This window comes from Perca fluviatilis, chromosome 3, assembly GCF_010015445.1.
Source record: "Perca fluviatilis chromosome 3, GENO_Pfluv_1.0, whole genome shotgun sequence".
In the NCBI taxonomy this organism is placed as follows: Eukaryota; Metazoa; Chordata; class Actinopteri; order Perciformes; family Percidae; genus Perca; species Perca fluviatilis.
The window spans coordinates 44645102-44717190 of record NC_053114.1 but is presented as its reverse complement, the minus strand read 5'-3'; the positions used below and the strand labels follow the sequence as shown (position 1 = coordinate 44717190).

The 72089-nt window shown below is 41.2% G+C and overlaps 4 protein-coding genes across 6 annotated transcripts in view; 2 read left to right on the top strand and 2 right to left on the bottom strand.

Moving 5' to 3' along the window:
- Nucleotides 1–1757: 1757 nt before the first annotated feature.
- On the bottom strand, nt 1758–20697 carry gpn1 (GPN-loop GTPase 1). 2 transcript variants are annotated; one of them, XM_039795283.1, is made up of 13 exons: nt 20662–20697; nt 17484–17577; nt 15527–15633; nt 14473–14510; nt 13853–13931; nt 13546–13640; nt 12832–12877; nt 12352–12498; nt 10279–10361; nt 7639–7678; nt 6594–6684; nt 5601–5705; nt 1758–2218 (listed from the first exon to the last, which is right to left on the bottom strand). In XM_039795283.1, exons 1-13 carry the CDS (start codon nt 20689–20691, stop codon nt 2112–2114), a joined length of 1062 nt encoding a protein of 353 aa, XP_039651217.1. In that variant the 5' UTR covers nt 20692–20697; the 3' UTR covers nt 1758–2111. The 2 variants fall into 2 exon arrangements, with proteins under 2 accessions (XP_039651217.1, XP_039651216.1); XM_039795282.1 differs by lacking the exon at nt 20662–20697 and adding an exon at nt 18978–19185.
- Nucleotides 20698–33469: 12772 nt separating this feature from the next.
- On the top strand, nt 33470–38137 carry LOC120556004 (C-type lectin Cal-like). Its single transcript, XM_039795281.1, has 6 exons — nt 33470–33584; nt 34294–34391; nt 35178–35320; nt 35789–35923; nt 37481–37604; nt 37966–38137. Exons 2-6 carry the CDS (start codon nt 34322–34324, stop codon nt 38031–38033), a joined length of 540 nt encoding a protein of 179 aa, XP_039651215.1. The 5' UTR covers nt 33470–33584; nt 34294–34321; the 3' UTR covers nt 38034–38137.
- Nucleotides 38138–46563: 8426 nt separating this feature from the next.
- LOC120555417 (cytochrome P450 2K1-like) lies at nt 46564–53371 on the bottom strand. Of its 2 annotated transcripts, none has more exons than XM_039794098.1 (9): nt 53165–53371; nt 50411–50573; nt 50160–50309; nt 49923–50083; nt 49571–49750; nt 48695–48836; nt 48302–48486; nt 48040–48181; nt 46564–47093 (listed from the first exon to the last, which is right to left on the bottom strand). In XM_039794098.1, exons 1-9 carry the CDS (start codon nt 53369–53371, stop codon nt 46882–46884), a joined length of 1542 nt encoding a protein of 513 aa, XP_039650032.1. In that variant the 3' UTR covers nt 46564–46881. The 2 variants fall into 2 exon arrangements, with proteins under 2 accessions (XP_039650032.1, XP_039650033.1); XM_039794099.1 differs by lacking the exon at nt 53165–53371 and adding an exon at nt 52955–53006.
- Nucleotides 53372–66260: 12889 nt separating this feature from the next.
- Nucleotides 66261–72089, top strand: part of LOC120556176 (nuclear receptor ROR-alpha A-like) — a 117508-nt gene continuing 111679 nt past the window's right edge. The window contains exon 1 of the mRNA XM_039795598.1: nt 66261–66432. Coding sequence (XP_039651532.1) covers nt 66276–66432 — 157 coding nt within the window. The 5' untranslated portion in view covers nt 66261–66275. The remainder of the gene's footprint in view (nt 66433–72089) is intronic.

Here is a 72089-nt window from a genome sequence, read left to right as displayed (position 1 = left end):
GAATGCACCTGAACACACCTCCCTGTAAGACCAGCACACCCAGAATGCACCTGAACACACCTTTATGTAAGACCAGCACGCCCAGAATGCACCTGAACACACCTCCATGTAAGACTTATGTATGGACGCAGGTGCATTGCGTCGGGCTTTGCACCGTGTGCAAGATAGGACCCTTATAGCTACTTACATTAACTTACAGAAATTAAAATCTGTCAGATAAATGTAGTGGAGAAGTAGAAAGTGGTGTTAAAAAAATAAAAAATAAAAGTATGAGTGCATCAAATTTATACTTTAAGTAAATGCTCTAGATAGATTTCACCACTGCTTTTCAAAGCGTGGAAGGTGACTCAGCTGCTCTTCAGCGCGACCACGCTGCCGTGTAGGCGAGGGGAAGCGAGCGTGTTGGCAGATGGTCGGCAGGCGGAGAATCTGAATCCATTCACAGAGCGACAGAGAGAGAGAGAGAGAGAGAGAGAGAGAGCGCGAGAGAGACACATGAATGAAGACAAACACTCAGCAGAGACAGATTAATACCACACCGATCAGAGACATCAGAGAACAAAGAAGAAAGCAACAGTGGGAACAGTGTGTGGGAGCTTGTTTTCATTCTTTCACTTCCATTCAGAGAGCTGTTTCTGGTTCTTAGCCTCCCCTCCTTTATATATAAAAGGGAGTGGACAGAACAACAGAAACAGTTTAACACGATGCAGTTCAACAGCAGACTCTAGAGTCATATATAGGGTCAAATACAGAATCAATTTTAAAGCGGCCATATTATGCTCATTTTCAGGTTCTTAATTGTATTTAGAGGTTGTACCAGAATAGGTATACATGGTTTCATTTTCAAAAAACACCACATTTTTGTTGTACTGTACATTGCTGCAGCTCCTCTTTTCACCCTGTGTGTTGAGCTCTCTGTTTTAGCTACAGAGTGGTAGCCTCGTGAGAGTGTCCTGATCTGGCGAGCTCCAGTTATCCACTCGCGGGTCAGTCTGGCATCTCGAGATAGAGAAAATTTGGAGCCGTTCGCTAAACGACCGACCAATCAGCGTTGTTTTTTAGGCGGGTTTAGGGGGTGATAGACAGATGGTTTATCCAATCAGCTAACCAGGATTTTCAGACAGCGGTAGCCCTAATTCTGTTAGCCGCTCGCTAATGCTTTTTTCTCTTGGATCCTTCTTCTGGAAAATGGACCGGGAACCTGAAATGGGGCCTTTTATTCCTAAATTCTCGTTACACAAACGGCAAATATCCTTTACCGACATGCTGCTAGCTTGCTGAGCTAACGAGCTATGCTTTACCTGCAGCAGCAGGGGTAGCCTGGCTTGTGGTTGTATTTTCATATGCTTCGTTGATCTGATTGGTTGATTTGGCCCGTCTATCAACAACTATAGGTGGTGATAGACAGATGGTTTATCCAATCAGCTAACCAGAATTTTCGCCCCTTCCCAAAAGTTCTCCAACAGTAAGTTCCCAGATGAATATGCCGAGCTAATGCGAAGCGATCCATCTGGAGGAGTCAGGTTACCAGAGTGAGGCTTCCAACCGAAATAAAAACGGACACGCCACGCAGCCAGTGTGCAGGAGCCCTTAGCTTTACAACAGTTTTTCTCCTGCAGTCAATGACTGTACGTATTAAGTAACAACTTTGATTTAGGGTAAAAGTTCACTTAGTGAACAGGAATGTTAGAAGAGGCTGAGTTTGAATCGTCCCCCTTGCAGTCTCGTGGTGGAAAACGTCAGAAATTTGGACCAACTTGAACTAAAAGCTCACTTTTATTTTGCAGATCATAAATTGTTTTCAGTGATTTTAACAAACAAAAGTGAACAGTAAAGAAAAACACAAGTTAAGCAGGTTAGAAGAGTTTTTTTCCGATACAAAAATATAACTTTTCTTTTGGGGAAGGAGCAGCCAATCAACTTGACTGAATGAGTGAGGTCACAGGGTCAGACAGGGAGTTCAGGTTTAGTTTCGTCTCATTTCTGAACATCTGAGGAAGCAGTGTCTCGTCCAGGTGATAGTCTGAACCCCACGGGGGGGGGAAACCTTCATTTGGTCACTGTCTTTCCTCCGCGGCGGAGTTAGACGTCAGGCTGCAGAGGGTCAGAGGTCAGGGGTCCTCGGGGATCGCACACTTTCTGTTTCGGACCTGAACCACCTCCTTCCTCTCCTTCAGGAAGTTTCCAAAGGCATCAGTCTCTTTGCTCTCCTCCGTGGCTACAAAAAAATAAAAATACAAGTTCATTATTTAAACTGGGGGTGTAACGAGACCTCAATCAATCAATGGGGGAATATGTTCATGTTGCAAGTTGTGTGTTTTGTAGGTTCTTTAAAAATAAAAAAAATTGTTAATCACAAAAGAAAAAGAAAAATAAGATGCGCCTTTATTTTGAAATTCCCACTTTATATTTATTCTTCTGCATTGAAAAAAAGTGGTTCGTTTTTAATTTGAATGTCTGTAAGAGCTTGGTAATGAAACTGTCAAATCATATTTTAGTTGCACCCATTCGCACCAAACACACTAAATTGTTCAGTTACAGTTGCTCAGTCTTGAGATTAAGAAGAGAGCGAGTCAATAAGTGTATAAAAGTTACATAACTACAGTGCAAGAAATAAAAGTAAAAGTGAAGTGATTAAAAACATTATGTTGCTAAAACAAAGGATTGTACAAATGCTAGTGTAGTGCAGTGCAGAACATAAGGCAGCTTTATTCCCGGAGAAAGAGAGAAAGGAAAGAGAGACAGAGGGAAACAGTCAGCTGTTCCACAAACTCCTGGGCAGTTACGTGCTTTTAAAGTGCTCATATTCTGCTCATTTTCAGGTTCTTAATTGTATTTAGAGGTTGTACCAGAATAGGTTTATGTGGTTTAATTTTCAAAAAATTCCATATTTTTGTTGTACTGCACATTGCTGCAGCTCCTATTTTCACCCTGTGTGTTGAGCTCTCTGTTTTAGCTTCAGAGTGAGACATCTCACTTCTGTTCCATCTTTGTTGGGAGTCGCACATGCTCAGTAGCTAGGTAAGGACTACTAGCCAGTCAGAAGCAGAGTATGAGGGCGTGCCCTGACAGTACCTAGGTAAGGACTACTAGCCAGTCAGAAGCAGAGTATGAGGGCTTGCCCTGACAGCACCTAGGTAAGGACTACTAGCCAGTCAGAAGCAGAGTATGAGGGCTTGCCCTGACAGCACCTAGGTAAGGACTACTAGCCAGTCAGAAGCAGAGTATGAGGGCGTGCCCTGACAGTAGCTAGGTAAGGACTACTAACCAGTCAGAAGCAGATTATGAGGGCATGCCCTGACAGTACCTAGGTAAGGACTACTAGCCAGTCAGAAGCAGAGTATGAGGGCGTGCCCTGACAGTACCTGGGTAAGGACTACTAGCCAGTCAGAAGCAGAGTATGAGGGCGTGCCCTGACAGTACCTAGGTAAGGACTACTAGCCAGTCAGAAGCAGAGTATGAGGGTGTGCCCTGACAGTACCTGGGTAAGGACTACTAGCCAGTCAGAAGCAGAGTATGAGGCGAGCATTATGACTACAATAGAGCTGTTTGGAGCAGTTTGTGAACAGTGTTTTCTGTTGGAGATGGTAAGTCCCTATAAAAATATATAACACCATAAAGGAAAGGGGAAAAGCCCAAAAGCATAATATGAGCACTTAAAAACATCCTGGTGGCAGAGATAGAGGCAGTGATGTTTCCGGTTTCCTGAACGAGACTCTCACACCGCCTCAAAACACACCGACAAGTCTGGTCCACGCGCAAATGACTGGCCAGCGCAGCGGCTTGTGGCGAAAAAAGCTCCCCCCACCGGCGCAGTGTAAACGCACTACCCAAAAAATAAATGTAAAAAGATGGCTCAGGTTGTCTTCCCAACGACTGAACTTGTTCTCTTCAATACATTTTTTTTTTTTTTTTAGGCGTTTTTGTCGCTTTTTAAAAACGTTTTATTCACTTAAATGCAACAGTAACACCAAGTTGTTACCACAAGTTCTACACCTTTTCTTGGAATTTATGGTCAACAAACCTCATGTATAGTTTAAAAAAAAGAAGAAAAAAAAAATTTGACTAATAGTTAAGATCAATAGATGTTGATGGATAATCACAGACTGGTTTATGTAGGTCAAAGTTTAGTTTTACCTGAAGAACTCATGGAAACATCCATGTTATTTTTGAGTTATTTGGTTGACAGAAACCCATACTTCTGTATTAAAAAGAAATTTGAAAAGGGGTCAAATTTGACCCAAGAAAAACACAAGGGTTAGTTATCACTGAGGGTTTCTTGCTAGAGATGCACCGATAGACCGTCCGGTGACCAGAATTGGCCGGTTTTCTCGTGCTCGGCCACGACCGGCAGGTCAGCCTGACATATGGCGATTTCATGCCGGTCAACGCTACAATTAACTGACAACAGAAGTTATACGAGTTACAGTTCTCAAGGACGCACGCACACACGGACGCCACAGCACGGTCTCTCTTTCCTTTCTCTCAACTGTTCTGCTGGGTGGCGTGCGTGCTCGCTTGCAGTGTGAAGCGCGTGTCGGCGCTATTCTCCCACATGTAGGGAATAAGGCATGGATACCCGACCCGAGGCCTACAGATATTTAGAAATTATGGGGTCACGGCCAGCCTCGGCCACATCAGCGCGATAAGGAATTTGTTGTAAAATGGTGCTGCGGCTCCTTTTAAGAGAGCTCAGTGTGTGTGGGTTTGTGTGAGTGTGTGTGTGTGTGTGTGTGTGTAGTGGGCAGAAGAGAGATAGAGAAAGAGGAAGCAGACGTGTTGTAGATGTAACCGGAGCAGATGTAGTGGTTATTCATGTTATAACGTCGGCTCTGGAGGTAACGAGTCTCCGCTGGTTTTCTGATCACGGAAAGATTAACACGTTGAACATTTTAACAGCTGATTAACGTGCGCTTGTTGCCCCGTATGCGCTGATGCGCTCATCTGTTGACATTTCCGAATGCCTTCCTACAGTTGATTAATACAAAAAGGGCTTTCCACACAAATAAACGTAGCCTACATGTGTCATTAGTAGCTATGAGAGGAAAAAAGATGAGATTTTAACTGTGTCGGGCTCGGACATAAATTTCTTAATACCTGTCGGACGCGGGCCGGCCTCGGACAGAAAAATTCGGCCCGATCCGGACTCTAGTAGGCAACCTTATGAATTAACCTGCAACATGTCAGCTGTTTGGACATTCTTCAGCGTGTGAGCAGAAGATAACAAGTTTGCTATATGCAACACCTGCAAGGAGACAGTAGGGCGTGGAGGGACCACACCAAGAACCCAAAATCGCATTCTTTCAGTGTGATATTGGATGTGAAAAGAAGGAAATGGTTCCAACATTGCTCTTTGGATGTGTGTGAATGTCCGATACCAGGAGTAATTTATATAGTTCTATTTTATAGTGATCCATTATCTGTTCAACATCATGTTCTATTAAAGAAAAGATAGAAAATACATATTTGCGTGTGCTGTAAAGTGGTTAGAAAAAATGAAATCGGAATCGGCTGGCCTTACTCAAAGAAAATTTGAAATTGGAATCGGCCTAGAAAGTTGTAATCGGTGCATCTCTATTTCTTATGGTTTCTTTTCTCACCGCTGTGGTCGATGTCGTCCGTGTCGCTGTCTTCCTCCTCCTCGCTGTCGTCAGGGTTACCGCGTCCCATGATGAGGTCACTGGGCCCGGCGAAGTCAGCACCCCCTGTGGACAGGAAGCCAAATCAAACACAACGCAACAACAATACAGGGTTTCTACAGGTTTCACTAAGTCAAATTTAAGTGGGCTTTCACACCTGAAAGTCCGGACTAAGGTTCATGTTTTTGCATTTGATTCGGTAAGTTTTGGTTTCACACTGCACTTATGCAAGCTCACTAAAGATCTATACGTGACAAAAACTACGTCCTGTCGTCTCCCGACAGTTGTAACTGATTGGTTGGTAGACGGGCTTCCCCGGCCTCTCCTATCCTCTCCTATCCTATCCTCTCTCTGCGTCTGAGTTTTTCCAGCCGACTGCTGCTCTCTCCTCGTGCTACCGCGGCTTTTTTTTTGTTTCGTTGTGTTGTTGAGAAGCGAGACACGGGAACTTCACTTGGGGTTTGAGGAGCTGCAGCATTTATTCAGAGACAAACTGAAACCTACACATTTACTACCACTTAACAAGTAAACTGCTGATTTATTCTCTGCTCTGACAGCCGACAGCTGTCCGCTCTGGTCTTCTTCTGTCTTCTTCAAAATCCGTCTTAGACAATTCCCCTGATTTCCTCATCAGCATTATAGGAGTGGTGTCTAGATTGGCTGGAGTTGCATGCTGGGTCTCTTTTGTAGTCATAATACAGCGGACTATATTTGGAGTAGCAACAGAAAGAACTACAACACCACATAGTAAAAAATAAATAAATTCTAAAGCGCTGCAGGGACATTTCAACGAGCATTAGAGGGGTTACATCAACGTAGGAAAATTAAGACCCGTTTGAAGTTATTGAAGACCTAGAACTCAAAATGTTTTAGACTATTCTTTTGAAGACCCTGGGGAAACCCTGTAACAGAATAAAGTGTTACCGTTTTATCTTCAGCATCGGTGAGCTGTACCTGCTGAGGATGCGGTCGTCATGTCGACGGCTCCCAGGTCCTTCCTGAGCCGCTCCAGCTGCTCCTGCTGCTTCCTGCTCTGAGCCTCCGCCTGACGGACAGGTAGTCAGTTGAAACACAGAGACACGCGAGGTCAGACACTCTGGCTGAATCTCAGTTCCCTTATTTGATATCTCCTCGCTCCTCGGCTGAACCAGAAGTTGTTCTGTCCCTCCTTAACGGTGGCGCCCTTTTTTAAAATCTCAAAGCTCTATTCTAATAAAAAGGAGGGGGGAAGGAGCTATAAACAGGATAGAGGATGGATCTGAGGAGCTATGAGTAAGGATGGAGGAGGGATCTCTGAGGAGCTATGAGTGAGGATGGAGGAGGGATCTCTGAGGAGCTATGAATGAGGATGGAGGAGGGAGCTCTGAGGAGCTACGAGTGAGGATGGATCTCTGAGGAGCTATGATTGAGGATAGAGGATGGATCTGAGGAGCTATGAGTAAGGATGGAGGAGGGATCTCTGAGGAGCTATGAATGAGGATGGAGGAGGGAGCTCTGAGGAGCTATGATTGAGGATAGAGGATGGATCTGAGGAGCTATGAGTAAGGATGGAGGAGGGATCTCTGAGGAGCTATGAGAGAGGATGGAGGAGGGAGCTCTGAGGAGCTATGATTGAGGATAGAGGATGGATCTGAGGAGCTATGAGTAAGGATGGAGGAGGGATCTCTGAGGAGCTATGAGTAAGGATGGAGGAGGGATCTCTGAGGAGCTATGAGAGAGGATACAGAGAGCAGCCTTCCCGGAAGCCGTGTAGCTGAAAACCTTGGCTAACTCCGCCCACATAGCTGACAAATTCACATGACGCTTCAGGGGAAAGGACGTCTCATCCCACTAAAAACACATTTCCTCTCTCCTCGTATGACTTCCTCGCGTCTCCCCCATGCTGCCTCGGTCGGACGGACTAAGTGAAGCAAGTGAAGGAAACGTGGATACAATTTAAGAGAACCGAAATTCAGCCAGACAACCGCGAAACACAGTAAACACACAGGCAAACACTCACCAGCTGTTTGTGGAGTCTCTCATATTCTGGTCGATAGTCCCTGAGGGAGGAGGAGGAAGAAGAAGAGTTCAGTTTATCACACAAAACTTGTTTCCTCCATTATAAGCGAATATATCATATAGCCTTTATTTAATCACACAACCTTACTGAGATCAAGATCTCTTGATCAGAGAGAAAGAAAAACACACAAAACAAAGCACATAACGACATTTCACTTGAAGGCAGCTTATTTCACAGGAGAGAGAGAGAAAGAAAAGAGAGGAGCGAGACATAGCGAGTGCTTTGTTGTTGCAGGAAACATTCAGCTGTTCCACAAACTCCCGGGCAGCTCAGTGCTTGGCTGTGTCTCAAACCGCCTACTTGCACACTTCAAACACTTAAGGCTGGGACACACAGGGCCGATAACCAGCCGTGGGACAGTCTGGCGAGGTCGGTGACTCGAGTCTGTTCGGTGTGTCCCGTGCCGTCGTCAGTCTGGGGGGCTGTCGGCGTTCATTTTGGCCGACCTGACATGTTCAGTCGGCGGCAGGGCAGTCCCGGCCTTTAGTTTTAAGTATATGGTGTAGATAACGCAAAAAGTGAGAGCACTGACAGTACCCGGATGACCCCCTAAAAACGGTCAAAATGTTCAGTGTGGAACGATGGACACTATGCGCACTAAACGGGCGCCACCTTGACTACAAAGCGGAAAGGGGAGGGACCAGGGACGTCGACCGGCAGCTGATTGGACGAACGTGTCACATGGGTCTGGCTTCTCCCGGATTTCACAACAGAGCATAATGGCGGCTTGTTCAGAATACGATCTCGAATTTTACAAAAATAGTTCACGGAAATGTGTTTCTGAAAACATTTTAAGCGAGAAATAGGCCGTGCAGTTGCTGAATCTGTCTGTTTTTTTGATTGACAAAAGGTCAGTTTAAGAGATTTTCGTCAGATTTTGAGAGGCGGCGAGCCGAGCCGACCGCTCGTCATTTCCGGTAAGTGTTTTAACGTAAGTGTTCCTTTTGGGACGATACTAACCATCAAAAGTGGGCACTACGGCAGTAAGTGGTCAGTGCACATTAGCAGTGTACTGACGGAAGTATGCCGAATGACACACAGCCCTTGTGTTTTTAAACTTTCTTGTGGCAGCAGGTCTTTAAATTGACTTTTTGGCGGGTAACATTGTGAAGTTACGAGCTAATTTGGCCGGTGATGAATGAAGCAAATAACTGTGAGTGTTTTGCTTGTAAAACGTAGTCTTTATCTGGCAACACTTTGTCATGACGTGTCTTACAACCGTGTCTAGCGTGCATGGAACCGATTAGGAGCTACGCTGAAATGGAGAAGACGAATGGAACAGCGCAAACCTGAGGAGCTCAAACTAAACGGTAACATTAGTTAGGATAAAAACAAATATGTGGCTAGTGGAGAATCGGATTGGCTGGTAACTTTAAAAATCTACTAGCCATGTTGGCTAGTGATCAAAAAAGTTAATTTAAAGCCCTGTGTGGCAGCGATAGAGGCAGTGATGTTTCCTGTTTCCTGTACGGGACTCTCACACAGTCTCAAAACACACCCACTAGTCTGATCTCTGTTTACATGATTGGCCACCGCAGCATGACATCGGGCTGAGATTTTCCAAAAGTTGAATCCATCACAACTCTTTGCTGCAAACCACTGAGGGTTTTCTTTCAGCTCCCCCCTGTGGCCCCACCGCTGCAGCCTAAACGCACTACCCCATATTCAAAATTAACTGGCAAACCTGCGTTTTCGCCGGACCGTCTGAAAGCCAAAGCAGTCAGTGTGAACGCAGCTTTACATGGAGGTGTAAACACCAGAGGCGTAGCTGAGTTAATGTTGGAGCCAAATTTACAATTTCGATATTAACTTTTATTTTGATGAATTGTGCATAAATGCAGTGACATTCACAGTAAACTAGAGTAATTGTAAACTGACAATTTGTGTTAATTGATCTTGATGCGTGGCATATCGTCATAGCCTTTTCACAGCCTTTTGACAATCAGCTGATTAAGGCAGTAATTGCATCAGCTGGTGTATAAAAGCTGAGCTGTCATTCAGTTAGGTGCCTTTGGTTTGTAGCCATACGTTTTATTTGACCGCTGCTTCAGTAAAGCTCAAAACAGTTACTTTGCCGATATTTGTATCATAAAATGTTGGAAGTATGTGTAAATGAACTACATTAAACTTCCCTCCATCTTACCAGCGTCCACATCTCGGTGCTCACAAGCATCATTTGGTACTTTGCTGCTGGTATCAGGACTTGTTGCTGCAACTACATATTGTACTTCCGCATACAAACACAAAGAGTATAGGAGCGGATCAAGAGAAACAGCCGCTCCTCTTGTCTGTAATGCGAGCTTATCATTTTTGCGTTACGTCACCCACCAGCGGGAACGTTTATTGGTCCGATGGGGAACATTGCATTTTGGTAGTTGTAGGTTTTCTACCTTTCTTATCGGAAGCAAATATGCCAGCTTCTTTTCTGTGTTTTCTCTGGTCATGTAGCATTCATTTCAAAGACATTTGCGCAATTAGACTCCAGCGATAATATACATCTTGAATGCACCTGCATACAGAAAATGTGACAAAAGACATCTGATGTGACGGATGACTGAAACAAAATAGTTTGTAACTCACCTCTCGTACTCATCGGCAGCATCCTCCACCTGAACGAACAGCTCGTCCAATCCGCTTCCTGTCACCGCTGATACGCCAACCACCTGCAGACAGACACGGCAGATCTGTTTGAATCGCTGAACAAACTGAGGATGTGGGTGTTCACAGGGTTCTGCACTCAGATCTCATCCTCTCTCCTCCTCTACAACGGTTGAAAGTAGGGATGCACCGAATCCAGATTTTTGGAGTTTGGCTGAATCCTGAATCCCCTGGTTGAGATTGTGCTGACTCCTCCTCCCATGGCTGGCTGCTGTCTGGAGATTCCTTCATGCACAACTCGTATTCTTTCGGCTGTTTCGTACCAGATGTTGTAACAGCGGCCATGTTGTGTATAGTTTAGGGTCCTCGCCACCACCAGACCAATCAGCATTGAGCAGACTGAACATGTAGCTGGACTTGAATGGCCTTCTTTTGACTGAAAGTTCTGCCAAACAACAACTTTTTCTGCTCACCAGTTCCATTTTCACTTTCTCACAGCCTACTGCATTGAACGCTCCACCTACATAAACACCTTCCTGTAATCAACGGTGCTGTCATTACAACGACCAGCGTGGCGCGCGTAGTGCAAGTTTAGGGTTCGGTGGGAAAAAAAATCCCAATATTCGGCCGAATCCCTAGGTGAAAGTGAGCCAGCTTTGTTGTGACAGAGGAGAAATTAAGTTAAGACCAAAGATAAGTGGTTAACAAGTACATTTTTAGGATAAAGCATCCAGCCAGACATAAATCTTCCTCTGGTGTACAAACATAAGGCTCAGCCAAAAGACTGTCGACTTTGAGTCCTTGAAAAGCGCTATACAAATTACATTTTATTATTATTATTATTAAGAGAAGTAGACAGTTTCTGTATTTGGGCTGGAGAAGCAACACAAGCAGTCAATTGAAGTCAGAATTGAGGTTCAAGTGTTTTCTGAGTCAAGTCTAACACTGCACAGCTATTAAATCTGAAAATGTTACAAGGCTGCAGAAGCACCTACAAATTTTACATTCGGATGTCAGGCTTTGCCCCTCACCTTCTGCTCTCTGTGTGTTGAAATTCTCACTCTAACGAGCTACACGCTGAAAATGTCAAGTTTAGAAGAAGACTTGGATGGTGCAACAAGTCAGGTCGGCTTGGTTCTTTCTGGGAATGATTGTAAAGATTTACAAAGAATATGTTTAGGGCATTTCCTCTCTAACTGGGAGGTTTTGGGACTAATTGGTGGGATTGCTGTGGACGAAGTACACAGGGAGATTAAGGCTGGGTGATACTGAGAAAATCAGATATCACGATGTTCTTCACCAAATACCTTGATATCGATATTGCGGCGATATTCTAGGGTTGACAATTGGTGCTCTAACAAAATATCTTCACACTTAGATTTTAGATAAATAATCATCAGAAATGTGGACATAATGTCTAAGTGGGGAAAAGGCAAATAATAGAACAGTTACAACAGTCTAGTAAGTTAAGAAAATGACATCACTTTACTGTAATGCAGCCTTTAAAACCAAGAAAAGACACTTATTTCATATATCATATTTCATATTACGATATCCAAAATCTAAGACAATATCTAGTCTCATATCACCATATCTATATAATATCGATATATCGCCCAGCCCTCACGGAGATACACTGGTAAGAGCCAATGAGGTTTAACCATGCATCAGACAATTTAAATAGCTCACGGTACTGGATTGCGTCAACAGTTCACTCCATTTAATATTGGATGTGGCATTTTCTTTTGCGGGGTGCAAATCTTCCACCAAAACAAGTTCCTTCCTGAGACTATTTAGCAGAGCCACTATCGCTGCGTCAGGAGCTCAGTGTCGCCCAAGATGATTGTGATTGATTTAAAGAAATGCAAACAGCCTTTCTCCCAAGACCTTACTCCACAGCGCTGTGGAGATAAACGCAGGTGTAAATGCACATCATTTGGGTTTTAAATATTAAGACCGTTAAGTTTGCCTGGACTCCAAGTTCCTCTCAAATGTATCTGGCTGTCTGGTAAATCTTTCTTGATGCAGCCTCCCGGTCTGTGTTCGTCCTCTTACCCTCAGGTTGGTGTAGAACTCGTCCAGCACCAGACTCATGGAGCGCGTCAGGTTGCTGACATACGAGGTTTCCTGGTTCAGAGCGTCCTGGAAAACCTCAAAGTCCTGCATCCACTCCACTGCGAAGCTGTGGTCGATAATGTCAGTCTGCACAAACAAGTCAACAACTTGAAATGTCAAGAAGAAGAAATCTCAACACCAACACAACATGTGTACAGTACATGTGTCGTCTAGTGTGCTAGAATTGCCACTGTTCATCATACCAACTGCTATAATGATTATGGCTATTTCTGTATATCTGTATCAGTGTCTCTGTATATCTGTATCAGTGTCTCTGTATATCTGTATCAGTGTCTCTGTATATCTGTATCACTATAAATAAAATTGAAAAGATAAAACAAACACAAGTCATCAACAAAACGCCACAGAGAAAAGTGCGACAGAAAAACAAGTCACAAAGTGTACAGGAAGTGGCCTCACCTTGTTCATGGCAACAATGAAGGGCAGCTTGGTCTTGTAGAGAATACTGGAGGAGAGAAAACACCAGCTGAGACACAGAAGTGAAAGCTGCAGAACTGCTGTGAGAAACGTTAGCTGTGTCCCAATTACATGCAGCATCAGCTGTCTTATCTGTTCTGTTAGCTCCCCCTGCTGGAAATATATATATAAAACACATTGTATATGACTTTAAGAGAGTACAGTGTTATTCATCCCTGTGCTTTTTTTTGTTTTGTTTAGTTCAGTCAGGTACCAGTGCGCCAGGTCTCTGATGTTTTAATGATATCCACAGGTATCATAGATGTTGTAGACAATTTTGGATAATTTTGTCTGATGTCCAACAAAGTCTGGTGGTCATAAGTGATGAGGGAGGACGTAGGTTGTATTATTCAACTTATAAGTAAAATTAAAACTAACAATAAGCGTGGCGTGAGAGAGCCGTTCGTAGCGCTGTTCAAAGCCTAGATATTTCCCCCATTTTTCCCCTTTTTCCAGGAAGGAGGGCTGTGGTCTGAACTTAGTCACTTATGTATATTATGTTGGATATTTTATAATGTTTTTAATGCTATTATGTTTTTTAAATTGTTATTATTGATAGGTGCTGAGAGAGTGCTAAGGCACATTGTATTTCATTGCTGTGGTACTTCGTACTAATATGCATATGACAATAAACCTGAAACTTGAACTTGAAACTACCTGCAGGCATACAGCATGTTGGACATGAATGTGACAGGGTTGACGCTGCGGGACGTGTCCATCACGTAGATCACGACACACGGGAAGGATGAGGCCTGAAACACACACACACACACACACACACACACACACACACACACACACACACACACACACACACACACACACACACACACACACACACACACACACACACACACACACACACACACACACACACACACACACACACACACACGTGGAAAATAAACCGACTGTGATGTTACCGATAAAGAAAGGCAGACAGCAGCCCGGTAAGCCGACCCACCAGAGTCTCTGTGATGATGGTTCCAGACGCAGACCAGGTGAAGACCTCGATCTGACCCGGGGTGTCAATCAGCACGTACCTGCAGAGAGTCAAAGGTCATCAGACACAACTACAGAACCAATCACAGCGTTTGTTTACACTAAAGTAACAAATTTGCAGATAGGGCAGCAATATGGACCAAGGGTATACGTGCAGTTTAGGGTCCCAAATTCCCCGTAACATAACCCCATTTGTTCAGGTCCTATCCCCTGACCAATCAGCTATCCTAACCTTAACCACTCGAGGTCAAATGCCTAACCCCAACCAATCGAGCTGCTTCCTAGGGCGGGTCTTGGCGTGGCCATAGTGGAATTTGGGACACTAAACTGCACGTAAACCATACATTTTCTACAAAGTGCGCTAACGCTTCAGTTGTAAATCAAAGCAAAATGTTAGATGGCACAAGCACTTCTATTAAAACAGACAGTGATGCAAAGACAGAGTTTCCCTTCCCCGTTTGAAAATATACAGCTGCAACACATGCAATCATCTCAAATGTATAGCCTATTATATAAAATCAAAAAAGGCCTTCTCTGACAGAACAACACAGGGTGTAAGGAAGCATGCAGCCTGATACTGACCGGTGGTTCTGCTGCTTCTTCTCGATGAACTGCATCACCTGAAGAACACAAACACACAATCGTTCTGTCATCTCAGTTTGTTCAATATCTCGGACATGGTTTCATCAGACACCCCAGCTGTGTTCGTTCCCTATCACGGAAATAGTTCCCTATATTGTGTGTTCGCCTTTTAGTAGTGGGGTTCCAATTCTATCGTTAGTTTAGTTCTTCTACTGGAGATAGAAACACTTTTGGCTCAAAACTCAAACGCAGCGATGTAAATGTAGCCTTTGTTTAAACAGTTTGGTGTTTTGGTTTGAGCCGAGTTTTTATTAAACTGTCCGCAGCTTCAATTTAAACTGTCAAGAGCATGAAATAGTTTAAAGAGTGCATCAGTTAAACATATTTCAGAGATTTAATTTAATCAGTCCTATGTTTTAGTTCACATCTTTGCTTTAGTAAATTCAGAGCTGCAATCACAGAGTCCTTCTGGGTGGGGGAAAGTGAAAGAGTAGCGCTTGTCCCTCCCTCATTACCACCACTGAGGTGCCCTTGAGCAAGGCCCTTCAGTGGAGCTGCTCATTGGCCAGCAGATCTGACTGTGGTGGTACTGGGCAGCTTCCAAGTATGAATGTGGAACTGTGTGAATGTGACAGGTCATCGTTGCAAATGAGAAGTTGTTCTCAATCAACTTACCTGGATAAATAAAGGTTAAAAAAAAGTGGTCATTCTAGCTTCATAAAAGACTTAGGTGCACAAGTTTGGCGGGGATCTTAGGATTCATCCCTCAACGAAATGTTTTAATAAAAAATAAGTAGTTTGACATAATTTGAGCATTTTTATCTCCATATATGTGTCTAAAACGTTGGAAAAGGTAAAGCAGATGATAAAATAAATAACAAAAAGCTTAAAGACAATGAGGACCGACTCCAAAAGTTAGATCTGAGGAAAGTCTCTCAGTTATTCTGATGCCCACAACGATTTCATTCTGCTAAAGTGCTGCGAACCTAAAAATGATAATGGCTGGGAAAACCCTGACTCAGTTCCCGGAGGACGTGGAGTCCGACTGCGTTACCTGATCAAAGCGTGTGGCGAACAGGTTGAGTGATGTCACGATGCCTCCGTTGGGTCCGAGGCTGTACTGCTTCATCACCTCCTTGTAGTTCACAGTGTCCCTGATGTCTGGAGGACAGAAGACAGACACACTGAAGGCTACACATGGGGCATGTATACCATTATGATTATTCATGCCAATTTTGTGGAAATATAAATTGGTTTGAGTGTTTTCCCTACAGCTACAGTACAGGCCAAAAGTTTGGACACACCTTCTCATTCAATGCGTTTCCTTTTTATTTTCATGACTATTTACATTGTAGATTCTCACTGAAGGCATCAAAACTATGAATGAACACATGTGGAATTATGTACTTAACAAAAAAGTGTGAAATAACTGAAAACATGTCTTATATTTTAGATTCTTCAAAGTAGCCACCCTTTGCTTTTTTTTGGTAACTCTGCAAACCCTTGGTGTTCTCTCAATGAGCTTCATGAGGTAGTCACCTGAAATGGTTTTACCTTCACAGGTGTGCTTTGTCAGGGTTCATTAGTGGAAGTTTTTCCTTTATTAATAAAAAGCAAAGGGTGGCTACTTTGAAGAATCTAAAATATAAGACATGTTTTCAGTTATTTCACACTTTTTTGTTAAGTACATAATTCCATATGTGTTCATTCATAGTTTTGATGCCTTCAGTGAGAATCTACAATGTAAATAGTCATGAAAATAAAAAGGAAACACATTGAATGAGAAGGTGTGTCCAAACTTTTGGCCTGTACTGTATATATTCAACAAAACGGATGCGTAAGAAAAAGGGAAGCTGTTTTCACACACACACACACACACACACACACACACACACACACACACACACACACACACACACAGGTAATTCACTTCTCTTTCCTCGCTATATTCAAATCATTTTAACGTTATTGCGCAACCTTGCCCCCGTTTTCACCTGTAACGTAGGTTAACATCCCATGGTCACTTGAATGTAGCATACCTGTAGCAAGCTCCTCCGTAGCGATAGAAACAAACCGAAAAACAAACATCGAAGAGGAGCTCTGTGCTACAGAACAGAGCGCCGATTGCTAGTCGTACCAGCAGCATTTAGTAAATGTACATAATTATTAATATTTGACCATTGCACTGAACTGCCTTGCACTATATTTATTTTCAAATCTTAAATCTCAGACTATACTGATATTGCACTATATTCATTCCCTCTCTTCAATTGTTATTGCATATTTTTGTAAAGTTCTAAACTCTATGCTATTGTATTGTTATTTTCTGTGGCAATACACAGACGCCAAGTATGGATCTTTTATGATATATGTATTGGTCAGTCTGTCTGCTTGACAATCTGATTTTGCAGCAATAAAATTGAAGTGAGAGGAACAAACAGAGAAATTAATCTTTTTAGATAAAACAGATGTTGACAAGGTTTCCTTTTGGTGACATCATTTGAAATTGGGAAAAATTTGAAGTTGGAAATTGCAATATATCGCAGAATATTGCAATATGTTTAAAATCGCAATAATATCGTATCGTGAGGTAAGTATCGTGATGATATTGTATCGTGAGGCCTCTGGTGATTCCCACCCCCACTTAACAGTAGGGCTGCACGATTCAGAAAATGTTACGATTCGATTCAGATTTTTAGGCCCACGATTCGATTCAGTATCGATTTTTTAATCAAAAATGATTCTTGATTTAAAAAACAATTAACACAGTATGTAAATGTAGTTACTGTTCCCGTGTGTGTGTGTGTGTGTGTGTGTGTGTGTGTGTGTGTATATATATATATATATATATATATATAATCACTGTCCTGTTTTTTTTATTCTTATATGTTAAGTGAGTGTTGTACTTTGAGAGCAAAGATTAACTGGAGTCAAATTCCTTGTTTGTTTGAAATGTATACAAATAAAGATAAAGCAAGACAATATAAACTATTAAATAGACGTGTCCTCACCGATGTTTGCGGGGAAGGGGACTTCGTGGACGGCAGGGTCCAGGTTGATGACGTACGGAGGGGTTTTGAGAGAGTGAAGGTGAGCCGTCAGCCTCTGGAAGACACAAAACACAAGATCAGAACAGACGACAGGTTTTTAAAGTCCATTTGAATGCTAACTGTTTGAAAGCAGGACTTGCAACAGGGTATTGGTATACTGCAGTGGTGTAGTCTACGTGATACGCAGTTATACGCAGTATACCCACTAACAAAGCTCCAGGATTTCCATATACCCAGTTAAAAATGTGCAATGGTACACAACAACATTAGCCTGGGTAAACCCTGATGACGTTCGGGGAAAATTTGAGATTTGCTCTGGAAGTCAGTCTGGCGAAGAGCCCGTTCAAGCCCATTTCCAATGTCCCCAAAATTGAGGCACCAAGGGTTCACATTAGGGGACCACTGAGGTCTATATAAAAGAGACTTCAGATACAGTATTAGGGGACCACTAAGGTCTATATAAAAGAGACTTCAGATACAGTATTAGAGGACCACTAAGGTCTATATAAAAGAGACTTCAGATACAGTATTAGGGAACCACTAAGGTCTATATAAAAGAGACTTCAGATACAGTATTAGGGAACCACTAAGGTCTATATAAAAGAGACTTCAGATACAGTATTAGGGGACCACTAAGGTCTATATAAAAGAGACTTCAGATACAGTATTAGGGGACCACTAAGGTCTATATAAAAGCATCCAAAGAGCACCATGTCATGGGACCTTTAATGAATGTGTGTTTACCTTTATAACATAAAGAATAAGAATAAGAAACCGACTACAAATAGATGATGAACACCCAAAACACAGAGAGACATTAAATGTACGGGGTAAATTTAATTTCTTTGAAATCCAAAAACATTACATTCCTCCCCCTCGTGAGATCGATATAACTTGCGATACATAAACAGATATTAAAGTGTTCTCAGTTCTGCTGCTTTCAGTCTTCTGCTTAAACATAAACTGCTTGTTGGATTAAAAACAAATCTTTTATTTAACATATTGAACATTTAATTGAATATAAAAAGGCAGCACTAAAAAAATAAAAAAAATAAAAAAATAACACGCTGTTGAGGTCCGCTTTCTACATATAATTAGAGTTATTTTCGCGATATGTTTGAGCCAAAGTGCTGCACAGTCCTAGTAATAGAGACACAATATATATTATATAAAATTAATATTAGGGGGGTGAGTTGGTGTTGCAGAAGTTGAGTCTTGGGAGGGTTGTGTTTACGTGTGAATGTAATATGTAACGTTAGTATTTTGGTATTTTCCCTTTGATATGATGAAGGGGTTTATCCTTCTAATAACTCAACGTTACTTTATAATAGTTTGCTTTTTAACATCTTTGTGAACAGGTAACTTTCTCAGCTTGCCCCCACTGGCTGAATAAGCTAACTCATGCAGCTAGCTTCCGTTAGCCACATTCGCTAACTAACGTTGACGTTAACCGACCTGAACGAAGGTGGTTTTCCCGGAGCCCGCCATGCCCAGCACGATGAGACACACGGGTTTATCCCGGGCAGCAGCTCCCGGTGTCCCGCCGTCTTTCCCCGCTGCTGAACTCCCGTGACTGTCCGTTAAAACCTCCTCAGCAGCACCGGCACACTGCGCCGCGTCTGCCATGTTGTTTAATGTTGTGGGAAACGGCTGCCGTAAATACACTGGTACTGTCGTAAAGAAGTAACGCTCGGAAGGAGGCAATATGGTAACCACCAGAAGTTGGTGCTATATATCACGTAAAGACCAGGGTTAAAAAAATAGCACAGTCCTCCAGCCAAATGCTGGTAAAATATGCCATTGGCTGGTCGATTTGTTTCACCAACCGGACAAAAAAACAATGGTAATTTATTGACTTTTTTAAAGTGTTTACATTTCATCATCATTGATTCAAGCCTCTATAAACTCTAATAAGTAATAAAGTAAACTTAAAACAAATAGTAAGGAAATTTGTGTTTGGTAGATTATTTCTCTGTGGTAACAATGCTTTTTGGCAATAAATCTCATACCGTTGGAAAGCCTGTTTAGGTCCCTTTCAAATGGTGCCCCATTTGTAAGGAACATGCATTTGTGGGATGAGAAACATAGCTGAGTATGTGGGTTGCACCCATGAAAAATTTGCCAAATCTTCTCTGCCAATGCCAAACAGCTTATTCTGCCATTGACTCGTTTGGTGTTTGGTGGATTGGATGATTAAAGTTTGAAGAAACAAGACAGATTGGCAATTTAACAATTTATTCATTTCACAGCCAGGAGCCTCAGTGGAAGAACCATAAGCTTTCCAACAGTGTAAGATTTATTGCCAAAAAGCATTGTTACCACAGAGAAATAATCCACCAAACACACATTTCCTTACTTTTTGTTTTAAGTTTAGATAGGAATAAAGTCAGGGTTGGGTCAATTACTTTGACATGTAGTCAGTTAAGAAATTACATGGCACTTAAGTAACATTAATCCAATGGATGTTCCAAATATATAATATATATAATATAATATATGTTGGAGTGGATATTGTTAATCATTTCATAAATTGGGGTTAACTTAAGGATGGTTTGATCAGCAATCATACTACTCCTAGCTTTCTAGGCTACTACTACTTGGAGTAAAGCTGAATGTTTCAACCATTTCAGTGGTGTAGTCTAATGTATTGTAGTGGGTATACTGTATACATTATATATATTGGCCTATATGTATACAGTATATATATACATATACATATACATACACACACACACACACACACACACTCTCACCTGAAGGATTATTAGGAACACCCTACTAATACGGTGTTTGACCCTATCCTATCAACTGGGCCAACATTTCTAAAGAATGCTTCCAGCATCTTGTTGAATCAATGACGGAAAGAATTAAGGACGTTCTGAAGGTGAAAGGGGTCCCCCCCCCCCCCAACACCATTACACCCCCACCAGCACCAGCCTGCCCAGTGGTAACAAGGCATGACGGATCCATGTTCTCATTCTGTTTACACCAAATTCTGACTCTACCATCTGAATGTCTCAAACTGAAATCGAGACTCATCAGACCAGGCAACATTTTTCCAGTCTTCAACTGTCCAATTTTGGTGAGCTCGTGCAAATCCTAGCCTCATTTTCCTATTTTTAGTGGAGATGAGTGATACCTGGTGGGGTCTTCTGCTGGTGTAGCCCATCCACCTCAAGGTTGTGCGTGTTGTGGCTTCACAAATGCTTTGCTGCATACCTAGGTTGTAACAAGTGGTTATTTGAGTCAAAGGTGATGTTCTATCAGCTGGAATCAGTCGGCCCATTCTCCTCTGACCTCTAGCATCAACAAGGCATTTTCGCCCCCCCCCAGGACTGCAGCATCCTGGATGTTTTTCCTTTTTCAGACCATTCTTTGTAATCCCTAGGAATGGCTGTACGTGAAAATCCCAGTAACTGAGCAGATTATGAAAAACTCTGACCAGCCCGCCTGGCACCAACAACCATGCCACACTCAAAGTTGCTTAGATCACCTTTCTTTCCCATTCTGACATTCAGTTTGGAGTTCAGGAGATTGTGTAGACCTGGACCACACCCCTAAATGCATTGAAGCAGCTGCCATGTGATTGGTTGATTGGTTAATTGCATTAACGTGAAATTTAACAGGTGTTCCTAATAATCCTTTAGGTGAGTATATATATACATAGGCCAGAATCTCCCATTGGGGAAGGGGGGGGGCATATCATAGTGGGGGGTCTGGGTGTCCTCCCCCAGGGAAGTTTTGAGCATCAGCAACTTCATTTTTGTTGCATTTGGATAAGCTTTAATACACCAATTTACGGTGGAAATCCCTTCAATTAGCCTATGTGAAGAAGAAAATCACAGATGACAATTCAAAATATATCAAAAATATAATAGAAAGTATGTTGTTGCATGTCATTGGGCATTTTTAAGTGGGTATATGGAAATCCTGGAACTTTCTTAGTGGGTATACTGCGTATAGTTAGTTAGTTAGTTATGTTTTATTTCTGTGTCATGCCAAACATTTTGGCCCATCCCGCATGGGATTACAAGACACCACAAACTTACTTATTTAGCAAACGTCTTCCTGTCGCATATACAAATCATTCGGAGAAATACATGAATACAAATATATACATGAATACAAATATATACATATACACACACATATACATATACACACACACATATACACACACACACACACACACACACACACACACACACACACACATACATACATACATACATACAGTACATGCCAAAAGTTTGGACACACCTTCTCATTCAATGCGTTTCCTTTTTATTTTCATGACTATTTACATTGTAGATTCTCATTGAAGGCATCAAAACTATGAATGAACACATATGGAATTATGTACTTAACAAAAAAGTGTGAAATAACTGAAAACATGTCTTATATTTTAGATTCTTCAAAGTAGCCACCCTTTGCTTTTTGATAACTCTGCAAACCCTTGGTGTTCTCTCAATGAGCTTCATGAGGTAGTCACCTGAAATGGTTTTACCTTCACAGGTGTGCTTTGTCAGGGTTCATTAGTGGAAGTTTTTCCCTTATTAATAAAAAAAGCAAAGGGTGGCTACGTTTTCAGTTATTTCACACTTTTTTGTTAAGTACATAATTCCATATGTGTTCATACATAGTTTTGATGCCTTCAGTGAGAATCAACAATGTAAATATTCATGAAAATATAAAGGAAACGCATTGAATGAGAAGGTGTGTCCAAACTTTTGGCCTGTACTGTAGATTCCAACATTTGTGACATTTCATTCAGATGTGTGAAGGTAAGAGTCCAATGGACCCCTTTAAAAATGGGCAAGGCAGTTTATCCTTCGCAAAAAATGTAGCCTCTTTGGAGTGTTTTTTTAACCCCTTTCCTGACAAGCTAGCATGATGTACCAGGTACCAATGTATTCCTGAAGTCTACCATTTTCATATAATACAGACAGATGTGAATACGAAAATCAATCTTTTTAACCCAGCCATATTAATTGTCTAGTTTGATATGTTTCTGCAAATTAAAATGCTGAAACTTTAGTACAATTTTAGAACAAGAGTTAGCATTTTGCTGTTTAGTTTGTGTGTTTGAAGGCCTTTCTAGAGACAAGGATCCCAAACTAGCACTGGTTGTAAATCCAGACATCCCTAATGATGACATGAGGACAGATGGATCAGTGGCAGTGTCAGGAAAAGAAACCGGAACCATCAACGTGATTTTTGATGCTGAATATTTATTGCAGTAAATATAAAGCTTGCAGTGGTGCGGTTGTAGCAGCATGAAGCAAACGGCTCAACTGCGCTCTTCAGCTTCTCTCTGAACTACTAGACTCTCACTTGACACACGTAGGGCTTCTCCTGACTACAGAACGCATCGTTCCAGAGTCCCCAGTCTGAGAGAAACATGTTAATCAGTGTCAGTAGGGATTTTAAGGGTTGAGATGAGAAGCACATCCAGTATAGGGTTTGTTGGTCTTCATGGTCAGGTTTTAAATGTGCCCAAACTCTCAAACACACAAAGAAATGGATCAATGGTATTCTATGAGTAGAAAAGAGCATATGCACAGTTAAAAATGAGGGTCCTGTTCTTCCTTCATACCCCTCTGCTTTGACCTGTTTTTATGCTGCTTTAATAATTAAACTCCGTCACAGTGTGCCTCTCTTATCTTTTCTGAGGTAAAATTAATGAATAAAAAAAGTTATTAATTTCTTATAATCTACTACCTCTCCTCCTTAACCATTTGTTTACTTACCCCAATAGTTCATCTCAATGCAGTACTCGTGGTTAAAAACGGAGGCGTCTGGCTGGCGAGGAGCCCAGCTGCTGTAATCTACCTGACTGTCATCCGTCCAACCAGATAGACCAGACTAAACAGAAAAAGGGTAAACAAATGATTGCCTGAGGTTGACTACTTTGCTGTCATTAAAATGGTGTGCCAAATGGCCAATTATGATCAGATGAACTTTCCACTCTGTCAGCTGGGGGAGAGCCCCAATTACCTTGACATTTATTTTCTAATGAAAGAGTGCATATCTTATCTCTCTGATTTTAAATTAATTAAAAGGGAACACACAGATGTACTATTTTTGGTTATTTTTTCTTTATATTTTGAACAATTGAAATCAATTGAAATCAAAGCACACATTACTTGAAATAAAGACATAAAATAAGTAGAAAATAACTGAATTTTTTTGCAACCAAATACATTATAAATATTGTTTGTGTCCAGAAAAACACTTTGCGATGGTTAGCTTGTTACCTGTGATGATGGATGCCAAATGTAATGTCTCTTTCACTCAAAGAAATGTCTAATGTCGAAGTGGAAATCAAGAGAATAGCGGCAGCGCCACACCAGTTACAGAACAACATGCATCTCACCGCCAGTCCAAATTACGCACAATAAGCAGTTTGAACTCACTGATGTAATGCCATTGATTTTCTAAGTGTTAGTAGGCTCAGTGAAACTGAGTCCAGCGCGAGGGAGACCCGAATCAGAGGAGGAGAGGTTAGTGAGGCCGGCGTCTCCACGGCAGGTGACAGCGCGCACGGATCCGCTGCGCCACGCATGGATGAAATAGTGAATATAACTACAGTAACAGAAATATGTGCAGAATTAAGACAGTCACACCTTGTTCACTTAATAGCCTACAAATCATCCACGGGATCAATTATGCATCACATGAGTTTACCCCCCCGACACAGCGTTTGTTCCTGGGGAGATGGATCCGTGCGTCCCGCCTGCTGTGCGCCATGGATTTCTTAGCCCTTAGTGACTACTAACTATAAAGATACAGTGTGTCTGTTCCCAGCATTAGCACAAGACTTAGCGATGGTTAGCTTGTTACCTGTGACCATATATGCTAAATGTAACGTCTCTTTCACATTAGTGTGTGAGTGACTGACCTATTTAGGTGCGTTTGGAGATGCTTTTTTTATACATGAGTGCGCGCACATAAGGCATAACACATGAGTTACGTTGCACATTATGGCAAAGGGCAGGGGACATGCAGCTCGCCATACGTTTCCCCAACGTATACGCGCCAATACAAGAAAATAGAAATACATGAATACATTTAGATTTAAAAAGCAATAATTGCATGAAAACAGGTTGTTGATGAGTCTCGAAGCTCGAGTCTGAATCTTTTGGGTCGAGTTGCAAGTCAAGTCTGAAGTCCGACTTACGTGCATGCATTGTTTTAGTCCGGTGCAACACCGGCAGCACCGCCGCTAGTTAGCTTAGCATAGTGAATGGAATCCTATGTTGCCGGTTAGCATGTTATGAGTAAAAGTGAGCCAACAAAAGACAAAAAAAACCACCTGGCCCACCTATCTACAGCCAGGGGAGACCGTGATAAGAACTATTTCAACAAACGGTGGCATATTCCTTTAACAGACAAGAAAGTCATCTTTGAGTCACAGCTCTACACCAAATTCTGCTAGTCTTTACAAACAATAAGTGACAGATTTTATTTTATGTTTTTCAGCAGTTTGTCTGTTTTTCATGTATGATCCAGGAATCCCCCTCAAGTCCTCTTAAGTCTTGTAGTTGATGAAGATCTGAGAGCAGCTCAAAGTGTTGAGATCTTTAAACTGAAGTTTTAAACCTCTAAAGATCCTTTTCTGTTCTACTGAAACACACGGAGACCAACGGGACTCACCTCAGGTGAAGTAGTGTAGTAGTCTCGTTCCTTGGTCCTCGTCCGTCTGGATGTCAGTCTGATCTCTGCCTCGGTTAAATATCCAGAGCGGATGCCCTGAATACATGAGATTTTACTAATCAAACACAAAACAGTTTGACAAAAGCCAAAGGCCAAAAACATAAAAAAAAACTTAAGTCAACACAAGTCAATAAGCCCCGGGTCAAGGTTGGACTTAATGGTGAGATCAAACATGAGTGGTTTGTTTTTCACTAACTAAACTAAAAGCCCAAAAGGTGAAAGTTATAAGAGAAATGCTGCATTCATGTGGTGTCAGACACCTCGGATAAACAAGTTTCCAAGTTGGAAAATGCACGTTAATGCCTGCTGAAGTCGGTACAACTCGGAAACTCAGGAAAGATTTTGGTGCCCGACTTGCTGTCATATGCGTTAACATGGCCAACAAAACTACATGTTTTAGATTTACAGGCTGTACACTTTGGTTCGCACAAGTGTTAATGATAGTTTTATACAATTATATTTCTCTATGAAGGATACAATTGTAGTGTTCTTGCATGTCTGTTAGTTTGCTCAAGCATTAAGTCATTCCAGACACATCAAAGAGACCGAAAAAAAACGATTTGAAGTTGCCTGCTGAAGTCGGACCAACTTGGAAAGTCTGGAAAGATTTTAGTGCCCAAATTGCTGACTTGACATCACGTGTCATTAATATGGCGGGCTAAAGTAGATGTTTAATTAATGGTAAGAAACTTTTTATTAATTCACCAATTTTATATAAACTTTTGCTCAAATATAATTTATTTTGGTATTACTGTTAGTTGTTGTCCATAAAAAGTGACCCAGACTAGTTAGAAATGTTATTTATTATGCTAGCATAGCGTTAGCTTTCTGGCTCGTAGCTAAACTGAAGGGTTCTATCAGCTGAGCGGACTATATTAATATCTCTGGTTGCTAAGGGAGGCCAGTCTTATCTAAGGTCCTTAATTCCTGGAGGAGTCTACAACGTTTGCGTTGCATAAGAACCTGATGGATGGGAATGATTGTTCCAGGTATTCGTCAAACCGTCAGGCATAACCAGGGAAACAGAGTTATTTTTTGGGTAACCTTAAGATTTCGATTGTAAAACTAATTAAACAGGTAAGTGTATATTTTTTTTAAATCTCTGTGCACGTTTTCCTCCAGGGGAACCTAAAAGAAGAAATTAAGCAACTTCAGGCAGCTGAGCAGGAAGTGAAGAACAGGGTGACTGAACTCGCACAGAAGAAAGATTCCTTTAGAGTAAGTTGTTTAGTCACTAAATCATGGTCGTATTTAAGTTGCTTAGAATTACAAGGTAAAAAAATGTTTTTCTCTGACTCAAGGTGATGTACATGTTTTTACAAATGTGCAGATTAACCTGCATGTTTTGAAGGGAAAACAGTTACAGAATACAGAATGTAGCTTTGTATTGAGATTAGAGTTTTGCTGGTAAGCATGATCAGATGCAAATGAAAGAAATTTCTACAGTCATGTGAACCACGCACACTGTTTCATAAAAGACTCGGAAGACTTGTCCTCATACAAATTAATTTAATTTTTAAATTGGAGAAGAGTTGAATTTGTAAAAAAAGAAGAAAAAACAAATTCAACATTTATTTGTAAGTTGATATATGGTGATCTCCATGGTACAATCTGAATTGTATTGTGAGTTGAGGATATGGTTACGCATGTAGTTAATTACACATTCAAAATTTATAAAAGTCGGATTCATAAAATAAATTAGCAGTGTTAAAATGTTTTACTATTTAAAGTTGGTTTGATGTTCATCCTTTTTGAGAAAACAATCTTAAATACAGATTTTTACAATCCTTTTTTGTTGGTTGCATGGTAGACCAATAATTTGACATCTGAGTCCTCTAACTTCAATGAGAAGAGCCTTTTAGGTGATTAGGCAATTTAGAGTATTGTATTACATTACATTACATTATTGATGTACATTGTGTCTGTCCAGGTGGTTTTGAGTGAGGCTCGAGCAGGGGTGCAGCAGCAGTACGGAGCCATCCGAGAGGCCTTGGAGCAAGAGGAGCAATCAGCTCTTCAGTGTGTGACAAAGGAGGAGAACAGGTATTAAACTTCGCTGCGCGTCGGACGATTCATTCGTCCATTAATACCTGACAATGGACACCTCGTCGGGCATTGACCTTTACGTAAGTCACAATAATGACTTATGTGCAATGTATGATAGAACTGTGAACTGTTTAGTTGATGGAAGTGAACCACTAAGAAGTAAAGTGGTGAAACAACATATTGTAAGACCAGGGTGGAATGACTATGTCCATGATGTTCATATGGAGGCAAGAGATGCATTTAGAAGATGGGTCTTAGCAGGCAAACCTAGGCATGGCCCAGTCTGTGAGCATAAGGTACGGTCTAATGCTAGGTTCAAATATGCTGTGCGTTTTATAAAAAGAAATGAGCAGACTATGAGGGCGAACTCTATGGCGAGAAAGTTACAAACTAATAATGTTTACGAGTTCTGGAAGGAGGTGAAAGTGGTCAACAACAGCAAAATGCCACTGCCTTCTAGTATTGATGGCATTACTGAACCAGAAAACATTGTAGAGCTATGGAGGAGACACTATGAGAACATTTTTAACTGTGTGAATAGTGATGTGTTTAACATAGGAGAGATACCTCACAGTGATGGTGTAGTCATCAGGCCAGAGGAAGTATGTTATGCCATTGACAAACTTAAAATGAACAAAGCCTGTGGGCGGGATAGAATAACAGCAGAACATCTGAAATACGCTGGTCAAAGTATTTCAGTTTTACTTGCTCTATGCTTTTCTGGGTTAGTGAAGCATAGCATACTTCCTGGATCCATGTTATCTGTCTTGCTAGTACCTATAGTTAAAAATAAAAAATTAACTTTTATAGATAACTATAGACCTAGTGTACTTGCAAGTATACTATCCAAGGTGCTAAAGGGGATCCTTATGGATAGGCTTGCAGAATACATAGCGTCAGATAATCAGTTTGGTTTTAAGAACAAGCATGGAACTGATCTGTGTATTTATGCATTTGTCCATTAGGTACAGATCACGCAATAGCACAGTTTTCATGCGTTTCCTGGATGCGTCAAAGGCTTTTGATTGCATCAATCATGGGAAACTGTTTGGTAAACTACATGAGCGTGGTGTCCCCTCTTACTTAATCAGGATACTGCAGTTCTGGTACTCTCACCAAACTATGCAAGTCAGGTGGGGGATGAGTTTGTCAACCCCCTTCTATGTCTCCAATGGAGTGCGGCAGGGCAGAATTCTGTCTCCGCTGCTATGCTGCTATGGAAATCCCATCCAAACTTGACTTTTTTTGTCAAAAGCGACTAGCGATTTTTTCTGGTTATTGGAGACTTTTGTGGTGTTTGGAGACTCGTGAAAGCACGTATCACTCTACAATTACTGTGCTCAATGAGCAGTGGGTGCTGCCGTGAGCCCCTCCCCCGTCCAAAATCCCTCACAAAAAAAAAAAATAACAAAAAAAATGCCTACTGTTTACATGAGTTTTGTGGTGTAGTAATAGTTCTAGTTTACGACCGTTGGCTTACAATTTACTTACAGAGTACGGAGCCTTGGGGAACGCCTTGAGTGGCTGTGGCTGTGGCAGAGGTGTGGTTATGGAGAGAGGTGAAGTGGGATCTGTTGGAAAGGTAGGAACGGAGCCAGCTGAGTGCAGTACCTTCGATACCGAGGTCTTTGAGTCTGGTGAGCAGGATGTTATGGCTCACGGTATCAAGGCTGCACTCAGGTCGAGGAGGATAATGATGTGAATATTGCTTTTAAGTCTTAACTTATTCTTTATTTATTTGTTTCAAACTATTGGAAATGTCCTGGAGGAAACCCTCACAGACTTTGCGGGAATGCGCCTCAAAGTCTGAGGCCATGTCCACACGGACACGGGTATTTTCATAACCGTGACTTTTTTTACGCGGTTCGGCCTTCCGTCCACACGAAAACGCAGTTTCAGGGCACTGTAACCGAACATTTTTGAAAACTCCGGCCAGGGTGAGCATCTTCAGAAACGCCGGTTACAGTGTTGTCGTGTGGACAGTATAACCGAATTTTTTGCCTTGCGACGTCAGAGTGTGCGCCGTTATCCGCTGTGTTTGACGTCATATTGTGCGCCGCTAACTGCTTTGTTGATGTTTGTTGACGATTCTTTGCAATGGCGGATGTAGCCCAAATCGTGCTTATAATAACTGTGCTGCTAACAGGGCTTCTAACATGTATACAGATACATGCTCAATTATGTCACTATATTGAGGAACAAAGGCGTCAGAATGCAATTCTACGCAGGGCACTGCTAATGACAACACTCCCAGTCCGGCGACACAGACCCCGCCGCCACCGATGCCGGTTTTGGACGAGACCCGGTCGGACCTCTAGTTGGTGGGACAACTTTGAGCACGAAGTGGTTGTTGCTGAAGAATGGAGAGAGAATTTGTCGATGTCGAGGACATCGCTGTTGAAATTGAGTGACCTGCTTCGCCCGCACATTGAAGGGCAGACAACTGTAATGAGATCGCCTGTCAGTGTTGTCAAAAAGGTTGCCTGCACACTGTACTATTTAGCAGACGAGGGGAGATTACGCAAGACGGCAAACGCCTTCGGAATATCTAGACAGGTGGTGTCGAAAATAGTAAGGCATGTATGTGAAGTAATTACAGTCCACTTGGGACCTATGTATATACAGTCACCTATCACTGAGTGCAAAGTAAAGGAACTTGTAGAGGGGTTTCAACGAGCCCATGGCATTCCTCAGTGCATTGGTGCCGTGGATGGGACGCATGAGGGGTTTCGCCTTCGCCGCCGGCAGCCTGAGAATCCTCGTTGGCCTGTCCCCAGTTCCCGAGTGCCCACTATCTTCAGTTCCCTAGCCCCGTCTGACTTTTTGTTCCTCCGTTCACTCTTAGAAACATCTACTATGGACACAATGATCATATTCTTAGACCCTGTCAGTCTGCACATGAATCTATACATAAAATTTCTTAAAACAGCGTTAAAAGTGGGCACATTGTTAGACACAAACATTTCACTGGCACTACTCCACCTAGGAATTTTAAGCACAATTCTCAGTGCATCATTGTAAGCCACTTTCGACTCACTAAAATTACACCACAGGTGGGCAGTATACAGTGGAGTGCAATAGGTTTTTGAAGAGTGAGATTTTAACATCAGGGATGCACATGTGGAATTTGCGTGCCAGCATATTTGCCTGCCCATACAGTTTTTCACACTGACGCTGCACATCATCATCATCACAAAGGTCATCTCTTATCACATGTCCCAGATATTTAACTTTCTTTACAACCTCTAGTGGTTCACCTGCCAATGAGAAAGAAGGATAGACACACTTCACATCCTCCTTGGTTCTGGCAATCAGTACCACACTCTTCATAGAGTTACATTTTATATCAAACATTAGTCCATATTGAGAACATATTCTAAGAAGTTGCTGCAGGCCAGCACTAGAGGGAGACAGTACCACCAAATCATCAGCATAAAGCATATGATTAATGAGACTATCCCCCACCAAGCAGCCAGTTCTACAGCCCTTTAACTCCCTAGATAAATCATCCATGTACAGATTGAATAGCAGCGGAGACAGAATGTGATCAAAAGCCTTTGACGCATCCAGGAAACCCATGAAAACTGTGCTATTGCGTGATCTGTACCTAATGGACAATTTCTTTAAGTGCATAAATACACAGATCAGTTCCATGCTTGTTCTTAAAACCAAACTGATTATCTATTGATGCTATGTATTCTGCAAGCCTATCCATAAGGATCCCCTTTAGCACCTTGGATAGTATACTTGCAAGTGCAATAGGTCTATAGTTATCTATACTAGTTAATTATAATTTAAGTATGCCATGCTTCATTAACCCAGAAAAGCATAGAGCAAGTAAAACTGAAATACTTTGACCAGCGTATTTCACATGTTCTGCTGTTATTCTATTCCGCCCACAGGCTTTGTTCATTTTAAGTTTGTCAATGGCATAACATACTTCCTCCGGCCTAATGACTACACCATCACTGTGAGGTATCTCTCCTATGTTAAACACATCACTATTCACACAGTTAAAAATGTTCTCATAGTGTCTCCTCCATAGCTCTACAATGTTTTCTGGTTCAGTAATGCCATCAATACTAGAAGGCAGTGGCATTTTGCTGTTGTTGACCACTTTCACCTCCTTCCAGAACTCATAAACATTATTAGTTTGTAACTTTCTCGCCATAGAGTTCGCCCTCATAGTCTGCTCATTTCTTTTTATAAAACGCACAGCATATTTGAATTTAGCATTAGACCGTACCTTATGCTCACAGACTGGGCCATGCCTAGGTTTGCCTGCTAAGACCCATCTTCTAAATGCATCTCTTGCCTCCATATGAACATCATGGACATAGTCATTCCACCCTGGTCTTACAATATGTTGTTTCACCACTTCTTAGTGGTTCACTTCCATCAACTAAACAGTTCACAATTCTATCATACATTGCACATAAGTCATTATTGTAAATTACATTCGTACAGCTGCTATCCACACACATAATTGCATCAACAGGTAACTCAATATTTCTCAAGTGCACATCAGTCAGTAACTTCTAATATTGCAGGTCATCTTCTGTGATCCTTGTCCAGTCCAGTATCTCAACTGGTTTATGGCTGTCACTACAAACAAGCTCAGGTAGACCCTTAATATTTATGGACATAAAGACAGGAATATGGTCTGCTGTGGCCAAACCATATAGGATCTCCGCCTCCTCTATACAATCATGTGCATCAGCTGTAGACATACAATGGTCCAACCAGGATGTAGTATGCCAAGCTTCACTCACATGTGTATAGCTATCAGCTGGCAGTAATTCCTTAGTGGACAAAATAACCTTGTTATCTTTGCAGAATTGTGTCAAGTGTTGACCAAACAGTGAATTGGTATCTGATATATCAGCATTCAGATCCCCCAAAACAAATATGGATGTATATTAACTTTCCCTTATGTAAGACCCTATAGAAGCAAGCTTATTCAAGTACTCATTTTCATTTTTGAGTGTATACATTTAAGATTATAAAAACATTCTTATTATGCACAACCTTAATTCCTATGCACCAATCCACATCTAACCTGATCACAGTGACCAAAGGGTCAAGTTTCTTCTACACCTCCTGGGATCCTGCCACGCAGAATTCTGGTGTTTAAGTCTGTCGTGGATTCCCCTGCCCCATGGAAATCATTATGCACAATGTTAAGTTTATCCAGATCTTGAATAGACATTTGACAATATTAAGTCAGATTTAATGTTCCCTGACTTGTTAATCAAGGTTAAATGCTAATAAATTCTAAAACATTGCTTCAGCTAATGTAACAGACTTGTTATAAAGAGTTAAAAACCGTACTGGTGAGAGAGAGGGGGGGGGGGACGACATGCAGCAAAGGGCAGCAGATCGAAACCGAACCCGCAGCCGCTGTGTCGAGGACTGAGCGTCTGCACAGGCGAGCCAACCAGGCGCCCCCAAATACCGTACTAACGTTAAGAAATAACATTTCTAACTAGTCTGGGTCACTTTTTATGGACAACAACTAACAGCAATACCAAAATAAATTATATTTGAGCAAAGGTTTATATAAAATTGGTGAATTAATAAAAAGTTTCTTACCATTAATTAAACATCTACTTTAGCCCGCCATATTAATGACACGTGATGTCAAGTCAGCAATTTGGGCACTAAAATCTTTCCAGACTTTCCAAGTTGGTCCGACTTCAGCAGGCAACTTCAAATCGTTTTTTTCGGTGTCTTTGATGTGTCTGGAATGACTTAATGCTTGAGCAAACTAACAGACATGCAAGAACACTACAATTGTATCCTTCATAGAGAAATATAATTGTATAAAACTATCATTAAGGCTTGTGCGAACCAAAGTGTACAGCCTGTAAATGTAAAACATGTAGTTTTGTTGGCCATGTTAACGCATATGACAGCAAGTCGGGCACCAAAATCTTTCCTGAGTTCCCGAGTTGTACCGACTTCAGCAGGCGTTAACGTGCATTTTCCAACTTGGAAACTTGTTTATCCGAGGTGTCTGACACCACATGAATGCAGCATTTCTCTTATAACTTTCACCTTTTGGGCTTTTAGTAGTTTTTAGTTGGTGAAAAACAAACCACTCATGTTTGATCTCACCATTAGGTCCAACCTTGACCCGGGGCTTATTGACTTACAGTATGTTGACATTTTTTGTGTTTGATTAGTAAAATCACATGTATTCAGGGCATCCGCTCTGGATATTTAACCGAGGCAGAGATCAGACTGACATCCAGACGGACGAGGACCAAGGAACGAGACTACTACACTACTTCACCTGAGGTGAGTCCCGTTGGTCTCCGTGTGTTTCAGTAGAACAGAAAAGGATCTTTAGAGGTTTAAAACTTCAGTTTAAAGATCTCAACACTTTGAGCTGCTCTTAGATCTTCATCAACTACAAGACTTAAGAGGACTTGAGGGGGATTCCTGGATCATACATGAAAAACAGACAAACTGCTGAAAAACATAAAATAAAATCGGTCACTTATTGTTTGTAAAAACTAGCAGAACTTGGTGTAGAGCTCTGATCCAAAGATGACTTTCTTGTCTGTAAAAGGGATACTCCACCGTTTGTTGAAATAGTTCTTATCACGGTCTCCCCTGGCTGTAGATAGGTGGGCCAACACATTTCTTGTCTCAGTGCAAGTAATCAGGTTGTTTTTTTGTCTTTTGTTGGCTCACTTTTACTCACAACATGCTAACCGGCAACATAGGATTCCATTCACTACGCTAAGCTAACTAGACTAAAAATGCATTGGCCCACCTATCTACAGCTAGGGGGGGAGACCGTGATAAGCCCTATTTCAACTAACGGTGGCGTATCCCTTTAAGGTGGGGTAAGTGGCCAGTTAGTCTCTCTCCGCCTTCAAAGCTATAACCAGCACTTGAGTTTTATCCTGGTTGACTTGTTTATGCATATTCTGTAATATATATATATATATATATATATATATATATAATTGTTCCTGTGTGTTATGACATTATATTGCAGTTGCAGAGTCCTGTGAGAGCCCTGAACCATGCGTCCTGTTGTGGTTACTGCCCTCCTTCTTCTGGTGGTGCTGATGTTCATGTGGGACTCTGCAGCCGGTAAGAACAAACAGTCACTAAGTAATCAGTCTCCACAGACAACAGGAACACACAGCTGACAAAACGTCTTCTTTCAAACAGTTATTACGGTGCATAACTTACTGGAACAAAACTGAGCAACGTGTTGTTGCTGGTGACCAAACCACTGACTGTAGATATGTATATTGAAGCGATCCTGGTGTTAAAGACCCGCTGATCGCTGCCCGATTCTTTGAAATGAATGGGCGCATTGCATTGGGGGATATCTGCTTTGAATGAGTCTAGCTCGGATCATATGGTAATGTTCTGTATTACAGCATATATTGTAATATTTCACCGGTAATAAGACCGAAATAATATTATTATTAAAATAAAGAAATGATACCATGATAACATCTAAATAAATGTTGATAGATGTAGCGTTATAGTTTAAAAAATATAAGTAAACAAAAAAGCAATCCAGCTTCCCTGGCCGAAATAGACCGAAATATTAACATTAAAAGAAATACATATAAACCATGATGATATCTCGTGAGTAATGTTGATTAAAACAGCGGTTATTGGGCTAAAAATACCAATAATAAAACTGTCACAGATTTCGAGTTAAGGGGGGGGGCGTGTTTTTTCTTTCGTCGATATCCGACGGTGAGGGAACAACATGAACGTCTCTCTGACGGACCCCCATGTCGAAAAATAACGTCAAGGGTACCCCTCTTTGGTTGAAACTTGACGCCAGGGTTCCTTGACCATGCGTCATACATTTGACGAGTAGGGAGTGAGACTGTGTTGCTTCTTTCTCTCAAACAGGGGATCCTGCAGAAATGTGTAAGACCAAATATCCGCCCACACCGTGTAAAAAGGCAGTCGGTGAAGGCTGGTTCCAGATGGGTAACAACCGCTGTGTGAAGGCCTTCTACAATAATCAGCATTTGACCCATTCTGATGCAGAGGTGATGAAACACACACATCAGACTACAGACAGTACATGTGACCTCATCCTGTTCAGACAGTCACTGTCACAGAGGAAAGAGGATTTGAGAAAAAACTATTTTTTAGTGAAATGTGACCTTTAATAGTATATTCTATAAGTATATTCTGATTACAGAGGTACAGCTAGGGACGGTCATTTGACCCAGTATTTAAAAGGAAAATGACAAATACATTCTTATTTTTTTGGCAATGTAATAATGACAGGTGGAATGTATTTTTGGAATAATAGAAAAGCCTAAATGCAAAAGCTTCAATTGAAAAGTGTAACGGCAAAAGGAAAAAATAAACATAACAACGTTTAAAGAGTTTTTCATGAAGATATAAAGCCTTCTTTGACCTTCTTTTAGGATACATCAAATAAGGGAATAAACATGACAAATGATCAAGTGTCAGTGAAAACTAATTGTCTTGATTTGGGTTTATTTCAGATGACCTGTAGAAAGTACCCAAATGGCCATCTGGTATCGATCCACAGTGACGATGAGCGGTCTCAAGTGGAATGTGCCATGTACAGATCCACCACCGGAAAAGCTCACTACTGGATCGGATACTTCAGGTATTCGGTAAGCAGTGAATGTTTCTGTTCGTGAAGCCCTATAAAGTAACATCAAGTCACATAAAGACTGGTCACATGACAGTCAGAGATGGGGACTGGAGTCTGAGACTCGGACTCGATTCGCACGTAAGTCGCACAAACAGCTGACTTCAGACTTGACTTGCAACTCGACCCAAAAGACTCGGACTCGAGCTTCGAGACTCGTCAACAACCTGTTTTCATGCAACTATTGCTTTTTAAATCTAAATGTATTCATATATTTCTATTTTCTTGTATTGGCGCGTATACGTTGGGGAAACGTATGGCGAGCTGCATGTCCCCTGCCCTTTGCCATAATGTGCAACGTAACTCATGTGTTATGCCTTATGTGCGCGCACTCACGTATAAAAAACATCTCCAAACGCACCTAAATAGGTCAGTCACTCACACACTAATGTGAAAGAGACGTTACATTTAGCATGTATGGTCACAGGTAACAAGCTAACCATCGCTAAGTCTTGTGCTAATGCTGGGAACAGACACACTGTATCTTTATAGTTAGTAGTCACTAAGGGCTAAGAAATCCATGGCGCACAGCAGGCGGGACGCACGGATCCATCTCCCCAGGAACAAACGCTGTGTCGGGGGGGTAAACTCATGTGATGCATAATTGATCCCGTGGATGATTTGTAGGCTATTAAGTGAACAAGGTGTGACTGTCTTAATTCTGCACATATTTCTGTTACTGTAGTTATATTCACTATTTCATCCATGCGTGGCGCAGCGGATCCGTGCGCGCTGTCACCTGCCGTGGAGACGCCGGCCTCACTAACCTCTCCTCCTCTGAGTCGGGTCTCCCTCGCGCTGGACTCAGTTTCACTGAGCCTACTAACACTTAGAAAATCAATGGCATTACATCAGTGAGTTCAAACTGCTTATTGTGTGTAATTTGGACTGACACTGAGATGCATGTTGTTCTGTAACTGGTGTGGCGCTGCCGCTATTCTCTTGATTTCCACTTCAGACATTAGACATTTCTTTGAGTGAAAGAGACATTACATTTGGCATGTATCATCACAGGTAACAAGCTAACCATTGCAAAGTGTTTTTCTGGACACAAACAATATTTAAAATGTATTTGGTTGCAAAAAATTTCAGTTATTTTCTACTTATTTTATGTCTTTATTTCAAGTAATGTGTGCTTTGATTTCAATTGATTTCAATTGTTCAAAATATTAAAAAAAATAACCACAAATAGTACATCTGTGTGTTCCCTTTAATTAATTTAAAATCAGAGAGATAAGATGTGCACTCTTTCATTAGAAAAAAAATGTCCTACCTTTTAATAGTTGAGCAAATTTACAGTTCAAACCTGTCAGCCAACAAATAAACGTTGGTAGTTGGAAGCAGGTAATTGGGGCTCTCCCCCAGCTGACAGAGTGGAAAGTTCATCTGATAATAATTAATTTTAATTAATTTAATAAATAATTAATAATTAAACATAATTGGCCATTTGGCACACCATTTTAATGACAGCAAAGTATTCAACCTCAGGCCATCATTTGTTTTCCCTTTTTCTTTTTAGAATGGTCCATTTAGTTACTGGGGTTGGACGGATGACAGTCAGGTAGATTACAGCAGCTGGGCTCCTCGCCAGCCGGACGCCTCCCTTTTTAACAGGGAGTACTGCGTTGAGATGAACTATTGGGGTAAGTAAACAAATGGTTAAGGAGGAGAGGTAGTAGATTATAAGAAATTAATAACTTTTTTTATTCATTAATTTTACCTCAGAAAAGATAAGAGAGGCACACTGTGACGGAGTTTAATTATTAAAGCAGCATAAAAACAGGTCAAAGCAGAGGGGTATGAAGGAAGAACAGGACCCTCATTTTTAACTGTGCATACGCTCTTTTCTACTCATAGAAAACCATTGATCCATTTCTTTGTGTGTTTGAGAGTTTGGGCACATTTAAAACCTGACCATGAAGACCAAGAAACCCTATACAGGATGTGCTTCTCATCTCAACCCTTAAAATCCCTACTGACACTGATTTAACATGTTTCTTTCAGACTGGGGACTCTGGAACGATGCGTTCTGTAGTCAGGAGAAGCCCTACGTGTGTCAAGTGAGAGTCTAGTAGTTCAGAGAGAAGCTGAAGAGCAGCAGTTGGACCAGTCTGCTTCAACTGCAACCACTGCAAGCTTTATATTTACTGCAATAAATATTCAGCATCAAAAGTCACGTTGATGGTTCCGGTTTCTTTTCCTGACACTGCCACTGATCCATCTGTCCTCATGTCATCATTAGGGATGTCTGGATTTACAACCAGTGCTAGTTTGGGATCCTTGTCTCTAGAAAGGCCTTCAAATACACAAACTAAACAGCAAAATGCTAACTCTTGTTCTAAAATTGTACTAAAGTTTCAGCATTTTAAGTTGCAGAAACATATCAAACTAGACAATTAATATGGCTGGGTTAAAAAGATAGATTTTTGTATTCACATCTGTCTGTATTATATGAAAATGGTAGACTTCAGGAATACATTGGTACCTGGTACATCATGCTAGCTTGTCAGGAAAGGGGTTGAAAAAAACACTCCAAAGAGAGGCTACATTTTTTGCGAAGGAAAAACTGCCTTGCCCATTTTTAAAGGGGTCCATTGGACTCTTACCTTCACACATCTGAATGAAATGTCACAAATGTTGGAAACTAGGCCTCGGGGTACCATTATTTTGGAACCTCATGCTGGAAATACCAACTATGTTAGTCAAAGTAATAAAATGGTTATCTAAAGTAATTACTAATTATCAATTAAACAATGTAATTTATTCGCCATAATTGTAATATTCTAACATGTTAAAATAAGTGCCTATTACTTTGGCAACTGTTTAGATGCACACTTGTTAAACTTTTTTTACTCTATAAAGAATCTGAAAACATTCTCACATCAGCTACATGAAAACAACACAATGGGCCTGGTGTAATATGTTGGTGGTGAAGGTATCACAGGTGGCTATGACCTCAACAAGGATCGAAAGACCGAAATAAATAAACATCTTGTAACAAATATAAAAGTGGCTTTTTTCTCAATACTCGTATTAAATATAGTAATCTCACACATCGCTGTCAATAGCAGTAACATAACACAAAGACTTGGTCCCCTGCGGACTTCTACCAATGTTCAAACCATTAATGCGCACTGTTTTCAATGGCATCAAGGGAAATTATAATCTAGAGATTATTATTATTTTTAATATTATTTCAGTGCAGATGCGTTGGTGCATATTTCTTTAAACATATAATGGTATTAAGTACAGTGTTTGCCACAGAATTACATTTTATTTGTGGGGGTAGTGGTAGTCTCTCATTGCCAGACCTATCTCCACAGCGCTGCGGAGTAAGGTCTGGCCCTTCCACACAACATTTCTGGATAGAAGAAAACATGCTCTGGTTTATTGCCATTTTTTTTAAACCAATCACAATCGTCTTGGCCGTCGCTAAACTCTGGACGCAGCGAGCGTAGCTCTGCAAAATAGTCTCGGGAAGGAACTTGTTTTGGTGAACATTTGCAAGCCTGCAACAGAAAACGCCACATACAATATTAAAGGAAGTTAACTGTTCACACAATACAGCAATGTGAGCTATTTAAATTAGTTGGATACATGGTTAAACCTGTTTTGCTCCTACCAGTGTATCTCCGTGTGTACTTTGTCCATTATAAATCCCCTCCAATCAGTACCAAAACGTCCCAGTTAGCGAGTAAATGCCTTAAACATATTCTTTGTAAGTCTTTACAATCATTCTCCGAAGAAATAAAACACGATTGAGTTTGTTTATACGTGGGATATTTATTCGGTTTGGGAAATCCCACGATCTCTACAAAGCTAACGTTAGCTTAAGCATCCAAGAAAGGTTAAATTTGAGGGCAATTAGACTTGGTTAAGGTTCTTGAAGATGTTAATTTGTCCATTCGGCCTTATGTGAGAATGTGATGGTCGTTCAGACTTGGTCTCTGGTGTCTCCAACGACCAACAACTGTCACTTCGACAGCCAAGAGCACCTGTACTCAAAGTACCCAAATGGTCATCTGGTATCGATCCACAAAGACATGGAGCTAAATCAAGTGGAATGTGCCATGTACAGAGTCAACCCCCAAAAAACTCACTACTGGATCGGACTCACAATTCTTACCTATTATGGTGCCCCCTTTGTAAGAAATGAATGTTTCTGTTCAGTCATAAACATAGCCCTAATTTGACACATTTTCACAGACAGGTTCCTATGATATTGTGCGAAAACATATGCAAAACAATTTGTATTATACCCTACGAAATGATGGTGACCGCCGGCCGGTTAAGTGACAACCGGCCACATGATAGTTAAGTTTAGCGTCTTTACAGATACATTTAGCCGAGAAAAGGTGACTGTGAGTCAGGTACAGAGCTCCGTGAGGTTACGGCTGTGTTGCAGTTAAGTTTAGCCAACAGAAAGTGACCGTCCTGCAGCGATGACAGTTAAGTTTAGGCTAAAAAAACAAGTGGTTAAGACTAGAAAAAAGATTGTGGTTTGGTTTTAAACACCAGTCCCCTTAAGTAGTACTGCCGGGACACAAACTGCCCTCTCTTTTCACATAGGAAGTTGCAAAACTTGCGTGGCCACCATCAGCTTAGCTTAGCTGACTCAGTTCGCAGCATTGTAGCATCTTCGGTGTAGCGTTATTTAGAGTTCAGACCAGAGGAGTTCAAAAGGAATCATCTACGCTACCCTCGGCCAGTCTTCCCATGTGTTGTATTTTTAACAAAGTAAAATTGATGGAGCTGCGGCATTTGCGTGTTATTTTATGTAAATAGTGAATTATAAGTGGTTAACTTAAACCAGATAGGATCAGACGGTCGATTCAAATGTGTGAGCGAGCGAGAGAGAGCAGAGTTTATAAGAGCTTGTTATGATGGGTTAATTGATGTGTGTATTGCCTATATTTCTGTCACTGATGCCAATCCAATACATTTCATTATGGTCCTTCTTTATGCCAGCCAGCCAGTGTTGAGCTCCAGACCGGCTGCCTTTGTGTGTGGACTGGACTGAAAAGAGGTGGCCAGATCTGACCAGTTATGGATGTGAATTCAGCAGATTTTGAATTGTTTTCAAAAGAGAAATTAAGTGCTGCTTTTTAATTAGGCTACTATTTCTAAGTGTGTATGTGTGTGTGTGTGCATGTGTGTGTGTGTAATTGATTGTAAACAAACAGAAATTAAGTGCATGTGAATTCAGCAGATTTTTAATGATTGCAAAATAGAAATTAAGTACTGCTTTTTAATTGCTACCTCTAGCAGAACACAAAATGAACTTGTGGGAGTGACAAGCTGGACTACTGTCTACTGAATATGTGCATTGAACAAATTAACGACTGGATGTGCCAGAACTTTCTTAAATTAAATGAAGAAATAACTGAGGTGGTTGTTTTTGGAGCAAAAGAAAAGTCAGCGCTCAGCTTTAAACAACAATGTTAAAAACAAAAGACAAAGCCAGAAATCTTGGTGTAATTATGGACTCAGACCTGAATTTTAACAGCCACATAAAGACGATAACAAAGTCAGCCTAATACCACCTTAAGAATATATCAAGGGTTAAAGGACTTATTGCTCAGCAGGATTTGGATAAACTTGTACATGCATCTATCTTCAGTAGACTTGACTACTGTAACGGTGTCTTCTTGTAAGCATTCAATTTTTATGCTCCACATATCTGGAATAAACTCCCAGAAAACGGAAGGTCTGCTGCAACTCTCAGGTCTTTTTAAATCAAGGCTTAAGACCTTTCTTTTTGATGTTGCCTTTCTCTAAATAATTGTTGATTTCTTATACTGAAGTTGCATTGTTGAAACTGTATGACAATCTATATAAGCATATAAAGAGAATTAAAAAATAAGACTGATGGTCCCGGCCCGTTCTGGGAACGACAAGGATTGTGGGTGGATTACGTGTATAGAGCAATGGCTTATACATTGTCCCATACTAGCAGCCTAAAATCTTGTTTTCTATCTGTTTTTAATTTTTTTATTGTTTTTAACTGCTCTCTAATGTTTATGTAAAGCACTTTGAATTGCCCTGTTGCTGAAATGGGCTATACAAATAAAGCTGCCATTCCTTGCCTACTAAGAAATATTGCCTTACAATTTGCCAAAGAGATGTGAACGCCTCTCAGAATTTCCAATGAAGGCCACAGCTATTTCTTTTCTGTCAATATTTTGCAGTTTCTCCCTGTGGACGTGGCAGACTGATACGCTGTTGAGCCGTGACTGTGACATTGTGGAGCATGGCCAGGTCTTCAAATGTCGCAGGGCACTGAAACTCCGCTCAGCTTCGCAAGAAGACACAGGGACCACAAGCAACAGCCTAACCAGAGCCTCCACTTGGTGAAACAGCCGTCTCACTTCTGGCACTATGGTCTTCAGGATCTGACTGACCTCCTGACAAGAATGGAACTGGAAGCTTGCTTTCAGCATAGCCATTTGCACTTGCAGCAGCTCGGCGTCCAACTCCGGGTACAGCTCCACTGCCTTACTCGACTCTCCTGTCCGAAGGTGTTCCTCCAACTTGGCCAGATGGCCAAGGCCCTCCTGGTTAAATCTGTCATCCAGCTGAGTGACCGCTGTATCGGTGGCACAGAAAAACAGTACTTGGAAGTACTCCTCCGCAGAAGACGGGAAGTGACTGTTTGCTGGCCCACCATATCGGTTGGATGCTTTCCTTATATGTGGCAGCTTTATTGGCTCGAGATCAAACGATGAGGCGAGTTCTACCGCTCTTGAGTAAAGACCCATAAATTAATCGCTTGTTCTCTTCGCCACAAAGGCGAATTGATACTGCTCTCCCTTGAAAGGTTTTATTGAGACCTTCCAGCTTCAGCAGAATATCCTGCCCCATTACAAGGCCAAGGACGGTGGTACCTTTGTGGAAATGGCCATGAAGGCCTCTTGCTCGAGGAGCTGAGACACTCCCTTTGTCTGAAGCCATCTCCTCCAGTGCAGCCAGGACCACCTCATACTGTGTGAGGACCGACTTGATGGCTGGTGTGCACACAGTCCATCTTGTGGCACACAACGGCTTAATAGTGGTGAACGAGCCATTTTCAGATATACTCCATCTCCAAAATAATTTTTAAAGGGGTATAGAAGCCAAGACATGTCCGCCCGATGGAGCCTAGACACTGGTGATGGCGGAGAAGGAACCCGGAGACCGAACAAAGGAGCTGTCTGCCGGAAGGGGACTCAGGGAGCCGTGATTGACGATGGCCAGAGGTTGAAGGGGAGGAGGAGGGTTGCACGTTTGCCTGAAAAGACAGCTGACAGCACGTAGAAAAGACATTTAAAGCAGGACGTCATGCTGTAATTGGATCATGAACTTTATGGCCAGTTCTGGTTGGTTTACTGAAAAGTGAACGCCTCTAAACAGCTGAATAGTTTTAGGAAGAGAGCGGTGATTAGAAGTCTTCCTGAAAGAATTTGCACTGAGCTCCATTACTTAGAATTCGTCATCGGGGAGACAGAATACGCACTAGAGCTTTAAAAAGAACTTCAAAGGTAGGCTAAATTTTCTGTGAGGGAAAAACTGGCTTGACCATTTTATGTGCCTGGGGAGCTACGACAATATCATGGACCGGGCCTCCGTCAAGGCAGGAAGGCTAGGAAACGGGGTAGGAGAGGCGGCCTCAGACGGCGCATCCGAGGAGCTACCAAGCTACCACTACCACCCATGCGTCTCTGAAGCCCACAATCCTTAAAAAACAAACTGGATGAACTGCGTCAACAGGTTGGAGCCTGCTACGAATACCGTGAGTCTGGTCTAATGGCTTTTAAGCCCAGGACACACAGGGCCAAAAATCAGCTGTTGGACAGTCTGGCGAGGTCAGTGACTCGAGTCTGTTCGGTGTGTCCGGTGCCGTCGTCAGTCTGGGGGGCTGACGGCCTTCATTTCGGCCAACCTGACATGTTCAGTCAGAGGCAGGGCAGTCGGGACTTACCCGGAAATGGCGAGCGGGATGAGCGTGACTAGAGTCTCTCAAAATCTGACGAAAATCTTTAAAACTGACCTTTGTTGATCTGAAATGAAGACAGATTCAGGAACTGCACAGCCTATTTCTCTCTTCAAATGTTTTCAGAAACATGTTTCAGTGGACTATTTTAGTACAATATGAGATCGTATTCTGAACAAGCCGTCATGACAGTCTGGCTTTGAATTTCCAGAGAAAACAAACCCATGTGACGCGTTCGTCCAATCAGCTGCCGGTTTTCATTTCTTGGGCAACAATACAGAGTAGCGCCGCCTGCTGTTATGGAGACATATTACGTTTCTCAAGTCGGTGTCGCCTCAGTGTGTCCCGAGGCAGTTTTTTGGACCTCGGGGACCCGACTGATCATCTCGACTGGCTCTTCTGTCAACGGTCGGCCGTCTGGTTGGTGTGTACCGGCTATATTTACTCTACACGCCTCTTCCCCAGGAGTCTTCTTTGTCAGGATACAATGGCGGACTTAAATGCACGACTCAGGAATCAAGGATAAAGGTAATTGTTTTATTGCTCCAAGAACAATGCAGGCAACGGTATAGGTCCAACAGGCAGGAAAACGTGGTCGATAATACAGGCAAAAGGTCTGGATACACAGGGAAACTAAACAAGGGAACGCTGGAAAGTGAGTCAACATGGATCTACAACAATCTGGCAGGGAAAAAGTGAACACAGGTGAGTATATATACACGGGGGAGGGGAAGACAACTAGACACAGGTGAATAACATTAGGGCGGAGACAGGTAATCAAAAACGGCGGGAAACAAGTGAAGTGAATGAAGACAAACAGTGGATTACAAAAAAAACAGGAAGTCCATGTAAACAAACACAATAAGAGCGGAGGCAGACGTGACATTCTTCTTCTCCGCCCACCATGGCAGTTCCCAGTTCAGTTACCCTCACCAGCTCCCCCCTGTTGCCTGACATGTCACCACCTCGTCTTCTACACAAATGCTCTGGCCTATTCTCATACCGCTACTCATCGCCCAACTGCATCCCTTCACTGTGGGGAAACCGTATTTCTTCATCACGTCATCACAAAAATTCTCTGCTCCTCGTCCCCGAGACTGGAAGTTGTTCTTCTGACTTCGGTCTCTTCCAGTAACCTGACTCCGCCAGATGGATCGCTTTGCATTTGCCCTGCATATCCATCTGGGAACTTTCTGTTGGAGTACTTTTGGGAAGGGGTGAAAATCCTGGTTAGCTGATTGGATAAACCATGTGTCTATCACCACCTATGTTGGTGATAGACGGGCCAAATCAACCAATCAGATCAACGTACACAAAAACATCTTTTCCTCCGAGAAAAGCCTACAGTGCAGTTTTTTTCTCTTCTTATAATGAAGGAATACTTTCTAATTCAGATAAAACTTGCTGCGCGATAGCTACGCTCATCTCATCCGTGGAAGCCGCCACATTGTTTAGACTGAACAGTCGCTTCTCATTGCTCACACCTAAACCCGCCTCAAAACTAATGCTGATTGGTCGATCGTTTGGCAAACGGCTCCACATTTTCTGAAGTTGAAGTTGGAAAATCAGAATGTTGATTGTAATCTTAACAACAAACACGGATGCTACAAAGAAGATGTGTAGACTGTTACTACTCAGAGGGACCTAAGTTTAGGTTTTTATTAGCATTTAACATGAATATCAAGTGAGATTTAATGTTCCCTGACTTGTTAAGAGGGTTAGGGTTAAGGTTAAGGTTAGGTGCCTTGAAGTCAACGGTCACAGCACCATAGTAATGGGTTAGGGTTAAACACGTAATGAAAATTGAAATGTATTTTTGGAATAATAGAAAAGCTTAAATGCAGAAGCTTAATTTGAAATGTGTAACAGCAAAAGAAAAAAAAAACAAAGAAAGTTTTTCATTAAGGTATAAAGCCTTATTTTACCTCCTTCTGTATTGCTTTTTTTTTCTCCAATTCATATTCAACATTTTAGAAAGGTGCTCTTGTGTTTTATCTCTCCTCAGAGCAGAGGTTAGGGAATCTGAACGGCCATCGTGATCAAGGACCGCATCAATTTCCGGGTTGAGCGAGGATAGATCAAATAAGGGAATTAATGACACATGATCAAGTGTCTACGTTACACAGATTTGTGTTTATTTCAGACGACCTGTAGAAAGTACCCAAATGGCCATCTGGTATGGATCCACAATGAACATGAACTGTCTCAAGTGCAATGTGCCATATACAGAACCACCACCAGAAAAGCTCACTACTGGATCGGATACTTCTATTTTAGAGTAAGCAGTGAATGTTTCTGTTCATGAAGCCCTATATAGCAACAGGTTCTCACTCCCATCTCGTAATATACGGACGCTTGGTCAGGTGCCTTTGTCGTTGTTATTGATGCTAAAAGTCTCCTTTAGCGCTTTAACTAAATGTGCTTGGTCAGGCACTTGGTGAGGACGATTGGCGTCCATTTTGACGCAGTGGGTGGGCTTACAGTTCCGTGACACGCGGGAAGAATGGGACGGTTAAAGAAGAAAGCAACTTTAGGAAACCTGACAAGCGGGACACGAACCCCGGTCTCAAAAAACACGTCAGAACATACAGTATACATTTATATTTTATTTGCAACAAAATGATTTGCAGCTCTGAGTTTGAAGCAGTTGGGAAGGGTGAACACCTCCAAGATTAATGCTGAGCTACTCTGTTAGAAAAGCTTAGGCTGACAGAGAGTTATTGCCACAAAATCCATTCATTCATTCATTGTTTATTGTGTACATCAAACTGTTAAGTCAAGTTACAAGACAGCCTTTTTTGTAATAGTTGTTAAATGCTCGTGTTCTGCTGGCATACATAGTAAGTAGCTAATGAAGAAAGTCCAATGCTGGGACATGAGCGCTTCCAAAGCAAACATTTTCTTAATCACATCACTCGTGTTGAACATTTTCATTACTTTTAAACTACTTTTTAAATTCTCAAGCCCTCCTCTTCCTCATGTACAGGGGCAGCACACAGTTTGTGAGGTAAGGGGTTGAGGGTGAAGCCCACACGTGGAGTCAGATCCAGTTCATCCACTGAAACTCCAGGAGGAGGAGTGAAGCGAAAGTGCTGCAGGAGGCTGGTGAAGAAAATGAAGAGCTCCATCCTGGCCAAACTCTCTCCAGGACAAGCTCTATGACCTGCAAGAGAGTGCAAAGGAAAAGCTTCCTGTCATCTGCCAGTAAACAAGTAATTAACAACAAGTGATGCCTCTTGCTTGTCTTTTGTGTAGACCCCAGGAAAAATTGTCGGCCAAAACAGGATTACAGACTGCTCTCATGAAGTGGCGTATGTATGACACACCAATTTGTATGACATTATTTGCGTGTTATCAAGCTGCATACTCGCTTCTTTTCCTAAACCCAACCCGTCCGCTGTATATGGTGCTCAAAATGCGTGCAGATAACACAAAGTGGCGTGTATGTTTAAGTCCGCTGTATACAGCGTAGACATACGTGTAGGGGTGGTGATGGTACAGTGGATATGACACATTCCTTGGGTGTGGGAGACCTGGGTTCGATTCCCACTGCCCTGAGCAAGATACTAGCAATTGTAAGTCGCTTTGGATAAAAGCGTCAGCTAAATGACATGTAATGTAATATAATAATACAGATAAAATGCCACTTGGCTTAAGAAAGTGGGCATGTATAGTATGTTTACGCAAACTCATGATATCACGTCAGGGATTAGGCAGTGCTCTACTGTGTAGATAGGTGTGGCAAATCGAGCCTACTGGGATTTTGGGAATAATAGGGATCCTAAGGAAAGAATAATAGTCACACATGCGCAAAATTAAATTAACCCGCCTCCCATTGTCTTCCATTGTATGCTAGCAAAGGATTTGTATTCGCTTCCAGTTTTGAAGCCAATCCAAGTTCAATTTAAGTCAATTTAACAAGCGAAATCGCAGCCTACAGCAAAGCAATGTCAGTGGTTGATCAGGTTGACCCTGATTGGCTTGTAGTTTTTTTAGGAATGGAAGAGGCCTTTCTTGTCGCTGTGCCTAACCAGCAGGTATCGCATCGACTCGCGATGGTCCCTCGCCTGCATTCACCTATGTGTGACCCTGGTTTAAAGCTCACTAACCTGCAGAAAAAGGCATGAAAGCTTCTCGCTTGACAAACTTCCCGTCTTTGTCCAGGAAGTGAGCAGGATAAAAGCTGTGTGGCCTCTCCCACTCACTCTCATCATACAGGACAGATATCATGAGAGGAATTACTGCGGTCCCCTGTGGACAATACTGGAATTTAAATGATTTTCTATATGATAGGTGATAGCATTTTTTAAAAGTCCTTAAAGTGTCTTTATCAAATGTCACATTGAAATTATGTGTTTTATTCAGTCTGACCTTCTTAATGACGTAACCCTGAAAGGTGACATCTTTGGCAGTTTTGTGAGGAAGTGACATTGGGGTGATGCTGGCCAGTCTCTGTGTCTCATGGATTACAGCGTTGGTGAAGTGCAGGTTCTTCCTGTCCTCGGCCCGTACTTGACGACTTCCTATTTCCCTGCTCAGCTCTTCCTGGACCTGGTCTGGAAGATGAAAAGCTTTTGTTTTGCATGTGTGAAAGGGGCTTTATAGTGGGTAAGTTTAGTGTAGCAATGTAGCATTTTGCGATAAAAGCATAAATCTCAGCCAGGAAAAACCCTGGTCTTGTTGTTATGATGGTGATGGTGTTGATAAAGTACTTGGCCTGAATGTTTAATGTAAGCAATGCACATCTACAGTATAACTCCTTACCCTGTATTTTTGCATATTTGGCCATGAGCAGAAGTCCCCATCTCAGTGTGGTTGCAGATGTCTCAGTTCCAGCAGAAAACAGATTCTGAACTGTTATCATAAGGTTTTCCTCGTGGAAATGACTGTTGGTAATCTCAGATTTCTGCAGGTACAGATCAGCACATTTATTCAAACAAATCTTGAACCTTAATACTTTTGGAACGCTACTCTTGGAAGAATAGCCTAAATCCAACAGGAAGTTGGCCATTTGTAAGTAATTGTGTATTTTTCGTCATTTCAAGATGTCGTACTTTACAAACTCCTCTTGGAAATTTAATCTGATCGACTCCAATTTTTTGTGTGTAATCTAAATATCTTAATGATTAAAAGGTGAGTTTTCATCAAACAATGCGAGTTTGGCAGCCATTTTGAGAGTTTAGCCATTAATACATTTCCCGCCATTGACAGGTGAGGGAAACACCGGTGTTGACGCTGAAGTTACACATCCTCATGCGGACATACCACAGGTAACGTAGACATGTGGACTTGAACAAAGAAGCTGTCAGACGAACTGCATCATACTACTGAAAAAGTTGTGGTTTGCATGGTTAAAAAAAGAAGAATCAATTGATGAATGTAAGCCAATTCAAAATTTAGATTGTTTCTAATATATCTAAAATTGGACAAGTTAAATTTCATGTTGTTCACAGCTCTTTTCTGAGGTGGTTAATGGCTTTCTTATAAACTTTACATATTAACATATTGTTCTGCTTGTTCCAAGTTGGCACAAGTCTTACATTCAGCCAGATATCAATTAATTATTCTTTGTTCAACCATGCAAACCATAACCTTTGTAGTAGTACGATACCCTTCGTCTGACAGATATGTTTTTCTAACCTCCAACTTTTGCTTTTGGACCAGAAAGGCGTCCACAAGGCCTCTGCACATCTGTGGATTGAAGGTCTCTTTCAAACGACTTAACAGCTGAAAGTTCTGTTTTATAAAGGCAGCATCCAATCTGTGGAAGGACTTCCGGTTAGGAGTCCATTTGCAGAACCATGGGAACATGTTGTACACCTGTCAAAATATAAATATAGCCTATATGTATAATTTTTAATCATTACAGTTAACATACATTATAGAGACATTCCGCAATAACGCCACAGAAAAATTTTACAACTTCTTCATTCCAGGTTCAATATTTATTTCACTATATTGAAATTAGAAGTTTCACAAAAATATAAAATACCTGTATTGAAGGAGAGCCCAAAAGTTGAAGAAGTGTGCTAATGGAATATACCAGGGATGTAAACTCTGGATCATCATATTCAAATCTGCTGCCATAAACCATGGAGCAGATAATATTGGAGACTGCATATTGTAACGGTTGGGTCATATCAAAAGCTTCTCCTGTGACAAGGGAAACAGGAACAAATTAAAATCCTTTCTCATGTAGTTGGTTAAATACTAAGGTTTTTAGACCGACCTTTGAATTTCTTGAACACTTCAATGAGGTATTCACATTCCGTAATGATTTTGTCCTCACTCGCCTTCTTGCCCATCCCAAACTCTCTCAGGTTAGTCAAAGCAAAGCGCCTCATCTCTTTCCACGAATCACCATTGGACCATGAAATACCTGAGTGGTTCAACAAAATATGTTAAATGCACAACTGGGGGCTGAAAGCTGAACAAAATAAGACCATGTTTAACGAAAATAGCTTTCTTTTCTTTCCTTACCATGTCCTTTATTAAGTTCACGCATAATTAGCATTGGATCTCTTTCTCCAAACTCTTCAGCATGATTGACAAGTGCGTCCTTCATTGTCTTGTACCCAGCCAGGACCACCACTTTCTTTGGTCCCAAATAGACAGTGAACACTGATCCATATTTCTTGGAAAGCTAAGAACAGCATCATAATGTCATGACACATTCGGATATAGGACACACACAGGAGAAAGAAAACAAGATGAGAGACCTACTGGAGGAGCACAAATAACAAACTACCTGACAAGAAAGCTAAGTAAAAGGTGAATGATACTAGCCGCATCCATTATACTGGCGCAGAGGTCGTGCACGGTTCTTCTTTTTTTTTTCGCAACAAAGCAGAAACAGGAAGCCTGAATGAGTTCGCCGACAATGTGATGCCAGGACTCTCAGAGTGACTGCAGGTCTCTCTGGTAAACTTACTGGGTTAAGATCAAGGGGGTAAGCTTCGCATCAGAACTCGAACCTCCCATGGCACCATTTTGATGCTAACAAGCCATCACCTCCCGTTAGCATCCCATTGACTGCCATTCATTTTGACGTCACTTTGACAGCGAATAACTTTACATCTGAAGCGTTTAAAGACTCTATTTGTCCGTTGTTTATTTCTAAAGAAACACGACAATGTATAAAAGGCTCCATTACCTTGTACCTCACGTTATGGCTCCGTAGCAGACGCTTTTATAAAAATAGGCTAACGATTAGGTCACACAGTAGAGGAATGACCGTATAGTACAGGAGAAGCTCGCAGGCAGTTTGGACTCACATTAGCTGTTTAAGTTTAATTACTAATGTTAAAGCCCATGTTGCAAGGTTTATTTTCTAACAATTTTTTGCAATTTGCTTGTTGGTAATAAACATTTAAACTGTTACCCAACAACATCAAATACAATGGATATCACAAAACGGAATAAAATACGAAAAAGTTGTACTTTTTTACAGTGGTTTCTCCTTTCCCCCACAATGCATTGCATGACGTCACATTGGGGAGACGACAGGCGAAAGCCCCGTCTCGGTTCACTGTCCCGGTTACGGTTTTTGCCGCTGGTGTGGCAAAATATGGCTTTTGGTCAATGTGTCTTTATTATGTGTATAATAATATTGGGGGGGAAGTGAAAGGCAGCTTGGACGGGGATGCTATTCGGCTTGTCATAAGTTTAAACAGCTAGCTAACGCTACGCCGACGTTTGCTAACGTTAGCGCAACAGTGTTAGCTTGGACTGCTAGTTAAATACCGTTATTACAACTGCCTTCGGAGCTACGTCCACGTTGTCAACACAAGACATGTGGCGTTAGTGCTCCTTTTGTGCCATACTTTTATTGAATGAAATATTAAGCTTCGCTCCTACGAAATAGGTGTTTTTTTGTAACATTACACACAAAGCTAACTGGCTATAGTTAGCCTGTACGTATGCTAGCGGGATTAGCTAACGTTACGTAGCCAGCCAGCAACTTCGGCAATCGGCAGTAGTTTCGGCGAGCTAACCGCGACAGTATGTTGCCCACAATCAACCTCTGCTGTTAAAAGCAGTCAATCTGCAGTGATGTTTGAAATGGAGACACATGGATGTGTTAGCTTTCGAGGTTAGCTCCGAAGCTGCTTGCTGGCTATGCAACGTTAGCTAATGTCCGCTAGCATACGTACAGGCTAACTATAGCCAGTTAGCTTTGTGTGTAACTAACAAAAACTCACCCATCTCGTGGTTGCGAAGTTTAACGTTTCATTCAATAAAGTTATGGTACAAAAGGAGCACTAACGCCACAGGTCTTAGGTTAAAAACGTGGACGCAGATATAGGAAACTCCGAAGGCAGTTGTAATATTTACCTAGCCGGCTAGGCTAACGCTGTTGCGCTAACGTTAGCGAAACGTCGGCGTAGCGTTAGCTAGCTGTCTAAACTTGAGAAAAGCTGAACAGCATCCCAGTCCAAGTAATAAATAAACACCAGGCAAATATGTTGATACTGCTAGTAGGCTACCATCAAAACGTGAGAATCATGATATCAATCATATCTGTGTGTGTGTGTTTACAACCATCGAGGGATTTCACAGGTGGGACTGGCAAGTTAGCACATAGCTAGCATGATGCCTTGTATTTTCTAGATCTAGATAAGTTTACCGGTACTTATCTGAACTAACGACATGATCACTGTCACTAGATATAAATTAAACATTGACTTTCACTTGGTGCTATTCACGGACAGTAAAACCCCTCTTCCTCATCCCAGTCAGTCACCATAGTTCTAGTACTAGGCTGATACACGTCTCCCCAACGTGACGTCATCACCGAATTGCGGAAGAAAAAACACTAATACCAAAAACCTGACAAAAATGACAAAAACTGTCCTTTAACACTATTTGGAGACATTTTTAACAATGATATACATATATTGAGTGCTATATGTACCTGTTAATCAACAGTGGTGGTTAACTTGCAACATGGGCTTTAACTAGCATGTTAGTGATCAGTAATTAGCCTGTGCCGGCAATGCTGCTGTACTTTCTGCCGTCGTTTACCTTTTTCTTCTTCTTCTAGTCCGTAGAAAGAGCAACGTCGGTAGCATTTGCTCATTAGCGCCACCTCTGTTCAGGAGAAGACCGCAACTAGTGTCGCGACCACCAGCGCGGGTATAAATAGTCACGGCTATTTCATGACGTCACATATGCGCACGGCAGCTGGGCTGCGGTTACTGTAAAACACGCTTTACTTTTACGGCACTTTCTCACCTCCAGTAATGTGTGGTAGGGTCTCTTGAGGTCAAGCTGCAGCAGATTCCCAATGAGGGGAAGCGGGGTTGGTCCTGGAGGTTCCTTACTGTCTTCCTTGGAGCTGAAGCTGGAGGAGAAGACAAGGTAGAAGAGGAGCAGGACCACCAGACCCCCCAACAGAGAGATAGAGCTGGTGGACTGGAGAAACACATCTAATATCCCCATGCCTTTAAAAAAAGTGTCTGAATTTGATACTTAACTCACAAAATAGGTGTCCTTCTGGAGCTCTTAACTTTGGAAGTGTAAAGAGGGACCTCTTTTAAGGCTTCCAGTGGAGAAAAGGTACACCCTGAGGCAAGGACAAACTAGTTTTTATATTATTTTATTGGGTACAGATTTACAGAATATTGTTTTAATAGTTTCATTATGTTTTAATTTGTTACCAGAAAGGAGGATTTGTCTGTGTGTGGTTTTAATGTGTTACCAGAAAGGAGGATTTAAAGGTACTTTATTGTCACATACACATACATGTAGCGAAATTCATTCTCTGCATTTAACCCATACCTCAAGGGAGCAGTGGGCAGCCAATCACAGCGCCCAGGGACCAACTCCAGATCTGAGCCAGTGCCTTGCTCAAGGGCACTGACTGGAGAACCTAGTACATGTTTTTTGATGGTGGGGGAAACCGGAGCACCCAGAGGAACCCCACGAAAACATGGGGAGAGCATGCAAACTCCACCCAGAAAAGCCCGAAACAACCTAGATTCAAACCCAGAACCTTCTTGCTGTGAAGCCACAGGGCTAACCATTGGTCCACCATGCTGCCCTATTATTAGGGTGTTTGAAACAAGTTATTAAGAACTTACAGTAACAAAGTATTACCAAAACCCCCTCTTACTTTTCTCCCTTGCCTATTTCCATAGGACTGTTCACTGACAACTTTAAGGTTTATTCTAAGACTGCTGATAATTACTGTTGTGGATGGATCAGTAATCTATAATGTCATGCACAGTAAATCAGTGTGGATGAGTTAACTGCATGGCTAAAATGTAAAAGTTAAGATATCTTTGGCTGTATGAATTGTATTATGTAGGCTGAGCATCCAGCAACATAAATTTAGCAACTTACCAAAGTAAGTGTGAGTCACAAAGAGGAAGTGACACATTGCTCATCCCAGGAAGATAATTCTTCTTTTGTCTTTAACACACATCAGTTCCAAGGGGGTAAGCAAGCATCCGGAAAGAGTACTTCCTATGGGGAGATTTCGAGGCTAACAAGCCATCACCTCCCGTTAGCATCCCATTGACTCCCATTCATTCTGGCGTCACTTTGACAGCGAATAACTTTACATCTGAAGCGTTTAAAGACTCTTTTTGTCCATTGTGGATCCATGGATGGATGGTTGGATGGATGGATGGATGGATGTGTAAAACACAGGACTTTCACCCAGGAGAGGGAGGGGAGAGAGAGAGAGGGAGACAGGGAGGGGGAGAGAGAGAGAGAGAGGGGGAGGAGGCAAAGAGAGAGGGAGAGAGGGAGAGGGAGGGGTGAGAGAGAGAGGGAGAGAGAGAGGGAGAGCGAGAGGGGGCGAGAGACAGGATGTTGCTTAGCTACTGTCGCTATGCTGATGCTAGCATTACCCACAGGTACGTGGAAGGTGGGGTTCTTTTTTTCAAGAAGTGGACCTTTTTAATCACGTTTTTTCAGTCCAAATACACACACACACAAGTTTAAAGACCACACTAACAAACTACCCATATATAGAGGCTCAGTCAGCCTTAAAGCCAAAACAAATCATCTTTAAATAAAATAAATAACTTTGGGACTTTGCACTCTGGTAACATATTATGTTACCAGAGTGCAAAGAGTTATTTATTTTATTTAAAGATGATTGAAAGGGGGGGGAGAGAGAGAGAGAGAGAGAGAGAGAGAGAGAGAGAGAGGGAGGGGGCAATAGAGAACATCATCCATCCAACAATATCTCTCTCGCTCTCTCTCTCTCTTTAAAACTGATTGAAATAAAAAATGTAGTATATTATACAAACATATACTAAATTTGTTATTTTGTCATTTTTCAAAACTTTAGACACAAAACGGTCATCACTTGTCAGTAACACAGGCTGTCCAATTTTCAGAACATTGCATTGTGCATTCATATCTTTAAATAAATCTTGCACAACAATTGGTTCAAAAAATCAATATATTGTGAAATACCACTGAAACGTTACTTTAGATCACCCCCACACAAGCTACCCATAGTTTCACTGTGGGATTGTTTGTACAATCATTAAATACTGTAGTACAAAATAGGTGATACATGTTTCATTATGGTACTAGATCTAAAAACATCTCTGTAAAAGTACTGCAGTAGTAGAGAGAATACTGCAGATGCAGTGGATTCATTGATCAAAATCTGAAATGTATTGATGAAAAACAATACAATACGATCGAAACATAGGTTGATTTCAATCAAAGCAAAAATAAATAGCTACAAAATAGAAAAGAAAAGACAGTACTGTAAAACATCAAATGCAGTGTTTCTCAACTTGGTTGTACTTTACAGTTTTTTTACAATCACTTTGGCACTAATTTCAGAACCTTGACGTCATTTTTCAAAACTCTAGACACAAAACTCACAACCAATGATAAAAATGCACATTTTTCAAAACTCCAACACTTTTGTCAATTGCTTGGATACAATACACATAAACCTATTATAATTTGTTCATTTAACAAAGATCACCTGTTCACTGACACAATTTAACATCAAAGTACTACTATTTCAAAAAGCAATTCACACATTACATTTCAGATGATTGTCTATTCATTTCATTACAATCATCTAACTATCAATTCATACAACTGGTCAAAATGATAAGTAACTGTTGCATTACTCTTAATGACTGTATGGAAACAGATAAACAATATTCCATGTTTAGATCATGAAAGTTTCAAGATAACGAGATTCATTGTCACCAGTTAGCGTGGAGCATGAACCAATTAGACTACATTATCTATGGATGTCATATTTCATCATCATTCTTTACTGTAATGTACTACTGTTTATCAGACACTGTTTCAATGCTCCCATGTACCACCTGGATTGAATGGATGCAGGTCCTTGGAATTGCTTGTCCAATTCGGCCAACTCGTTACTGATGAGATATATATATATATATATATACTGCTCAGTAGCCAGCAGATCAGACTGGGGTTGTACTGGGCAGCTTCCAGGTATGAATGTGGAACTGTGTGAATGTGACAGGTCGTCGTTGCAAATGAGAATTTGTTCTCAATCAACTTACTTGGGTACAGTAAATAAAGGGTAAATACAGTTAAAAAAATATATATATATATATATATATATATACTTGTCTGCCTTTTGCTATGCTTTGTATTGTGCTATGGACCGTTTTTTTATGTCCTGAATAAAGAATATGATGATGATGATGATGATGATGATGATGATGATGATATATATATATATATATATATATATATATATATATATATATATATCATATATACTCGTACCACATTGGTCTGTAGTATTCTCTCTACTACTGCAGTACTTTTACAGGGATATATTTATATGTAGTACCATAATGAAACATGTATCACCTATTTTGTACTACAATATTTAATGATTGTACGAACGATGACCCAGTGAAACTATGTGTAGCTTGTGTGTGGGTGATCTTAAGTAAGGTTTATGTGTATTGTATCCAAGCAATTGAAACGAGTGTTAGAGTTTTGAAAAAATGTGTATTTTGATCATTGGTTGTGAGTTTTGTGTCTAGAGTTTTGAAAAATGACGTCAAGTACCTGAAATGAGTGCCAAAGTGATTGGATAACACTGTAAGCACCCAGGAAGCCACAAGATGGTGCTCCAACCCCACCCTGACACAGAGAAGTGAGCACAGTCTCGACTCTGTGTTGGAGCGGCCTACAGGTGACTGCTTTCATTCTTTATTTAGTAGCTAGTGATACCAGTGTTTTCAGGCTGTGCATATTTGGCAGAGGGGTTCAGGGGTCCACCCTCAGAAAATAGCATGTTTTTCAAAAGAAATAAGCATCAATTTCACATCATTTGCAGCAGAATTATTATGTTTTCTCCTTAACTTTTTCAGGATATGAACACCTGTTTCCTGGGTGAAAGTCTTGTGTTTTCTCCTTAACTTCTTCAGGACATGAACACCTGTTTCCTGGGTGAAAGTCTTGTGTTTTCTCCTTAACTTCTTCAGGACATGAACACCTGTTTCCTGGGTGAAAGTCTTGTGTTTTCTCCTTAACTTCTTCCAGGACATGAACTCAAGATGCCACGACTGACAAAAACACAGATGTATAACACATCCATTACAATTAGGTCTAAAAAAATAATTAATAGTTTGATGCCTTAGCATGTGTATGACTTCACAGTGAAGTCACTCCTAGAGTTTAATACGAGCCAGAACACAATTGAAAGCAGACACGAAGCCAGTGGAAATTATTACTGCTCTGTTGTCGCAGTAACAGGACTGTGTAATGCACACAACACTGAGCAGTAAAAGCTGAGTGTGAACTGGACTCTGTGCGTTCACTGGGTCAAGTCTGTAAACGTCTGCAGAGTCCATGGCGGTGGGTTTCCTGCATGCTGAGCTCAGCCTGGGGCTCCGTACCTGAACTGGACGTTCACACAAAAACAGAGAAGGAAAGAAAGACCACATTGTTAGGTTTAGGGAAACCAAAACTACTACGTTATGATTAGAAAAACATAGTGGTTTGGGGTGAAATCAGACGCTACTTCAGTTCCAGGTTATGCACGGGCAAAGAGTATAGAAGTACCAAGAGTACAGAACGTCAACAGAACGTTGTGTTGCGTTCAGTCCAAAATGGCGGAGCTGCACTCTTTACAACAGCGGTGTCAAACTCAGTTTCACTAAGGGCCACACTGGAAAATTAGAATCACATCAAGGACCAGACATGTAGAGTTTATTGCTTTTATGTCATCAAAAAAGTCAAATATCTTTAACTGTATTATTGCATGTCTCCTATAGACTACTGATAGTTTGGTTGACAAAACGTCAAAGAAAATGCCAAAAAAAGTGTAAAAAATGTAGAATAAAGTGACAGAAATGCTGGAAAAAGCAGCAAAAACTTAGTGACAAAAACTGTGCGGGCAAAAATTTATTGTGAACCAAAATATATATATATATATATATATTGCCGGCCATGTGTAAACGTAGCATAAGGTGGTGGTTTGGGATCAAATTAGACTTAAATTCCTGTCGGTTACGTCCGTTAAGCTTAAAAAAAAAAAAATCTTTTAGTTTTCTTTTAGTAAACTATAACCACCCTGATGGAGGAAATAAAAACAGAGGGGGAAAAAACATTAAAATTGAGCTGTGATTTATAACAAAAGACTGACTGAGTTCAGTGGAAAAGCATCTTTATTGGAACTTTTACTTTAACGTCTTCTCTAACACTTGCAGGAAATGCAAATGAATGCAGTGTGTCTTATTAAAATGCATCCAGTTAAAAAGCGAGGAAATATTCAGTGAGGGCTAATGCGCGGCATTATAATTTTAAAGCTTCCCTTTGTAGTTTGCATTTCATCAGAGCCGGGTGTGATGAAATGATTGTGACACTTTATTAGCGATTCATGTGAAGATGAGAGGGGAACGCGTATGCAGATTGTTCGGTCTCATTACAGGAATCTCACCGACTTCAGCAGCTCCACTGTCCTGTTGCAGTGCACCAATGAAATAAACAACAGACCATGCATGGCAAGAGATTTTTGTTATTTGAAACCACTTGTTATCGTTGCTGGTGGTGTTTCCGCGCTGGATTCAAATTACCTCCACTCATACACGCACACACATGGGATTCACCGAAACAATACAGCATGCTCTTCAGCATAACTGTTCATAATGTAATCTCACTGATAGAAGCCTCCCTGTTCACTGATAACTCTCTCGACCCTTGTTTGACTTGAGTTACTGCAAATGCACAACCAAACATTTCCTACTGCTGTCTTCAACGCCAACTATGACGAGATCTAAAAGAAACATACCTTCACATTAACATAACAATCATGAGAATAATATAAGATATGGAGTTTATATTCAAGATAAGAACTGTAATGGTTAAGTGCCCATATTATGAAAAAAAATCCCTTTTTCTGGTGATTTGGGGTGTTATTTTGTGTCTCTGGTGCTTCCACACGCATACAACCTTTGAAAAAAAAAAAAACATCCATGGTGTTCTGAGTGAGATCCGGTTTCTGAATGTGTCCTGCCTTCAGTCTCCTGGTGAGCTGGTCAACATCTGCACGGCTTTCTACATCACTAGCCGAGACGAGGGGGCTAAACCATGCTAGCCGTTAGCCCCCTCATTCTCAATGGCAAAACACTGCTACAACACACACTAGTTCACCATAATCTACAGAATAACTACTTACATGTCCCTGTTCTGCAGGTAATCTTTCCTGAACCTTTACCAAAGGGTTTCCATTTCCTGCGACTGACCACCGATGGGACAAAAGTCAAAGTCCTGAACTTCCAACAGTGTTGCAGAATGTGCTTGTTTGAATGTCTGTCTCTGGTGTGTGAATGTATATAAGTCTGTTTCTGGCACTAAACTTGCCTTGAAAAATAAGTGTGGTTACAAAAAACAGTAGGTGAGGGTAAAATCACAGAAGCTCAGTGTGCGGTCACAAAAAAGCATGACAGCTGACATCACAGCACACGTTTGTACTGTATATTTGTAAAAGTTTTTTTTATTCATATTGTTTGTATGCACAGTTCACGTAAAGTTTGAACTGTCTCTAACGTAAAACTCTCCCGATTCCAGACGCCGATCGTCTTAGATAAGTGGAGAAATATTCAGCCGAGTGGTTTCACAGTGCAGGACACAGTCCCCAGACTCAATAATTCATGCTTACAGAGGAGCGCTGAATTATTGAACTGAGCTGTTAGTGCGATGATGACTCGCACACTGGTATTCTGAGAGCATGAAGCTCTAGTTTCCTCTGATCACTGAGAAAACTTCTGCTCTATACTCCAATCAGCTTTTATTGTTTTTGAGAGCAGCTGATCTGTGCAGGAAACAGGCTGGAGTGTGTGTGAGTGTTATCAGCTGGCAATTCATATGTTTAGGTGTACAAATCTTACATCTTTCTAACCCTAACAGATGAGTAAACAGCGCTGTGGAGTAAGGTCTGGCTACACCACAGATGCATTATGGGATAGGAGAAAAAATTGCTTGCATTTCTTTAAACCAATCACAGGCGTCTTGGGGAGGCGCTAAACTCCACACACAGCTCCGGTGGCTCTGCTAAATAGTCTCAGGAAGGAACTTGTTTTGGTGGAACATTTGCACCCCGCAAAAGAAAACGCCACATCCAATATTAAATGGAGTTAACTGTTGACACAATAAATTACCGTGAGCTATTTAAATGAGCTGATACATGGTTAAACCTCATTGGCTCTTACCAGTGTATCTCCATGTGTACTTCGTCCACAGCAATCTCCACCAATCTGTCCCAAAATGTCCCAGTTAGAGAGGAAATGGCTGGCTGAACTCAGCGCTGGTATGTGAGTCTGCAGAGTCAGACTCTGCTGGGTCTGCAGGCTCAGATTAACTCTTCAAAACACAGCATTACTACCAAAGATGGTGACAAGGGTCTGAACCATAGACTGTTAATATTTATGGACAGAGCATGTGTGACGTCACCCATTGGTTTGTGGAGAGCTGCTCTGAGGCCTCGAGTTAGCCGTGACGGGCGTTGCCATCTAGGTTGCATTAAAAACGTATGTGACGACAAGATGGTAGAGCTGGGGAGGAGTGAGGGAGGAGACTGACTGAAGCTGCAAACAAATGCTGTATACACCCACCTGCATCGGCTACCTGACCGCAGCTGCTGCTAACAAAGTTAGCTTACATAAATCGAGGTAAGCTTAACATCTAAGTGTAAAAGTAATCTTAGTAGCTCTTTGCATACATGTCCATAGTTATATTACATATTAAATTCAACTCAATTTTATTCATAGAATCAAATCATAACAAGAGTTATCTTAAGACACTTTACAGATAGGTAAAGTAGAAGGCTAGTAGGTCTAGACCACACTCTATAATTTACAAAGACCCAACAATTCCAGTAATTTCCCCCAAGAGCAAGCATTTAGTGCGACAGTGACGAGGAAAAACTTCCTTTAGGGAGAAACCTGGGACAGACCCAGGCTCTTGGTAGGCGGTGTCTGACGGTGTAATGAACAGCGGCAATAATAGTCACAATAAAGATAATGGATCAGTGACTAGAAATAGTAGTTGTAGTAGTTCATGGCATAGCAGGGCACTGCAGGGCATAGCAGGACATAGCAGGGCGCGGAGCAGGACCACGGCGACAGCTGCAACCATGACGTAGGTGCCACCCTAATCCAAGGAAAACTGTTGGGCAAAAAAACATAAGGACTCCGGGAATAAGCTCCCCAGAGCTAAGTTTGTAACTAGCATTTCTGGGACATGAATGCACACAGATGGAAAGAGAGAGGAGAGAAGGAAGTTCCCCGGCAGTCTAAAACTATAACAGCTTAATTAAGAGCTGGTGCAAGGGAAACCTGAGCCAGTTCTATAAGGGTTGGTAGATGAATCTGACGACTATGAAGAGAAGCAGAGAAGAGAAGGGGTGCCGTGTCTGGAGCTATACACCCTCCTCCACCGGTCTAGGCGAATGCTGCAACTCCTCACTTAAGTTTACTCTTAAATGTGGTGACGGTGTCAGACCCCCAGAACCAGATTGGGAGCTGGTTCCACAGGAGAGGAGCCTGATAGTTGAAGGCTCTGGTTCCCATTCTACTTTTATAGACTCTAGGAACCACAAGTAACTCTGAATTCTGGGAGTGCAGTGCTCTAGTGGGACAATAAGGTACTAAGAGCTCTTCAAGATATGATGGTACTTGACCATTTAGAGCTTTGTAGGTCAGAAGAAGGATTTTAAATTAAATCCTGGATTTTACAGGAAGCCAATGCAGAGAAGCTAATACAGGAGAAATATGATCTCTCATATAAGAGGAGTAACAATGAAAAGTATATGTATCTGATGTTGCCGTGTAAACGGCCTGTTACGTTAGCCACTTGTGGTAAAACATGTAACGGTAACGTCAATTTTGTTAGAGAATTAACGTTAGTTCTGCAACTTGAAGATTACATTTCTTAACTTACGATAGTAAAGAGTTACATGTCACCGTGTTTGCTGACGTGGCCAGTGGCTAGAAATGGGAACATCTTGATCCGTGACCTGCCAGACCTTCCTCCACAGCGCTGCGGAGGAAGGTCTGGCTAGTCCACACAGCAGGAGCAATCCCGGAAGTGGAACGTCGAGGATATAAACTATTGTATACAAGACAAGAATGTTATGTGATTTTATCTGGTGCACATGTATTTGTAATTTTGATGTTGTGCTCATGTTGGGATGCATATCATTGCTTTTTAGGGAGCCTATTGTAACATCCGGCCAGGGACTGCAGACGTAAATTAGCCTTTTGGCCAATTCTGGCATATTTACAGAAATGTTTATTAATATGCACTGTCCCTGTCAAATAAATAAGAAAATAGAGCTCGAGCGGCGGAGGCAGAGAAGTGGACGCACTCTCTCCACAGTTTGATCAGTGATTGATGACGACGACTGAGGCGTCACAGTTCCTCCTCTGTGTTTAATGACACCTCGGGTGAACGGGTGTTCACACTGAAGACAAAATCTGAAGACAAAATCCAAGACAAAATCCAAGACAAAATCCAAAAATGTAAAAAGAAATATGAGCATTTGAGTAGTGGGTTAGGGTTAGGTTTGGGTTAAAACGCAGTGCCTGGGATGGGCGCTGTGAGGGCTATGGGCACAAGGGGACCACTGGTGTGAATAAAACACTTAAAAACCTCCTTAAAAAAACAAGTTCAGTTATATAAAAGCTGTTTAAAAGAAGGACAGACATTAAAAGCAGGATAAACAGAACCACTGGACAATACAACTTTAAATGAAAGGTCACCTCCACACCTACTCTGGCCTCTCTCCTGGAGACATTGCAAAATAAATCATTAAAATAACTAGAAAGTTATGAAAATAAATGCCCTGACATCGCAATATAAAAAAAAAAAAAATCCCAATATTAAAGAATATTATTTAACAGGTAAAAGCTACTGCATCCTTACACGGAGCTTGGGGGCTCTTAAACTTAATCATCTTACTTCCTCCTGTAATAATTACAGCAATATACAGTATAACGTAAATGTAAGTCATAATTGCTGCTTAAACAAATTACTTATGTGGGTGTTTTTCGGGTGAAGGACAGTCTCCTTCTGTACCAAAATGTGTAAAATGTACTATTTGTTAAACTATGCTACCAGATTTTAGATTGTCAGGAGTTTCTGACCACTTTGAGTCTTTTGCTTCTCATTATTTGAAGTTTAATTTCTGCAGCAGTCAGTTTCCCATCACACTAATCACTCAAGAGGCACGCAGATTAGTTCAACGTCGCTGGAGTGAATGTAACCTCCGACCTTTGTTGCTTGTTTTACAAGAGTTGGATTCTCCGAAAAAGAAAACTGTCTCTATGTTGAGGAGATCAGACTTTATGGATATATGGAGAATACCAGATTGATGCATAAACTCCAAAAGTGTAACTCCTCTGATCTGAGAGCAGATTTTAAGGAGCAGTAGTTTGAAGCAGGTGCACGGCTTCTTTCCATTGAAATGAGTCAAGTGCGAGCGCTCCTGAGGCCTTTCACTGCAGGCTAACGACGGCTGCCAACTGACTCTAAATAATCATCATATTCAGCTCTTTTATTTCATCTGAACTAATTAAAGTGATGAAATCTGGAGCAATATGCTCTCTCTCTCTTTTTTTTTAAATGTTCCAGGCACTGTGCAGCTTTTGGCAAAAGGAAATTAGTGGTAGAAAAAAAGCTGATGATGAAAAGGTAGAGACACAGCTGGCAGGTTTCACTGAGCAGAGGGAGGCTGCAGGAGAGTCCAACTAAAACCAGCAACTATTATTTCAGCATATTATCACTCCCAGCGCGTCAAAAAGGAACGCTTGGTCAGGTGCCTGACGCAAAAAAGTCCCTTTTTGACTGACTTGTAGTACGTTGCATTTACCTCGCAACTCAGAAGCCGAAGCTGGAAATGACGTCCCACCCGAGTTGAATGCGTTCAATTTACAAGTCGGATTTTCAGTGTTTACATTAGCTCTAGCCATGTTAGCAATGCCATTTTATAACAACGCATTACACTCTTTTTTTGTGTGCATTCAAACAGCGTAACAACATGTCCACAGATAGAAGATGGACAGCACTGCATGTACAACTGATATAGTGTGACATAAATGACACAGAAGTGCTAATAACCGTACGTTACTACAGCGTTCTCAAATGTTAATGCACGGAGCAGCCATGAGTACAAATGGAACGCACTATTGGAGTCATTTAAAAAAATTTACTTTTAACTAGAACGGTGCATTTAGGTTTAGGAAAAGATGGTCGGTGGGGTTACAAAATGTACGTTTCAGTGACACCCAGGACAAGAACGGGACATGATCCCCAGGCTCCTGGGTGAAAGTCGTTTGACCCATCCCCAAACCTGCCTAAGCTCCGGACGGAGCCACGGTGCCTCTGCTAAGTAGTCTCAGGAAGGAACTTGTTTTGGTGGAACATGTGGACGTTCAAAAGTAGTTTTAGTCGTGCAACAGAGAACTCAGATTGGACAGATAGTCTAGCTAGCTGTCTGGATTTACCCTGCAGAGATCTGAGGAGCAGTTAACCATAGTCCTCACAAATCAGCCGGAGGTTAGAACGCCAACACAGAGACAGAGGAAGGGGACGGACATCCGGCCTAAAAGAGGGACATCCAGCGGAATTTCTGGCGGCAACGGAGCAGTCCTGGAAGTTGAACATCGTCGATATAGACTAACACACTACCTTGAAATCTTATTCTGTCATAAAAAAATTAGGATTGGGTTCAATTTTCTTCCGTAGCAGACATTTTGAGGTGTTTTGACCCTTCAGATACGGTAAGCCTCTGACTGGGATAAACTGGTTAGTGATCTTCTTTTTAATGTGTCTCCAGTATCGCTATCATCGTGAGCCAGTGACATCCTGAAGTAAACTCTGAATAGATGTCCCGCAGCTCTGTGATAAGGAGGTGGAACAATCTCACGATTGGATTGACCCAACATTTATTTCCTCAGCTCTTTTTAAAAAGAGAAAGGACAACAATATCAGCACTGCTTCAATTCAATTCAATTCAATTTTATTTATAGTATCAAATCATAACATAAGTTATCTCGAGACACTTTACAGATAGAGTAGGTCTAGACCACACTCTATAATTTACAAAGCCCCAACAATTCCAACAATTCCAGTAATTCCCTCAAGAGCAAGCAGCGCGACAGTGGCGAGGAAAAACTCCCTCTTGGGAAGAAACCTCGGACAGACCCAGGCTCTTGGTAGGCGGTGTCAAGACTCCATTTCATATTGTTTAGCGTTATTTCCCTCAAAACTGATTTAATTAATACGCACCAGACTCAGTGTGCAAGGTTTTAAGATGACAGATACGAAAATGTTTGACTCAGTGTGCAAGGACCTTATTTCTAGTAACTTCTGAATAATAATAATAAGTAGTTGACTAGGACCAAAATTGCAGATTAATCGACTAATCGACCAATACGTTGCAGTATAGATTTCAGGCACAGTATGCACAGCAGGAGTGCACCCCTGGAAGTAAGCCTACAGAAGCAGTTTGTTTAATGATCAGTATTTGTCAATGGGATTACATGTTTTGATTTGGTTTTCTTTAGACCTGATTTGTTAAAACCCTAAAAAGATTTGAAAGTGTGCAGAGTGAATTCTGTCCGGATCTCAGCCTCTAGGGAGGGCAGCCCAGCTCTCTACAGCGCCGCCCTGCCTCTCTCTCAGCCCGGCTTCCTCTCATCCAAACGGCGCTCACAGCGGCGACCTGACAGCCGCCCCGCAGCCGCGCCTCTCCGGCTGTCTAAACACATCGCACCGCGGGCTGTTCGCTGGGTTTGGCGTTACCAGTTCTGATATTTTTGACAACCGCTTACTACTGAAGGATATTGTGTTCGTTTTCGGTGCATGGATGGAGTCTTCCCCGCAGGATTCGGCGAGCGACCCAGGCAGCAGTGGCTCTGAGCCCGCTACGCTGCTCACAGAGACGCCGGCGAGACTGGAGACTCTGCGGGGCGGAGAGCACCCGACTCCGGCCAGGAGACACAGCAGCTCCGGCTCCAGCAAAGGTAAGCCTTCAGCGGGATTTACATTCATATTAACCTGTGGTGAAATGTAACTAAGTACATGTACCAGAGTACTGTATTTAAGTACAAATGTTAAGCTGTACTTGTACTTGACTTGAGTGTTTTCTTTTCATGTCACTTTCTACTTCTACTCCGCTACATTTCAGAGAGAAATATTGGACTTTTTACTCCACTACATTCATCTGTTACAGCTTTAGTTACTAGTTACTTTAGTTACTCCGCTACATTAATCTGTTACAGCTTTAGTTACTAGTTACTTTAGTTACTCCACTACAATAATCTGTTACAGCTTTAGTTACTAGTTACTTTAGTTACTCCGCTACATTAATCTGTTCCAGCTTTAGTTACTTTAGTTACTCCACTACATTCATCTGTTCCAGCTTTAGTTACTAGTTACTTTAGTTACTCCGCTACATTAATCTGTTACAGCTTTAGTTACTAGTTACTTTAGTTACTCCACTACATTAATCTGTTACAGCTTTAGTTACTAGTTACTTTAGTTACTCCGCTACATTAATCTGTTCCAGCTTTAGTTACTTTAGTTACTCCACTACATTCATCTGTTCCAGCTTTAGTTACTAGTTACTTTAGTTACTCCGCTACATTCATCTGTTCCAGCTTTAGTTACTAGTTACTTTAGTTACTCCTCTACATTCATTTGTTCCAGCTTTAGTTACTAGTTACTTTAGTTACTCCTCTACATTCATCTGTTACAGCTTTAGTTACTAGTTACTTTAGTTACTCCTCTACATTCATCTGTTACAGCTTTAGTTACTAGTTACTTTAGTTACTCCTCTACATTCATCTGTTACAGCTTTAGTTACTAGTTACTTTAGTTACTCCGCTACATTCATCTGTTCCAGCTTTAGTTACTAGTTACTTTAGTTACTCTGCTACAGTCATCTGTTCCAGCTTTAGTTACTAGTTACTTTAGTTACTCCGCTACATTCATCTGTTCCAGCTTTAGTTACTAGTTACTTTAGTTACTCCACTACATTCATCTGTTCCAGCTTTAGTTACTAGTTACTTTAGTTACTCCTCTACATTCATCTGTTCCAGCTTTAGTTACTAGTTACTTTAGTTACTCCTCTACATTCATCTGTTACAGCTTTAGTTACTAGTTACTTTAGTTACTCCTCTACATTCATTTGTTCCAGCTTTAGTTACTAGTTACTTTAGTTACTCCTCTACATTCATCTGTTACAGCTTTAGTTACTAGTTACTTTAGTTACTCCTCTACATTCATCTGTTCCAGCTTTAGTTACTAGTTACTTTAGTTACTCCACTACATTCATCTGTTCCAGCTTTAGTTACTAGTTACTTTAGTTACTCCACTACATTCATCTGTTCCAGCTTTAGTTACTAGTTACTTTAGTTACTCCTCTACATTCATCTGTTACAGCTTTAGTTACTAGTTACTTTAGTTACTCCTCTACATTCATCTGTTACAGCTTTAGTTACTAGTTACTTTAGTTACTCCTCTACATTCATCTGTTCCAGCTTTAGTTACTAGTTACTTTAGTTACTCCTCTACATTCATCTGTTCCAGCTTTAGTTACTAGTTACTTTAGTTACTCCTCTACATTCATCTGTTCCAGCTTTAGTTACTAGTTACTTTAGTTACTCCTCTACATTCATCTGTTACAGCTTTAGTTACTAGTTACTTTAGTTACTCCGCTACATTCATCTGTTACAGCTTTAGTTACTAGTTACTTTAGTTACTCCGCTACATTCATCTGTTACAGCTTTAGTTACTAGTTACTTTAGTTACTCCACTACATTCATCTGTTACAGCTTTAGTTACTAGTTACTTTAGTTACTCCTCTACATTCATCTGTTACAGCTTTAGTTACTAGTTACTTTAGTTACTCCTCTACATTCATCTGTTACAGCTTTAGTTACTAGTTACTTTAGTTACTCCACTACATTCATCTGTTACAGCTTTAGTTACTAGTTACTTTAGTTACTCCACTACATTAATCTGTTACAGCTTTAGTTACTTTAGTTACTCCACTACATTCATCTGTTACAGCTTTAGTTACTAGTTACTTTAGTTACTCCTCTACATTCATCTGTTACAGCTTTAGTTACTAGTTACTTTAGTTACTCCACTACATTCATCTGTTACAGCTTTAGTTACTAGTTACTTTAGTTACTCCACTACATTCATCTGTTACAGCTTTAGTTACTTTAGTTACTCCACTACATTCATCTGTTACAGCTTTAGTTACTAGTTACTTTAGTTACTCCACTACATTCATCTGTTACAGCTTTAGTTACTAGTTACTTTAGTTACTCCACTACATTCATCTGTTACAGCTTTAGTTACTTTACATATTAAGAAACATGTGGTGCACACAAAAATTCTGATGTTTTATTATAAAGTAAACTAGCCAACAATATAACGACCTACAAGTCCAGCTGAGATGATGAGACCATTAAACACACAGCTGGTTGGATCCTTTACTCTTTCTACAATGGGAGGATTGTTCTGCATTGAGTACTTTTACTTTTAATACTTTAAGTACATTCTCCTGATGATACTTACATACCTTGACTGAAGTAACATTTTCAATGCAGGACTTTTCCTTGAAATAGAGTATTTTTACAGTGTGATATTAGTACTTTTACCAAAGTAAATGATCTGAATACTTCTTCCACCTCTGATATGAATCAACCAGCAGGGGAATGTGTCGGCTGTCAGGCTGCAGCAGCAACTTCAAACTGTTTCAGACAACGTTTAAAGGGGAACTATGCAGTTTTCTTTATTTAGCTTTAATTTAGCTTCGGAGTCACTGTAATGGCTATATGACTTTTTTTCCGGTTGAATGGTGGTCGTCTCACTCCCCCCTAGGAAGTATGGCGTGATATCAGGTCTCGCCATGTAACGAACTGCTTCACGCCACTGCACACATACAGGAACCGACTAGCTATAAGAACAAGGTAGAGATGGAGTTTTTCACACTATCGTCACGGCTGAGCCGGCAAAAAAGAAACAGATAGCTAGGAAAGCATTGTCGGAGGAACAGAGAAGGAGGAAACAGCACAGTGTTGCTAAATATCTATTCCAAAGCTGTAGGGGGAGCTCTACAGAGAAACCTGCAAGCAAAAAGCCAGAAAACAGCAAAGAAATTGCCAAAACTATGTAGCGCCCCTTTAAAACCAAGGGGGGTAAGCTTCGCTTCAGAACTCAAACCTCCTATGGCGCCATTTTGATGCTACCAAGCCATCACCTCCCGTTAGCATCCCATTGACTCCCATTCATTTTGACGTCACTTTGACAGAGAATAACTTTACATCTGAAGCGTTTAAAGACTCTATTTGTCCGTTGTTTATTTCTAAAGAAACACGACAATGTATAAAAGGCTCCATTACCTTGTACCTCACGTTATGGCTCCGTAGCAGACGCTTTTATAAAAATAGGCTAACGATTGGGTCATAACCACGAGACTTACTGTCACACAGTAGAGGAATTACCGTATAGTACAGGAGAAGTTCACAGGCAGTTTGGACTTTTGGAGATAGCTGTTTAAGTTTAATTACTAATGTTAACTAGCATGTTAGTGATCAGTAATTAGCCTGTGTCTATGTTATCTCCTTACATATACCCACACCGTCTGTTTCTGTTTTTTTTTTTTTTTTTCCCCCCCCCCCCCCCCCCTCCACTTTCAGACAGGTTGCTCACGTCACATCTACGTCTTCAAGCTCAGTTGGAGGCTGCTCAGTAACGCTCAGCCAGCACCGGGAAAGAGACTTCTGATATCACACACTGGTCTCTGTCCAGAGACACGGGATCTGGTGGTCCAGTTTATATACTGTCTATGCTTTAAACCTCCAGCAGTTTGTGGAGCCTCAGGCGGACCCTTAAAGTCGGACAGAGAGAGACCTGACAGCCGCTGACTGTTCAGCTGGAGCAACTCAACTTCAACTTTCATTTAATAAATGCACGAGTTGAATACGTGACTGGCGTTTTTACTGGTTAAGGTGAATCTTGATGCTCCAGCATGTGATGAAGTTTTAGACCATTGGTTCCCAAAGTGGGGAATTTATTTTCACGATAACTTCATCCATAAGTAAAGTAACACAGTGACAGAATGTATGACTATTTTGGTCATGGGATTCAACTGTAAACAAAAATCTTCTTCGTCAAATGGGTGTCCGTGGTCTAAGTTGTGTCAGTTCGGGGGTCCTTGACCAGGGTTTTTTCTTGGCTCAAAATGGGTCTTTTGGGGGCACACATATTAACCGGGGGGTCTGAGGGTAGTCCCTCATGACATATTGAGCGTCAAACACTTTGTTGGCTGCATTCTTATACATTTTAATGCACCAATTTATAGTGGAAACATCTTATTTATGTAAAGGAAAACACAATTCAGGAGGCAGGTGCCAAAATATAAAAATACAGTGTAATATAACGCAGTAAGGGGGCTGTTACATCAGGGACCTGGGCCCAGAGCCAAATACACTCGACCCAGAAGTCCAGTTCGTTTGATCAGTGTGAATGCTGCGTACCGTACGCGGGCACGGTTGTTGGATCCGTGGTCTCGAGTACAGATCACGTGTACTCCGGTACGGTTCACATTTTCACAGTTGTGAAAACCGACTGTACCAAAACACGGAAGTGGAATTATTAATCGATTAATGGAAGAGTAACTGGCAACTATTTTCATTATCAACTAATCATTTGTAACATGTAACATGTCAAGCAAAATGCCAAACATTTCACATGTCACAGTTTTAGATTCTCAAACATGATGATTTGATGCCATTCTTTGTCATATCTCATTTAAGTAAAATTAATATATTTGGGGTTTGGACTGTTGGTTGGATTCGACTCTGGGAAATTATAATTGTAAAGATTTTTTTTAGAGCATTTTATACAGAACCGATTATCGAAAAAAAATCACAGAAAGATACAATCACGTTACACTTTAACTAAGTGCGTTTCCATCCGCTTCCATATTTTCTATTTGCACAAAAAAAAAAACCTGAGTGGAAATGCCAGAAATCCCTGGCAACCCTCCCAAAATACCAAAATACAAGTTATGCTTTTTCATCTACTTTACATAGTGTGCCTTTATGATGAAGAGAAGAACTCAAAAGACTTTATCTAAAGGGATCTTTAGCTTGATTGGTCGTGTGCATTGATGATTAATGCATTGAGTTTCGAGCTTTTTCTCCTCTGATCTTGTGCTTTGTTTTCCTGCTCTGTAGTAGAGCCGATCAATAAGTTGATTGATAGACTAGTCAGTATTTTTTTTTTTAAATTGATTCATTGTTTCAGCCATTTAAAAAAAAAGAAGAAGCAAAAGCTGTGAAAAAAATGGCAAATGTTCAGTTCTGTTCCAACTTCTCAAATGAGAGGAATTTGCTGCTTTTCTTTGCCGTTTGTTTCCTTTTGTTGTTTGGACAAGACAAGCCATCTGAAGACGTCACCTTTGGTCATTTTCTTTTGAAATTTCATTGAAAGGGGCGCAACGATACCTCGGTGTGGATCGATATATCGATTCGATTCTCAATGATCCAATATTATCGATGGAATCGTCATCTTTAAGATGCACTTTCATTTTTAAAGGTCCCATGGCATGAAAATGTCACTTTATGAGGCTGAATTTCTTGAAAGAGACTTCAGATACAGT

Bases quoted from the DNA above. Each gene is read 5' to 3' on its own strand.
- gpn1 (XM_039795282.1), bottom strand. From the start codon at position 19,148: ATGGCAGACGCGGCGCAGTGTGCCGGTGCTGCTGAGGAGGTTTTAACG. The intron at 17,578-18,977 runs GTCGGTTAACGT...TGTGTCTTCCAG, and splicing joins GGAAAACCACCTTCGTTCAG to AGGCTGACGGCTCACCTTCA. The intron at 13,932-14,472 runs GTCAGTATCAGG...GACTCTCTGCAG, and splicing joins AAGAAGCAGCAGAACCACCG to GTACGTGCTGATTGACACCC.
- LOC120556004 (XM_039795281.1), top strand. From the start codon at position 34,322: ATGCGTCCTGTTGTGGTTACTGCCCTCCTTCTTCTGGTGGTGCTGATG. The intron at 34,392-35,177 runs GTAAGAACAAAC...TCTCTCAAACAG, and splicing joins CATGTGGGACTCTGCAGCCG to GGGATCCTGCAGAAATGTGT. The intron at 35,924-37,480 runs GTAAGCAGTGAA...TTTTCTTTTTAG, and splicing joins TCGGATACTTCAGGTATTCG to AATGGTCCATTTAGTTACTG.
- LOC120555417 (XM_039794098.1), bottom strand. From the start codon at position 53,371: ATGGGGATATTAGATGTGTTTCTCCAGTCCACCAGCTCTATCTCTCTG. The intron at 49,751-49,922 runs GTATTTTATATT...ATATTTTGACAG, and splicing joins TGGGCTCTCCTTCAATACAG to GTGTACAACATGTTCCCATG. The intron at 48,182-48,301 runs GTCAGACTGAAT...TATTGTCCACAG, and splicing joins AGGGTTACGTCATTAAGAAG to GGGACCGCAGTAATTCCTCT.